Below are 72089 nucleotides of genomic sequence, written 5' to 3'. Positions count from 1 at the left end.
AGTTGGCAAGAAGGATCACCACCCTCTCCCCTATATCTTATCATAAAAAAAGAGAGTAAAAATGACAAAATGGATATTATTATTTTTAGAGGGAACTGATAATTTTTCTAGATATATGTAATAGATGGGAAGTCACATATTCATACTTCAGCTCAGGATGGAGGCTTTAGGATCCCATCAAAAATTGAATAGGAATCTAAAATTGGAACTAGAGTTTAGACTCGGGCGAGACTTTTTTTAGTCACCCTTAGTCCAGTTTAACTAGTCAGACTACCTTCGTGGAGAGTTCTTGTCAACCTGCCATGAAGTGCAAGAGAAAATCAAGACCTTCCACTATGTGTGGCTCTTGCTATTAATCATGTTGGTAGTGTGGGAGCTAATAGAGGAGAGCCAATTCCCCTTAGTCACACCAAACCTTCCTGAAGTAGTGAAGTATGCTTCACTGTGGGTGACCAAGGACGCATAGCATGTTTGGGACAAGAAGTTCTTATAGATCTTGATGGAAATGAATATAAGGATGGCCATTAATCGCAAGTAGTGATTGTCACCCATGGTATACACTAATCTGCAGAGCTATGTCAATTTTAAAGCTAATTTCCATCGAATATCAATAAGGGTGCAGAAGGACCCTATGCAGAAGTGGTACAAGTTGTTGTACCTAGCCACACATGATGCCAACGATGCGGTGTTGGATAAATGGTCGGTAGAGTGGCGCACCACCATGGACTTGGTGGTGGGTGGAAGCAAGTTCATTGCATAGAAGAAGAAGGAAGAGGTCAAGCTAAAGGTGGCGTAGCTAGTCCAAAAGAAAAAAAAGGAGCCGGTTGAGAAGGATAAGGTGGAACATGCAAGAAAGGAGGCAAGAAAATAGACATGTGGCACAGAGCGAGGCTCTGACAAAGGCATGTGGTCGCCTTCACCTATGACTAAAGAGGAGGACACAAAGTAGCATGACATGGACCATCAAGAGATGTCTGGCTGCATTAAGCACCCAAGAGAGCTGGAGAAGGGAGGGTCCATAAATAAATCCAAGGCAACACCAAGACATCATTGGAACCTATCACATTGACAGAGGGTGACTTATATGACATCCGTGACACAGTCAAAGATGTCACCATGGAGACTCTACAATAATTTGAAAAGAAACAACAAATCATCCTAGGGGCTATCCAGACCAGGCTACAAGATTTGTAGACTCGTGCGACACAAGATGGTACATTGTCCACTAGGTTGTCTATCGGCACATCGGAGGCTGCCAATATGCTGTAGACGAAGGCTTCTGGTGTGATAGTGCTTCTAGATGGAGCATTGGCCATGGAAAATGAGGCTGACAGGCCCACTATGGGCGCCTTGAAGGGAGTTGGACTAAACTTGGCAGCGCTTCCGCACGAAGCACTCCACCTCTTATAGGATGGAGTAATTGCAGAGCTGAGGGCCCACAAGCGCTACACCCTCCAGGTGATTAGTGAACAAAATATAAACAATGAGCATATGGCCCTACAGAGTAATGCTGCCATCACTGCTGAGGACGAGGCGACCATCTAGAGTAAGAAGATGATACAGGTCATGGAGGAGGCATGTAGAATGGTCCCAGAGTTGGCCATTTTGAAGGAGGAGCTAATCAAGGTCCACATCCACAAATTGGCCACAAGGGTGCGCGATACTAGGATAGAGATGGTGTGGGTTTAGTTGGAGCTGAACCTACAGATTACAGAGCTCCAGTTGAGGGCCCAACCTGACCGCCAGAGGTAAAGGAATAGCGGGCGACCAATGTCATAGAAGCAGTTGTAACGATGGAGAGTGCAGTAGCATACTGCACACAGTTTTTCAAATAATCGTTTAAGGTCCTAACTAGCTTGTAGGAGGACCTAAACATCCAGATGCTAGAAACAAAAGTGCGTGAACTCCAACAAAGCTTTGATGAAGTTAAGGGCACAATGCGAACCGTCGTGCTAACATAGAGGTTAGCTAAGCTGCAGGAAGCCAAGCAGCTGAAGGAACAGGTGGACACAACGTTGCACAAGGAAGTAGTGTTGAAGGCGCGAGTAAATCCCTGGCTGTAGGAATCTTACACAGTCATAGGAAACATTGAAGGAAAGCTTGCGAATCTACAAGAAACACAACAAAAGCTTTAGGCTGACAGTGCAAGGGCAGTGATTGAGAAAAAAGTTGAAGATGCGAAGCAGGCAGCAACTCAATGGATGACAAAAGTTCTGGTCATTAGGGTCGAGCAGGACGTGCTTCGCACGAAGATATTCTCACCTACTGAGTGACTCGAGGGCGAGTCATGATGTTTGTGTTGGGGGCTTGTTGGGAGTCGGATCCCCCAAGGGAATTTTTGGGGCTAAAAGCCCATGTTAAGTCAATTTTTTGCAATATAATTGTAAAGACTCCACATTTTGTGGCTGTGGAGTGCGAAGGTGTTATGTGTCAAAAAGGGTAGTGTACCCTTAGTTTTTTAAGGTAGAGTCAGTTGTGAGAGACCTACCCATGGTCCGCGAACCATGGGATTGTATAAAAAGAGCTAAGATCTAAGTAGTTTAGAATTAATCGATAAATAATCCAATCAATAAAATGGCATCGAGTGACAGCTCTGAAGAAGAAGTCTGAGTCTTGGGTCATAGTGTAGATAGAGGCTTTGCAGCTGAGTGCGTAGAGGCCTAGGGTAGAAGTCTACAGCTGAGTGCGCGGACCCTTGTAGTTGTGTGCGCAATGTGCACAGAGTCTGTAACACTTGGGAGATATTAATAAAAGGAGTTATTTTGTAATTTCTATGTATTTGTTTTGTTGACGTGTTTGGATATTTTTTGTATGAATTTCCTTTATTATGCTTACATGATGCACGAATGAATGTAATTACATTGAATAATTAAACACAATTACGAATATCTGCTTACGCAGTGGTAACTTCAAGTATTTGACAAGATAATCAAATCACTTAGGATAATTGTGGAATCTGCACAGCACGCTGCCATAGCAACGCGGAAGTACTTGAGCCATGGGTTAGGGCTGCATGAAGGTCGATTGTATACTTTCGTGAAGGTATTGAAGGCCGGAATAGAGGGTTTGTCTTACAAGCCCTAGAGTGAGACCACCTGCGTGAAGGAAAGACAGAATAAATCAAATGACATCACCACCATCTCAGGGTGTGGAAATGTGGTTCCAGCATCCCCCCATATTGCTTCGGGTGAGACTTCACTACGCGCTTCACGGGCTGATGCCAAAAGGGCTAGTAGTGTAGGGATTTCTTTGGCCAATTAAAATTGAACCTGGGTCAAGCCCCCTTAAGCCAACATGGGGTGCAATTACAAGAATGTTTTCGACTTCTATTTTTGGTTCAATATCTCCCAGAATATTGCAACTCAGGATAGATTCTAATAGTTGGCGGCTTGAATCAGAAAAAGTATTGGGACTGCTCAGAAAAGTGATAATGGCATCATCCTCTATTTTGTCCTTAAAACAAAGAGCCTTACTAATGGTAAGGATAGGTCTAACTTTTTCATTCTTAGGTTCAAGCTCTTTCATAGGTATGGGTTTTTATATTATGGTAAATCCTAGTTTATCTAACTAACTTGATTTTGCAAGGGGGTAGAGGATTAGATTACTTGTAATTTCCCCATTACACATTACCATATTTCGAGACTGACACCCAATGTAAGCATCTTCGATTGCAAGCCATGGCCTTCCTAAAATCAAAGTATGTCCACCAGCTGGGGATTGGGTGTCTAAAACCAACAGGTCAACATGGTATTGCCATGAGTCTACAAAAATGGTTATGTCTTCCAGCTTCCCTACCAGTCTTATAGAGTCCAACGATTGTCTTACCTTGACACCCCTTTTTGTCTATATTTCCTCTCTTTTCCTATACTTACCACCTAAATAATGCAATAGACAAAAGGTTTTGTTGAAGGTAATCAATAACATGTCTTCTTCTTCATGCTTGACTATATACCTTATTGTTTTGTTAAAGAATGAATTTGGCTAAAAAATTGGTTTCTTTCCACACCTAATCCAGATTTTTGCAGCTGCCTCCATTGTTTGCAAGGTTCAGAAGCTCCAGCTCAGTGATGAAGGATACATATGGATAATGAATGGCACGCTAGTGGATTCCTTCCTATTCCCTCTAGCTAGTTCATCAAGATGATTGCATGATATCACGGTCAAACCCCGAAGTCAACTACAAGATTGTCACCGGAATAGAATCTGAGTTTCATTGAAACCTTGTCAAAATAAATATATTTATGCTTAAAATGCTCATGATGTTATGCCAAAGACTTATTATAAAAACTATGGCCGCACTGTGATTTGGTGTGCACCGGATGATGTAATTTTTGAAACAGTTTGTTAGATTTCATTTTGTAAGTAATAGACTTGGTTTGATGTTTGTATGTGTTGCATTCATTGGAGATTATGGACTAATTCATGGAGGGCCCCTATGACTAGTGGCAGGTCTTTAACCAATTACAATTAGATTTCTCTCATTTCTTGAATACTCTGTTTTTGTGTGGAGAAATGTAGTATGATGAGTTCGCTAGTGAATCAATATATGCATGAGCACTTCCCTTTGCTTTATACCTAGTTTAATCTACTATTTGAATTGATTTTTATCTATTACATTATGGTTATTTCATTTTCTTTTTATCTAGTGTAGTCCAACTACGATTACTTTACACTGTACTTGTTGTTCAAAATATCTTGTTTGGATGAAATTGAATAAGTAAAAGAGTGAGAGTCTTCTCCTTAACAATTGAATTCAGACAATATTCCTTTACATATTGATAGAATAGATTTCTCTTTCACTTGGTAAATTAGAGTTGCAGCATAAAAATTCAATACAAAAATCCAAAATAGTCTAACACAAGTAAAATCTAGAATCAATCTCATATCGTCCATAAACTAATTCAATAGAGAATAACCCCTAAGAAATTAGCTAACAACTTTAGGGATTGAGACATTAATATAATTAACAACACCATCTCCATACTAATATTAAGTTTAGGCCCTAACAAAAACATAACGACATAATAAATAACTTCTAGCACATATAATGCATGTGTACTTCATTAGTATACCTACCTTGGTTGACAATTTATGATTGAAAATTTAAAGACATTAAATTGGCCAAACATTTTGGTGTCATCGCAGGGGAAGTACAAATAGAAGTTAAAAAAAAAAGAACAAAAACATGACATGCGTAGGGATAGAGACTCTAGAGGTAGATTTGTAAGGTGAGGAAGAAGTTTAATTCCCACAAATCCACTCACTTCACCACGACTTCGAGAATCCAAACCACCTACTCAAACCTGAGTTCCATTTAGAGGTCGACAAAGGCTTCCTAAATCTCAAGATTAGAAATTCAATCCAAAACTTCAACCACTTCCTCTACTAAAGTTGTAATTGAATAAAGTCCTACATCCCCAACTACATGAATAATTTTTCTATCCTCCACTAGTGAGAAAATTTTGAGAGAAAAATTTGAAGTTCCTAGTGAAGAAGAGGAATAGGAAACTTATTTTGAACAACCATTGATAGAGGAACCAGAGAGATTAGAAGAACACTATATTAGTTCCAAAGAATCTATTATGGCTAAATAAGGGGAAGAAGAGGTACACAATGTCCATGGAAAGGAAAATAGGATTGGAGGATGTAGGGGTAGAGGTAGAAGTGGATATAGGAATAGAGGAGGGAGTATAGGCAGAGGAAACCAAGATCCTTCTGGATTTCCTATTCTCGATGAAGATGCTACCCTCACAATGAAAGATATGTCACCCTCAATTCTTCCTAATTTCCACAGAAAAAGAAATGAATACCTAGAGACATTTCTCTTCGAATTTGAAGTATTATGTAGATCATATGACTATCTGCATGATGATCAAAAGTTAAAAGTGTGCCCTACTACATTCAAAGACTCAACATTAAAATGGTTCATGAGTCTAGGAGTGCACTCTATAACAACATGGAGACAAATGAAAGAGGCTTTCTTAGGGAAATATAGAGATTATTGTATGCCTAGTAACCTTAAAGATGAAGTCTTCAAAATGACACAAAAAGAAGATGAAAATCTTGAAGATTTAGTGGAAAGGTTTGTTTACAATGTTAAAAGAGAAAAAATGAATAATTTGGATGAGGAAACCTTAAAATCCCTCTTACTTAGAGCTATTAAAGATGAGTGGACCAATCTCCTTAACCTAACTGGGAAGGGAGATATTTCCAAACTACCATTTGTAGATATTTGTGATTTATGTGTACATATCTCAAGGGGTAAAGCACGAGTTGGAAGGAGTCCTAGAGACCCTCTCTTGTCCAGAAATAATAAATCTACAGCTGGGATGGTCAGCAGGGCAGAATTAGGAAACTTGCTTGATACCTTCAAAACAAATATTTTAGGGAGGCTAAGTGAGCAAATAGACACCCTTAAAATACAAAATAAGCAAAATTCTGAAAATGTTGCATTATCCATCTTCTGTCCTAAATGTCAAAAGAAACATTCTCTAAGAGAGTGTCCTTAGATTCAAAATCCATACAAACTTGTGTCATATGTGCAGATAATCATGGTATGAAGGAATGTCCATCCTTACCAGGTCTCAAGGTTGTATCTAATGATGAAGGAATATTAGAACCAGTAGACCCTCTCTACTTTATAGCCAAAAAACCATGACAAAATCCCCAACCAAATCAATCACAAGGATTCAGACCACAACAATATGCTTAGTCTTCACAAAATAATTGGAATTTATCCAGGCAGCCTAGCAGCAGTCACATCCTTAGAATCAAGGATGGCAAAATTCTTATGGAGCCTATGCTCAATATCAACAATACTCACCATCCTACCTTCCACCACAATTTCTACCACCATCTAATCAAATTCCCCAAGCTAACAAATTACCACAAATGCTAGTTCAAAATCAAAACCCATAGCTCTCCCTACCATTTCCAAAAAAAACAAATCAATTACTCGTTCAACCACTTCTGAATCCTAATAATAAAATACCACAACCTATGTAGACTCATCTAATGTTGAAGTCATCTCTAAGATATCAGTGCCAAGTTGTCAAAAAGATGTTAGAAGTTTTCTCGGTTTTACTGGATAATATAGAATATTCAAAGAAAACTTCAAAGAAATTGCATCCCCATTTTTTAAATTGCTCACCAAGGACTGTGAATTCAATTGGGATTTTGAATGTCAAGCTACCTTTGAAACTTTGAAAAAGTTAATTTCTAAAGGACCTATCTTAAAAGGGCCTAACTGGAAATTGCCTTTCCATATCTCAACGGATGCTTCAGGTTCATCCTTAAAAGCTGTGTTGGGAAAGAAAGATCTTACTCATGCAATCCATTATACTAGCAAAAATTTAACTCCTGCAGAGTTAAATTATATTGTAACTGAGAAGGAGTTTTTAGCTATAGTTCATGCCATTAACAAATTAAAACATTACATAACTGTCTATGAAACTTTTGTTCACACAGACAACTCTTCCATTAAATACCTAATAAATAAACCAGTCACTAATGGAAGAATAACCAGATGGCTCTTACTGCTACAAGAATTCAACATAATCATTCTAGATAGGTCACGAAAGCAAAATATAATTGCCAACATTTTATCTAGAATACAAAATGAAAATAATGATCAACCTGTGGAGGGTAAATTTCTTGATGAATATCTTTTTGCAGTATCTACTATATCACCTTGGTATGCAGATATTGCTAACTATTTAGCTACATGAAAAACATCGTTTCATTTATCTCCTAGAGAAAAAAGAAGAATAGTCCACAATAGCACATCTTATTCATGGATAAATGAAGAGCTATAAATGACGGGACCAGATCTCATCATCAGAAGATATGTTCGAGGGGACGAAATACCAGAAATACTTAAAGCTTGCCACGATGAACCATGTGGGGGACATTTTTCTGACAGAAGGACTGCTTACAAAATCTTGCTTTTAGGATATTATTGCCCTTCCACTTTTAGGGACACCAAAGAATATGTTAAAGGATGCGATAGTTGTAAAAGAATGGGTAAACCCACTCTTTCAAATGAAATTCCATTGCAACCACAGGTAGTCATTGAAACATTTGAAAAATGAGCACTAGATTTTGCTGGACCAATCAACCCAGCTTCAAAGCAAAAGAGGTATATTCTGGTATGTACTGATTATATCACTAAATGGGTAGAAGCTAAAGCACTTCTTTTTGCTACTGAAAATGTTGTAGTTTCATTTCTTTTTGAGGATATTTTTACTCATTTTGGTGTTCTAAGAGAAATTGTAACAAATCAAGGAACATGGTTCACATCCAGATTAGTGCAGAAGCTTGTGGATCAATACAAAATCAAACATCGGAAGTCCACTCGATACAATCCATAATCCAATGGACAAATTGAGTCCAAAAATAAGGTGATTGAAGAAATGCTTACCAAGGCTGTACATCTACACATAAGGGATTGGGTGGAAAAGCTTCCAGAAGCTTTATGGGCCTACAGGACTGCATGGAGAAATACTACAGGACATACTCCCTATGAACTTATTTATGGGAAGAAATTCTTACTTCCGATAGAGTTCCAGATCTTGACTCATAAGACAACAGTCCAGTTAGAGCTTCATTTATTAGAAGCACATAAGTAAAGGATGAGACAACTAAATGAATTTGATGAAACCAGACAAGAAGCCCTCTAGACATCTAGCCTAGTTCAAAAAAAGAGATCTAGATGGAATGATAAGTACATTAAGGAAAGGAAATTTCATCCAGGAGATTGGGCATTACTCTTTGATTCAAAGTTCAAGAATTTTCAAGGGAAATTCCAAACCCACTAGCTTGGACCTTATGAAGTTGAAAGTGTTTTTGACAATGGTGTGGTTAGAATCAGGACTATTGATGAAGAGAAAATTCCTCTATTAGTAAATGGACATCGACTTAGATTGTACCAGAAGCCATTGACAAAAGAGGAATTTGTTAAAATATTCCAAGATAATTTAGAACTGAAAATGATCAAGAAGAATTCTTCTTCTTTTCCACCTTAGAAATTTTTACTCAGTTTACTCTCTCTCTTTCTCTCTCTCTCTCTATATATATAATAAGTAAATTATATATATATCTATATATATATATATATATATATATATATATATATATATATATCTATATATATATATATATATATCTATATATATATATCTATATATATATATATATATATATATATATATATATATATATATATATATATATATATATATATATATATATATGATAATAATAATAATAAAAGGTATAAACATGAAAACCAACATGTTGTTGGCAGGTTTATACAGAAAATTTAGAGTGAAAACTAATTTTTTTTGGCCTAATAATTTTTTAGCCTACAAGGACACTTGGTGATTTGAATTGAAAGACAACTGACAGAGAAAAGTACCTGTAGGATATCTTAGAACAACAAACAAGGTTAGCAAAGTGGATCTCAGGTATGTGCCACTTTAATTTAGCAATAGGGATTGCTATATTTCATATATGATTAAGAAGACATAGTACTACCGAAAATTGAAATGAAATCATTACAATTTAAGGGTGATGGTCACCTAACAAAAAATGATAATCCAGCACTTAAAAGTCATGTGATGTCCTCATTCCAAATCTATCGAAGTAATTACTAAATCATCATTTTAAATGCGCCTAATGGTCCAATTCATTCCTATAACCCTTATTATAATCCACCTATTCTTACACTCCTATGAACTTTCATAGCTACTTCGTCCTTCCGCCACTTAGAAAAACCCTACCAACACCATTATCTTGTCAAGGTAACCAATCTTTGAGGTAAAGCATCCTCCATAATGGGGATCATTATTCGAACCGAGCCAGCAGGGAAGAAAATCTTGGAGGGATACCCTCAGACCAAGGAGCTGCTGCAAAAGAAAAAATGGTTGAAGTTCATTGAAAAATTCAACAGTTTTCACAGGGAAGTGACAAAGACATTTGCATGACCGTTTGATGGAACTGAAGCTGAAATAGGAGACATTAAGATCACCATAACAGAGTCCATGATCGTAGAAGCTACTGAATTACCAAGGAGGGAGGGAAAATGGTTCAATAATAGGGGAATTAATGGAGAAGATTGGAAGGTCATCCTGAAAAATCCAAATATAGACACCACTGTCTTCAAGAAAGGTATTCCCAGCATAGCCCTTAAGAGTAAATGGAGAAATTTATTGCTTATACTTCAAAAATTTGTCACCTGAGAGGGTTGGTTTGGGTATATGTATTTTTACCATGTTAGGATGATGATGCATTTTCTTGAAGATCACCATATGAATCTTCCTTATTTTCTCTTACATAGTCTCAAGAAAATGTCCACAAACGTTCAAAAGAGAATTCAATATTTAGAAAATTCCATGTATCGTCATGGCCTGATAAAGATATTGGTTGAATTCCATAATCGAAGTATAGGGAATAGCTGGGAGAGTTTCCTGGTGAGGAAACATTTTGAATAAAGATCCCCAGAACAAGCGAGAAACAGTAGGACCCTCAGAGGAAGGAAGGGAACAATATAAGTAGTAAAAGAGCAGGAACCCCTGACTCACCAAAAATTATCAGAAGAAGAGTTGTCCATGGTGGATATATTGCAGAGAATGAAAAATGGGAATCTTATAAGGAAGAATTTTAGCGAAAGAGAAAAGGAAATACCACAAACGAAGACCCCTCCTCAAGAAGAAAAACAAAAGACTAAAAGAAGGAAAGTATAGGGATTACAAACCTCAGGGCTAAGGAGGAGCACAAAGTTAAGCATAGTGCAACAGATAGTGTCAAAAGCTACAGAATACATTGATATCAAGGAAAGCAAGCCAGTGTCACCACCACCTTGCAGCTCACCTCTAAGAAGCCTAATGCATAGTCCGGTGTTGACCCTGTTCAACGGGAGATTTATGACTATATATAGTCATTGGAAAGAAAAGAGGCAGTAACTAAAGAAACAATTCAAAGTCCTAGAGAAGGTAGCAATCAGTTAAATGAACCACAGGAACACTCGGTCTCAAAAAATTTAAAGCAAGAGATTTTTTGAGTTAGAAACATTGAACAAGTATCTCAAGAATGAGAATCAAGCATTGAAGGCACAAACTAAGATCCATATTGCAAAAAGTGACAATCTCATCCTTCATTTGAGTTTGTGGTATAAAAAGAACAAAATGCTGAAGAAGGAAAACATTACAATGCAAAAAGATATTATCAACTTAAAATACAAATTTCTCATGAGAAAACCTAGGATGCCAGTAGCTGCCAGAAGAAGATGAAAGTGAAACCTGGAAGTGATGATTAGAAGACACAGGTGACTGACAATAATGAAGTGTATGAGGATATACAAAACCTCCGCCTGGGGGAATGTAGAGTCCAAAGATTGTCTTACCTTGACACCCATTTTTGTCTATATTTTCTCTCTTTTCCTATACTTACCACCTAAATAATGCCATAGACACAAGGTTTTGTTGAAGGTAATAAATACCATGTCTTCTTCTTCATGGTTGACTATATACCCTATTGTTCTATTAAAGAATTCATTTCACTACAAAATTGGTTTGTTTCGGCACCTAATCCAGATTTCTGCAACTGCCTCCATTGTTTGCAAGGTTCAGAAGCTCCAGCTCAGCGAAGAAGGATATAGATGGATAAGGAAAGGTCCCCTAGTGGATTCCTCCCTATTCCCTCAAGCCAGTTCATCAAGATGATCACAGGATATCAAGGTCAAACCCCAAAGTCAACTACAGGATTATCACTCGAATAGAATCTGAGATTCATGGAAACCTTATCGATTTTCTTTAGGAATAAGAAATTGAAGGTTTAGAAATATAGTTTAAGTGAAATAAATATATTTAGGCTTAAAATTCTCATGTTGTTATGCCAAAGACTTATTATAAAAACTATGACCACACTGTGATTTGGTGCACACTGGGTGATGTAATTTTTGAAACAATTTATTAGATTTCATTTCGCAAGTAATATACTTGGTTTGATGTTTATATGTGTTGCATTTATTGGAGATTATGGATTGATTCATGGAGGACACCTACGACTAGTGGCAGGTCTTTAACCAATTACAATTAGATTTCTTTCATTCCTTGAAATAATCTGTTTTTGTGTGGAGAAATGCAGTATGATGAGTTTGCTAGTGAATCGTTTAATGCTTGAGCACTTCCCTTTGCTTTATACCTAGTTTAATCTACTATTTGAATTGCTTTCTATCTGGTACAGTATGGTTATTTCATTTTCAATTTATCTACTGTAGTCCAACTGTGTTTACTTCATAGCATAGTTGTTGTTCAGAATATCTTGTTTGGATGAAATTAATTAAGTAAAAGAGTGAGAGTCTTCTCCTTAACAATTGAATTCGAACAATATCCCTTTATAGTTTGATAAAATATATTTCTCTTGCATTTGGTAAATTATAGCTGCAACATAAGAATTCAAGACAAAAATCCAAAACAGTCTAACACAAGTAAAATCTAGAATCAATCTCATATCATCCATAAATTGATTCAATAGAGAATAACCCCTAAGAAATTAGCTAAAGCTTTAGAGATTGAGACATTAATATAATTAACAACACCATCTCCATACTAGTCTTCAGTTTATACCCTTTCAAGAACATAACGACATAATAAATAACTTTTAGCACATATAGTGCACCTGTACTTCATCAATATACCTACCCTGGTTGACAATTTATGATTGACAACTTAAAGACATTAATTTGGCCAAACTATTCTTATAGTAGATTGATCTGCCAATTCTAGGATAATGGTAGTTAGTTTAAGGTTTTGTAGGCCCAAGGTAATCACATTTGTAGAAGTTATAATATTAATTGTTTCCCCCAAGTCTACCAACACATTTGGGATATCAACCCCATTAATTTGTTTTGTCAAAATGGAGTTCCATGGATCCTAGTATTTCACAGGTATAGGCTTCCCCAAAATTATATTTGATATTTTTACCATATCATGAATAGTGAGTGGATCCTTTGGTTTTCTTCCAGGTTTCTTAGAGCAACATTCTTTAATTGTTTTCGCATAAATTGGTACATCCTTCATAACCTGAAGTAACTATATTTTGACAAATAATTTTTTTAGTTCCCTTACAAAGTTGAATTCAAGATGAGGTCTTTGTTTGCTCAAGGATAATCTCTCAGGATAAGGTGGACCAGTATGACATCCTTTAGTAACAATTTTTTGCGAAGGGGTTTGTTGTTTCATAGGAATTTGTATTGACTCGTCCCCACTTGTTATAGTAGAGTCTCTAGGTCTTGCTTCTGAGACTTCATCATTGGTATGTTCAACAATTATTGGTCAAGTCAAAGTATTTACCACCCGACTGGATCAGAGATTTAAATAATTACATTTCACAGTGGCAATTCTGTATGCAGTGAGGTTGAGTGTATCAACCTGCTAAGCCCCTCTATTGTTTGGATTTGGATTGGATTGAACAGTCAGTTATGGATGAAGACGAGGATTACTAGTGGATGCATTAGAAGTTAGTTGTAGTTACTGTTGTGGCATAGGTTGGGAGAATTATCCTAAAGGAGGAGGAGGTCCACACCAATTTTGGGACCATGAAGGGTTTGGACCACATTGAGGGAACCATGGTTTCCAAGGCATTGGATATTAATAGGACTACGACCATGAAGGTGAAAAAGGTACAAACTTAGGCCCAAAATTCAAATTATTGAAATACTGATAAGAGTCTTGAGGCATACCTTGATTCATGTTCTGTGGTCACGATTTCCATGGTTTCCATGATCCCATGAAATACAACTAATCTACTTCTTCATTTGTTCCATGAAAAATTTTCATCAGCCTAGGAAGAGATGGACACGTGCTAGTAGAATGACTATGTTCACATATCTCACAAGTCTCGATGGAATTCAATGGAAATTCCTTCAATGGGTGCTTCTTCCTACATTGAGGGAAGAAAGTGGGCATAGCCTTCTCTACTTCCATTTGATTTTGTTTATCTTGTAAAACATCTGACTGTGATGATAATGTGCTCAGGATATCAGTTCTCAAGTTGTCCAACAAGTTCCCAATTTCTACTTTTTTAACTCCATCATTGGATGTCTTGAGAGTTTGGATCCCTTGCCTATTTCTTGCAGATCCTCATGAACATTAAATCCACAATTCACAGATGGTGTCAAATTATTCTTTTGATATATCTCCCTTTCCTACTACATTGAAAAGTTACAAAGACTCCTCTTTTAGATCTCGGAGAAATATTATCTTCAAGAGGTTCTTATCTAGATCACTATGGCCTGAGCTCTATAAACTACATTAAAAACGTTCCACAAATCCTTCCATATTGTCATCGTCTTTATGCATAATATTAAACATTTCTTTCTTTACATATTGGGATTTGTAGTAATCTTGATACTTTACGAGGAAAATCATCTTGATATCATCTCATGTAGTAATGGGCTTTCCCCCTAAACCCTTAAACCATCTCAAAGTTGTTCCCCTCAAAGGAGCAATGAATATCTTCAATTTTTGAATATTAGAAATATAGTCATATCCCTGAAAGACAACATCAAATTCGAAAATGAATGATTATAAATATTCAAAATAAAGACCATGGAAATTAGGTAATGTTTTCAAAAGGAATTAGCTTCATAGGCGCATCACCTATGATATCTCCAATTGGGAATTTGATTGAAGAAGTTGCAGGAGCCATGAATATATTCCATTATTTACTTGGAATGTCAATAGGTTATGGCTCTAGCTATTCTATATAAGGAAGTTGAGGTTGTTTAACAACACTTCCCCAATCAAATGGTGCAATGAATTCCCTCATATCTTCATCTTATGAACTTAGGATATTCAAATCCTCTTCTTACTACATCTTCTTCCTCGAATTTCACTTCTGCTATTAAGGGATGTTCTAGTTGTGAAACTAACTTCCCTCTAGGTCTCATATGAAATCTCACCCTAACAACAGCTCACGAAAATGCTCCTGCCTCAACTTTTAAAACGTTCTCTTGGATGTAGGTAATTTTTCTGAGATATCTTCCTCTTCTTTTTGTGGGTCTTCCTCTACCCCTTTTATTTGTGTCTCTATTCATGCAATTAGAAAATCAAAGAAAAACATTGAAGAAAATTGAAATCTCAAGACCTGGAGTGGGGCAAGAACCTCCCTCCTCAGGATGAGAGAGTGGCCCATAAAAAAAAGAAAAAGAAAAACACACAAACCAATCACAAAACATAAGCTCGGGACCTGAAAAAGGATGAAATAAAAGCTTCCCTTCCTAGGATGATAGACTGGTTCCTATGAAAAAGAAAATAGAACAATCTAATGCTCAGGACCTCAAGCAGGGTGAAAAACTTCGCTCCCCAGGACGAGAGAGTGGTCCTTAAAAAAACAAGAAATCAAAGCAACCAAAGCCATCTAATGCTCAGAACCTGGAGCAGGGTGAAGACTTCCCTCCCCAAGATGCAAGATCAGGCCTATGGTCAATACTGATCATGCTTTTGTGCCTTCAATAGCCTCCCCGAAAATGACACCAAAATGTTATTATTTAGATATGAATCATGCAATTCACCCAATTCCACATTAGTTGTCAACCCAGGGCTTAAATGGTTATTTCAAGGCTATAACGTAAGGTATATGTAGGTCACTATTTCCCTACCCAACATTGAACTTTCAATTATAAACTTAACAGTGTAACAACCAGCAATATTTGTAACAAAATTAATAGTATCATCAATTTAAGACTCACAACAACACACTAATAAATCATTCACAACAATAAATAACTCAACATAAATAAGCCTATGCACACATATAATCCAACAACACCTGGTCATGTGAGTGGGCCCAACTCCCTGATCAAGGTTGTGGCAATATTAAGAAGTAACAAAATGATCAGAATATCATGTTTTCATTATTCAAAAGGACATTACAAAAGTAAGTTTTTACAAACTCAAAGTTAACTTATTTCTATTGCTATCTTAAAAACTGGCTTTCACAGTCCCGTAACTCTACTTATATGATTGATCAAATACTAACAACCCCTAGAATTATGACAGTTGTCTTCCTACAATTACATAATGGTTTCCTAGGTGAAACAAAATATAAAAATAACATTACGTTGGTTGAGAGATTGATCCACCATTGTAGTTGATGTCTAAGGATAGATTTTCTAGCTCGATGGTCACCATTCATTGAACCATGGTTTTGGTCATCATTCCTCCAAATTTGCAAGAATAATCGAGTTAGCAAGCCGCATAGGCAATAATCCCCTACGACTATGCTTCATTGATTAATAATTCATAAAGACGTGACAAGAGGCATACTTGGGTTGTTTAGAATATAAATCGACCAATAATGGTATGAAATGGGTAAAGGAAAGGGATAAAAACGCGGGTAAAAAGTATGAGAATTTAGCAACCAATAATAGCCATAAAAACCAACCTTTTAATATGATATAAATGCCCTTTTTTACTAAGAGAAATGTATTGGACATGAAAATATATTGATTAATAAAACATATTTACTTTTATTATAGATTCAATTTTAAAATAAATTTTGGATGAATTAGGTCATCATATATATATATATATATATATATATATATATATATATATATATATATATATATATATATATATATATATATATATATATATATATCTATAGTAAAGATTTCAAATATTCATATAATTTAAAAAAAAAATAATCAAACTTCACCATAAATTCATATCCACTGATATAATTGTATATAAATTTTATCCCGCGATTAGGGTGTTGGAAGTTTCGACTTTGGAGGATAGGAGGGGAGGCTGCCACCCTGTCTCCTCCCATTGAATTTAAGAGGAGGGTTGGCATGTCTACCCCACGCAGCACACATGGAATTAGATTTACCACTCTTCATGCATATTCCATACAACATTATGCTGAAAGGTCCTATGAAAAGAGGCCTTTCTCTCCTGCTTTTATGTTATTTTTGGGATCCTCCTCCATCGGAGGTGGGAAAATTCCCTTGGGTGACTAATAGTTGAAGTATTGTATTAGACTACAAATTCCCTCAATGAGGCTGCAGTGAAGGGGCTTTCTCTTAGCGTCAACCATTGGTTGTTTCCCTGGACATGAATTTACATGCGCTAGCATTTTTAGGCGACCTAGATTCAAGAAGTGAAGGTTTTTGGCTCATGATTTGGTTGCTAAAAAATGGAAAATGGGAAGGGTTGGGAAAACTAGGGATTACATCTCTCAAGATATTGATAGAAAAATTTGAGCTTGACATTGCAAGAGAGTGGGGTGTTGATCTTCACTAACATCAAGCATCCCTTCCTATTCAGGTTTGGAGGGGTTGGTAACAATGACTAATTTTCTATATATTAAATCCCTCCACTTTAGTCATTTATTTCTCTCGTTACATTACTAATTGTTGGATGCTAGCTTGTTATGTCTTAATGTCAATTTGTGTGTGTGGTGGAATTAATTATAGTATCTCTAGGTGGATCATAGACCCTGCCACGAGACATTCATATGCCATTCCTTCTCATCATTCTGATGTAGTGGTCCCACCAAAGGTTCTGCCGCTTAAATCAAACACACAATAAAACTCTAAAATCCACAATATCAGAATTTATAGAACTCTCAAATATAATTTATTAAAGACATAAGATATTTATAGGAGAACTTCTCATTCCTCACTCTCACACTTCACTCCCACCATGCCTCATGGGCTCCTCAAGAAGGTTCTAGATCCCTTAAGAAACTCCAACAATATCTCTCTTGATCCCTAAAATCTCTCATCCAAATCCTAAAACTCCTCTAATTCAACTTTTAACTCAACTATTCATCTAAGCTAGGATCCCCTAATCCCTAAGATCTCTATGAGGTCTTTACAAGTCTATCATCACTCACATTCTCTCATAATTGAGAATATTTACAATTAATACCTCACACACATATTTTTCACTCAATCTATTAAAAATATACAAATAAATTAAAAACATCACACCCCCTAAGTCAACCAAATATACCATGATTTTCTGAAGCAGGATGCTCCTGCATCACATTCTTCTCACTTTCACAATTTTCTCTAGAAATCTAGAGATCCCTCCTTTTTTCCTCTTTCTGGTTTTCTCAAAATCAATCCCTTGGGTCTTTGTTTGTTGTGGGAAAGAATACTAGCTAATTTATTTTTTATCTGGTCCAGTATTCCCTTACAACAAAATAACTTTCATCAAGAGCTTGAGGGTAGGGGTCCTCAAGGAAATCCAAATACTGAAGTCGAATCCTAGGAGGCTACAACTATATTCCACTCCATTCCCCCACCCCCCTCCTACAATATGTGAGGAATTCATCAACTTCAATCTTTCAATTCCAATGATGGATAAACTTATTATGTTTCAAAATTCCAAGCAATGGTAGCAAATTGGATTTCGTACCCTAGAGACACCAAGGGAAGACATAGCAAGTACTTGAAATCCATCATTCTTCATTGGCAGATTGAATTTTTTATGTGTAGAGTCATCAAGGAGAAATATGAATATCATAATGATACAATCACTTCTGTGAAAGAAATCAATCGAGTGCAATGTTCTCAGTGCTTTTGTCTTGCTAGTTTGGATGCCTCGCTTACTCACCTTAAAATCAATCTTCAATGTGAACTTAAATCTCCTACTCCAGCTAGAAAAAGAACTCAAGACCCAACTCTAGCTAGTTCATCAGGCTCTTCATGTAATGTTTAACCACTTGGAAGTTGCTTTTACTCTATATAGTTCAATATATGGTAGTTATAAGTAGCTTCTCAATGACAATTTCTTTTATTTCTAATTATCAAAAATATGGTCAATGGTGAAGATATATGGTTTCTCTATAAATTTTTAGAGTGTATGATCTCATTTTGAGGCAATTAATTTGAATTCACAAAAGAAAAAGTTACATCATTTCTATTAAATAAAGAAGTTCAAACCAAACTTTGCTATAAATTGATATCATATAAATTTATTACCAAGTGAGCATCAAAACAAACTTTGGGGAAATTGTTTCATCAAATTATATAATAATACATGATGTTTATTAGATGGAGACTTTGAACATTCATATAAATTGGTTGAAGGAATGTGTCAAACATTTCTATAAATTAACATGCTCTTCTTATTAATGTTTTTCTTTTTAAAAATGATTTTGTATTTTCATAGAAATTATTTACATTAGATATTCAAGAATTTTGTCTCTAGCCTATGATATTGGAACCTAGACTAGAGTGTAAAGTAGATAATCAAGAACTAGAAAAATTAGAATGTTCATGATGAATAGGGTGCAAAATCAATTTCTACCCAACTTAGGGGCAAACCAAAAACAATATAAAAGTTAATTTCATTATTGAATTTCAAAGTATGAGCTAAAAAGAAATTAAACTAAGCATAGAGTTAAAAGTAAAATATAACTCTAGACCTGAGTGCTAGCTAGCCTCCAAAGTTAATATGAGACTGCGAGTGTTATGAAAACAGCTCACAAAAGATAGAAAAGAGAGATAAATGCCTTAGAATTCAGTCTCTTCGAGGGGGAAACCTCCTCTACATTACATAAATGAACAATTCTTGGATGATACAAATGACAAGACCTCATTTCTATATATAGGAGTCTAAGGAGTCATAATATAATTAGATCCGACATAACAATAATAATGTAAGGGAAAAATAATATGTGGGCTTCTATGAGGCACAATAATAACAATATGGGGACTACATTGGAAAACAATATAATAAGGGGGTTGTACTAATACCAATAAGGGGTTACACTATTGGTATAGAGGCCTAACATGCCCCTCTCCTTCAAAAAGTGTTGTCCTCAACGCTTGAGTAGTTCTTGATGCTTCTGTATAAAATTCTTGTCCTCCCTTGTGGAATCTTCAATGGGTAAGTTCTTCCACTTGATGAGATACTCTGACATTGATCAATTTAGTAGCTGTCGGGTTCTCGTTTCTGTGACTGCTCTAGGTTCCAATATGATTGGTCCTTCATCTTGAAGTTCTAGCAATATTGTTTGAATTGGGATCTTTTGCAACTTTTGAATGAGTGGCCACACTTCTTTTTCCTTCTTCCATTCATACCTTGTTTCCTTTATCAAATCTAGTTTGATAATATAAATAGAACAAAACAATTCTTCCACATCTTCATCCTTTCTTGAGAGTGCATCTGCAACAAAATTTTGCTTCCCTTTTTTGAGGATGATGTCAAAGTCATAACCCAACATATTTGTGACCCATTTGTTCTGTTCTTCTAAAGATAATATTTGTTCTAAAAAGTATTTAAGACTATCATGATCCACTTTTACCTTGAAGTGTCTTTCCATTGGGTAAGGTCGCCATTTCTTAAGTGCATGTAGTATTGCCAACATTTCCTTCTCATAAATAGCTTGCTTAAGATGTAGTTGTAAAAATAGAAAATCACCTACATCAAAACGTTTTTCACTGCGATGTTGATCTACCAATTGTTCCATTCGATTCTGCACCAAAGTGGCATTATCCTTTAAAAGTTGGAGAACTTGTTGTTGATGCTCGATGTGATCTCTCACTACTTGAACCTTTTTCTTCTTGATATGTCCTTCTATCTTGATAGTTTGAGGAGTGGTAATTCCAGCTGATGCATTAAAAGATATGGTTGGATTCATTTCTTCTTTCTTGATGTGATCTTTCACTTCTTGAACCTTTTTCTTCTTGATATGTCCTTCTATCTTGAGAGTTTGAGGAGTGGTAATTCTTGCCAATGCTTTACAAGATATGGTTGGATTCATTTATTCTTTTTCTGGGGTTGGTTCCTAGTGTATATCCTCTTATTTTGATGTTTCTTGATCCTTTTCTTCCTCCTGTTCATAATCTATGTAAAATAATTTCTTTTCAACACACTTATGACCTTTAGTGCATTTGCTATCACAATTGTAACAAAGCCCTTTTTCTCTTTTTTCTTCCAATTGTTCTGGTGTAACCCTTGTAGGTTGTGGAAGGCTAGGAGAAACAACACTTCCATATTTATAGTTGTGAGGGGTAGAATTCCTTATTGCCATAATTTTTCTTTCCACTTTGTAACAAAGCCTTTTTGCTATTTTTTCTTCCAATTGTTGTGGTGTTGCTCTAAAGAAGGTGTTGCTCTTTGTATCCTCATAATGTGCTATAATTTCCTCCGTGAAAATTGACAACGTAACAAGTCGTTTACGAGCTCAAAGCCCTTTATACCATAAAAAATGATCTTGTTCTAAATATGAAGATATAATACATGCCTTTTGTAATAGTGGTACACCATGTAGATCAAAATATTTCTCCATCTATAGTATCCAATTTACTGGATCCTTGCCATCAAACTTCCTCATCTCGATTTTTCTTGATTTTAGGACCTCGATCTTGAAATGACTATAACTATGTAATTTTAGAATTTCCAGTTCTGAAATTGCGCCCTATAGTATCCCTCTATTTCCTCTTTCCAATGCCACCTGTCTGATTGAAATTGGATTCTCCAAGAAAGAGTTATACACAATCTCCCAAGATGACCTGATTATATACCTTTCAGAAGAGCGAACTTCTATGAATTTCCACGTGTCACTGTTTTGACCTTTGGATCTAAATATATATATAACGAAAACTACAATCTGTCCTCTTCCTGTAACTTCTTACAAAATTTCAATCTGATGCTCAGGGAGAAAGTTATGACGATTTTCCTAAGGTCACCTGTTTATGATGTAATTCAGGAGTCTTCAAAAACCCTAACTTGCTCAGATCATATATCCGAAAATATAGTGAGCCAAGATCTGAAATTCGGACTCAAGCTTTAGACCGATTTCATTTCAAATGGTTTTTTTTTAGCTTCTAAAACTTCATACATGAAATTCTGGAGCTTGCAAAAACCCTAATTTCCTCATATCATATCTCCGACAAAATAGTGAGACAAGATCTAAAATTTGGACCTGTGGTCTAGCATGATTTCTTCCCAAATAGGTTTTCTTTCTCGCTTCTGAAACATCACAGAAAGAATTTATAGCGAAAATGCCACGATGACCTGTTTGGATCAGCGAAACCTTAAAATCCAAAGCTCTGATACCAAATGTTATGAAAACAACTCACAAAAGATAGAAAAGAGAGATAAACGCCTTATAATTCAGCCTCTTCGAGGGAGAAACCTCCTTTACATTACACAAATGAATAATTCTTGGATGATACAAATGACAAGACCTTCTTTCTATATATAGACATTTAAGAGGTCATAATATAATTAGAGCCGACATAACAATAATAATGTAAGGGCACAATAATAACAATAGTGGGCTTCTATGGGGCACAATAATAACAATATGGGGACTACATGGGTACAACAATATAATAGGGGGGTTGTACTAATAACATTAAGGGGTTACACTAGTAGTATAGGGGCCTAACAGTGAGGAACCAAAGAATTAGGATGATAAAGAAGAATCCATTTTAATAGGTTGCTTCTCTACTTTACATGCCGATGAATGAATTAGAGGAGTGGGTGCAGAAAGCATGTCTAATATAGCTAGTTAGCCTTCCCAATGAGCATGAGGTCTAAGAGTTCATCTAACTTGTGTAAAATATTTTATTGGGATTGTCTTGTATTCAACAAGATCTTTCCAAGTATAAAATTAACATGCCAATATAAATCAATAGTATGCAAATAATGATTTTTATGGCCTCATGAATTACATGTACTCAAAACCTATGGAGAAATATTTTCCATGACTTATCATTCAAGAGTGACCTATGCAGGTTTATTTCTCCATGAGTTAAATTCCAGCTTGGTTTCCTGGTGGAATGCTAACATGGACTAGTACATATTCATTAAAACCTAATGGTTGTACATCGAATTTTGGATGAAATTATGTAGGTACTTTGACAACCCTATAGCTCTGACTTTCGTCAATCAAAATCTCGTTAGATGAACTGATGAACCTGTTGTCATCGGATATCTAACACCCCTTCGTCATATATTATCATCAAAATCAGTCATTATTTTCGACACGTAATAGTTAGATATCCAATGAATGTTTGTTGGAAGTGCATCGAATATCAGACAAAATTAGAGAGAGAGGGAGAGAGAGAATGGATCTAATAATATCAATATTATAGTTTTCTTTAAATTTATTATTAATTTATTATTAATTTACTTGGTATTGAAATGAATTTTTTAAATCAATTTATTGAAAAATATTTATTATAAATGATTTCAAATATTATAATGTATTAGACATTAAAAATATTGATTAAAAAAACATATTTAATTTTGTTACAAATTTAAGTTTAAAATAAATTTTGGACAAACTAAGTCATCAATTATATAATAATATTTAACATTTATTACATAAAGATTTTAAATATTCATATAGATTGTTTAGAAAATCCTAGTAAATTTTACTTTAAATTCATATCAACTTATATACTCATACTTTAATTTTATCCCCTAATCAGGGTGTTGAAATTCAAGACATTGGAGGATAGGAGGGGAGGCTCCCACCCCATCGCTTCACATCACATTTAAGAGGGGGTTGAGATGGCCAGCCCACCCTATATAACACACATGCAACTGAATTTACCACTCTCCATGCATATGTCATAAAAAACTATGCTTGAAGGTGTTGATACCAGAGGCTTTTCTCTCCCATTTTTCTATTTCTGGGTTCCTCCTTTACCATAGGTATACAATGCCCTTGGGTGACTAATAGTAGTAGGCTTTTATTCAGCTACAATTTTGTTCAATGGGGGTGCAGTTAAGGGGCTTTTTCTTAGGCTTAGTCATTAGTTTTTTGCCTGGACATGAATCAACATACACTAACATTCTAGGCAACCTGGTTTTAGGGAGTGAAGCTCTTTTACATATCCATTAGTTTCTAGACAATGGAAGATGGGAAGGCATAGGGAAACCATGGGGTGCATCTCTCTAGGTGATGACAACAACCTTTGATCTTAGTGTTGTAGGAGAGGGAGCTATAAATTTTCATCAAGCTAGCATGTTCCTTCCTATTTAAGTATGGAGGGCTAGGAAAAATTAGCTAATTTTTTATAAATTAAATCTCTATGGTTTAGCCTTTTCATTCTCTCATTAAGCTTTTAATTCCTGGATGTTAGCTTATTATGACCTAAGGCCAACCAAGGTGTGAAATGGACAGAATACTGATATCTCATGGTGGATAGTAGAACCTATCAAGAAGCATTCATCTTCCATTCATTCTCACCAATCTTCCCATTTGCACAAATTTGCCTAGAAGTGTATTGCTTCCTAGGTTTTTCATGTCTCTAGTTTTCTCAATATCAATCCCTTGGGTCTTTGTGTGTTGTGGGAAATAATTATAGCCTATTTATTTCTTATTTGGTTAAGTATGCCCCAACAGCGAATTCACTGCCACCAAAAGATCAAGGGAATGGGTCCTCAAGGTAGGCCACATTCCCAAGCCCAAGTCCAAGATGCTACAACTATCTTCCACTCCACTCCCCCCGAAAATTTGCAAGAAAATTCATCAAATTGAATCTTTTACTACTAAATAATGATAAACTTATTCTAATTGAAAGGTCCAAGCAAAGGTAGTCAATTGGTTCCTAACCTTGGAGACATCATGGGAAGGCAGAGAGAGTACATAAAATCCATCATTCTTCATTGGTAGATGAATATTGTTCTAAGTAGGGACTTCAACAAGAAACATGACGATCACAATGATATAGTCTCTTCTCTAAATGGAATCAAGAAGGTGCAACCTTAGCAACATTCGTGTCTTACTAGTTTGGGTGCTTGGCTTGCTCACCTTCAAATCCATTATCAATATGAACTTAAACCTCCTACTCCAACTAGAAAAACAACTTAAGACCCTGCCCCAATGACTTAATTGGGTTCCTAATGTAATGCTTAGCTACTTGGCAGTTACTTCTATTTTATTTAATTCAATCTATGGTGGATATTAGTAGCTTCTCAATGAGACTTTCTCTTATTTTGAATTATCATAACTTTGGTCAATGCTTAACAGATCTCGTTTCCATTAGTTTCTTTTTATTTTGAATTATCAGAACTTTGGTCCATGCTTAAAAGATCTTGTTTCCATAGAGGTAGATTGAGACCAAAATCTACATAAACAATAATATTTTTTTTCTATTGTATGATGGAATTTTGAGGCAATATAATTTGAATTGAAAAAGATGGTTGGTTGATTTCTATTAAATAAAAAAATTAAACATTCCTATATAAATTGTTTAAATGTCATACGACTTTGTTATAAACTTATACCATATATAGTTATTACTATGTGAAATTTAAAACAAACATTGATTAAACTGACTCATCAATTTATATAATAATACATGATGTTTATTAGATGGGGACTTTAAAAAATCAAATAAATTGGTTAAAGGAACATGTCAAGCATCACTATAAAGTCCCATGATTTTCTTGTAAATGTCTTTTATTTTTCTTTTTAAATTTATTTTTGTATTTTCATAGAAGTATTTACAGTATATATTCAACATTTTTGTCTCCGGCATATGATCTTGGAAGCTAGACTAGAGATAATAAAGTGAAGAGTTAAGAGCTAGAAAAATTAAAGGAGTCTCCATGATGAATAAAAACCAAAATCAATTGTTTCCCGACTTAGTGGAAAACCAATAACAAGACAAAAAATAATTTATGTATTGAATTTCATTGTATGATCTAACAAAAAAATTAGATTAAGGATAAAGTTGTAGTAAAATATAACTATACCCCTAAGGGCTAGCTAGTCTCCAAAAAGAAGATATGATTGCAATGAACTAGAGCATTAAAAAGATAAATACGCATCTAGGTTGATAGGCTATTCCTCAACTTTACATTGTGGATGAACTAGAAAATTGGGTGGAGAACCCATCTCTAATATGGCTAGTTGGCATTCAACATCGAGTATGAAGTCAAAAAGTTCATCTAACCTGCGTAAAGAATTTCCCTAAGATTGTATTCTATCAACCAAGGTTTTCCAAGTAGCAGCTTAACATGCCAATATAAGTCAACATTATGCAAATAATGATTTTGATATCCTAGTGAATTAAATATACTAGCAAACCAAGGAGAAATAGCTCTCATGACCTCTGAATCAAGATTGACTCGTTGTTAATGCAAATTTATTCCCCAATGAATCAAATTTCCTCTTTTATTTTTGGTTGTGTGCCGACATGCAGGAATCTACAAGCTGAGGATTATGCTCAAAGGAACACCCTAGAAGCCTTAAAGCTCCATGACCTTCATTTCCACACCAACAATAATCTTTCTAATAGTTCATAGTTGTTGGAGGCAAAAAACATTGCATGGACTAGGATTGAGGTGAGAAAGGAACTACATGAGGCAACTGTGAAAGAGAAAATCCATTACAAGTTGTGAGTTTGGTTGCACTAGAGTGAAACGATGGACAATGCCCTCGCCTGCTAAAAAATCTGATAGCATAGGTGTTAGGAGAATATTTCTGACTAGATGATCCAAAATTCCTATTCTTGTTCAGTTAGTGATGATCTTCCTAACAACGAGGAAACAAACAAAAAAGTTGTAAGTGTTCTTCATATTTGCAAAAAATATTATTAGAAACGTGGCACAAATAATTTCCAAATATTGAAAAACATATGGCAACAACACAAATAAAAAAATCCAATGCAAAAAATTGATTTTATTATAATTGAAACAATAGTCCTGTTGGAGAAGTATAAAGACATGGGTCTATAACATCCTCCTCCATGGGATAGGTTCTTTAACTCCCTATTCTTCAAAAACTTATATCACTCTCAATAGTTGCAATGAGAAAAAATAAATGTGAGTTGCACTCAATAATGGGAGCTCAATAGTAATGAGAAAATAATAATGAGGATGAAAATGGTCATGTGTAGAGAGTGAGGAAAAACCTCTCTATTTATACTAAAATGTTAGGATAAATCTTGATGTAGTAATATAATAAAATATTATTAGACCAATTCAAGATCTAACTATTTAGAGTATTTTATTATATTTGAGAGAAGAAAATAATATTGAAATGGTCAAAAAATGTTATTTAGCAAATCAACTCAAAAAATAATGATTTATTGAGTTAATTAAGAAAAATTGTTAAATTAACTAGTAAATAAAAAATGATTATTTAATTAATTTAAGGAGATATGGTCAAATTGATTTATAAATAATTATTAATAATGATATAATATTAGATATCATTTTTTGGGATTCAACTGCATTAAGTAAGTCATTCATCTATGACCATTTCCCTGAGGTAGTCGTAACTGACTAATTTCTCATGATTTTGAATAGTCCACTAAATAGTCCACTTAGCACTCATTGCATCAGGTGATGCTCACAAGGGTGAAGAAGTGGGATTGAAACTAGTGAAATAAATCACATAGTGTCAATCATCACTTCCGGGGCATGCACCATGTAACCAAGACTTCCCAAGAGGTCACCTATCCCAGATCGCCTCTGGTGCAACCGCATTTAACTGTGGAGTTTTCCCCACAATCAAGCCAACTTAGCTTGCTACCGCATTTGCAAAACCTTAGCAAGTATTGTGCCTCATGAACCATTCAAGTAGAGTTCCCTTCATTCTTTTGAATTAAGTATTGGGGATTTTTGCAGTGCATTATATGATATCATTTTTTAGGATTCAACTACGTTAAGTAAGTCATTCATCTATGACCATTTCCATGAGAGATAGTCGTAACTAACTAATTTCTCATGATTTTGAATAGTCCACTTAGCACTTATTGCATCAGGTGATGATCACGGGGTTGAAGAAGTGGGATTGAAACTAGTGAAATAAATCACATAGCTTAAATAATAACTTCCGGGGATTGCACCCGGTAACCAGCACTACTCGGGAGGTCACCCATCCTAGATTGCCTCTAGCTCAAGCGCGCTTAACTATGGAGTTTTCCCCACAATCAAGCCCACTTAGCTTGCTACCCCATTTGCAAAACCTTAGCAAGTATTATGCCTGATGAACCATTCAAGTAGAGTTCCCTTCACTCTACTCTACTAGAATGGTCCATGAGGCACAATACTTGCTAAGGTTTTGAAAATGGGGTAACAAGCCAACTGGGCTTGGTTGTGGGGAAAACTCCACAGTTAAGCGCGCTTGAGCCAAAGGCGATTTGGGATGGGTGACCTCCCGGGAAGTCCTGGTTACTGAGTGCAATCCCTGGAAGTGATGATTGACGCTATGTGATTTATTTCATTAGTTTCAATCCCACTTCTTCACCTTGTGAGCATCACCTGACTCAAGGAGTGCTAAGTGGACTATTCAAAATCATGAGAAATTAGTCTAGGTGGACTATTAAAGTCATGAGAAATTAGTCAGTTATGACTACCTCTCATGGAAATGGTTATAGATGAATGACTTACTTAATGCAGTTGAATCCCAAAAAATGATATCTATTTTAATGCACTGCGAAAATCCCCAATGATTTAATAATTATTTCATGGGAGAAATTGTAATTATTAAGGAATAATAAATACATAATGACTTATTTAATTATTCCTGTGGATGAGCGAAAATACTTAATTAGGTGTAGTCTAACTTATAGATGAAATGACCATTTTCACGACATATTTTTTGGTTAATTTCAATCAAAATCGAACAGATATTTAAAAAAAATTGAGTTTAAATGGTTTCATATGAATAGTTTTCATAGGAGAAATTGTAATTATTAAGGAATAATAAATACATAAACACTTATTTAATTATTCCTATGGATGAGCGAAAATACTTAATTATGTGTAGTCTAACTTATAGACGAAATGACCTTTTTCACGACATTTTTTTGGTTAATTTCAATCAAAATCAAATAGATATTTAAAAGAAAATTGAGTTTAGATGGTTTCATATGAACAATTCAAGTGCGCCATGAGTTTTTCTGGTTGCTAAATCCATTTATGCATTCAAAAATGTAATTATTAAGGAATAATAAATACATAATCAATTATTTAATTATTCCCATGGATGAGCAAAAACACTTAATTAGGTGTAGTCTAACTTACAGATGAAATGACATTTTTCACGACATTTTTTTGGTTAATTTCAATCAAAATCAAACAGATATTTAAAAAAAAATGAGTTTAAATAGTTTCATATGAATAATACAAGTGCCCCATGGGTTTTTCTGGTTGTTAAATACATTTATGCATTCAAAAATGTATTTTAAGTAACAAAAAATCTTGGAACTGTATTGCCATATTTTAGTGAATTGTGGTGAGAAAGGCTATTTCGTCTATAAGTTAGTCTATGCCCTTTTAATTATTTTCACTAAATGGGTAAATATGAAAATAACAGCAATTAGTTAAATGAATTTATGGGTTATTTTCAAATGGATAAATAGAAACAATTTAGGAAAAAATATTTTCTAAATTATATCCTAAGGTGGATGTGGGTTTTTAGGTGTAAAAACCATACTACATGGTGCATTTAGATAATCCTAGATGGAAATAGCTAAATGGTCACTTTTTAGGTGATAACAAAGGGGAGAAAACTCATTGACAGGGATGGGATACAACCCACCCAAGCAACTGGGTAAGAGTTTAGGCGCATGGTGGGTGAAGACAAGAGTTGAAGGAAGTGTTGAAGAAGAGCACCATGGTTGAGCCACTGGCCTAAAACAAAGAACATGTCGGAGAGTTGATCGACATGACTAATGCATATATGATATGATTTCCAAGGGGCCTTAGCCTCCTGCCTTGGTAGGCAAGGCCCCTTAAATGTGCCTCGAGGTAGAGGCATTCTTAGGAAGTGGCGGAAGGAGGGAATTTTGAGTCCTTGCCCCATTTATGTCACCACATGAGGCCCCCATATCTGTGGTTTCCTTATAGTTATTTGAAAAAAACTTAGTAATGAATTTACTTCACATATATATATATTATTTTTTACCTTTTTAATTATAATAGTCTATCTATATAAATTAAAAATCATGTAAAATGCAATAAACATCCATTCATAATAGGCATAAAAACACTTATATTGCCATACGTCTCTAATCATCAAGATGAAAAAAAAAATCATAAAAATTAACAAAATTATAGTTTTATTTTTAGTTTTTATTACTATTATAAGACAAATTAACATATTAGTTAAATATATAGACATTTTAAAATATGGGTACATGAAAAACATAGTAAAGAAATAATAAACAATAAGAACTCAAAGATTTTGGAAAGAGTAGTAGTACCTTTCAGATAAACCTCAAGCTTCACTAAAAATAGCCCACGCATATAAACTAAGTAGCTAGTAAAGGTGGATAAGATGCATAATAGACATCAAAATTGTTCTTCTATAATAGATCTCACATTACCCAAGTCAATAAAAAAATAAAAAACATAAGAATTAAGTATATTATCACTTCTTCTTTTTTGTAAGTTGAAATTTCTATTAATGAGAAATTATATACAACGATATCAAAAAGCCATGTGGTCTTGCGCGACCAAGCTTATTGACCAATGTGATGACCATACAACATACAAAAGGAAAAATTTCCAGCTAAGAGGACTAGAGGCTTAGAGGCCTCACATTCCAAAAAACTAATAGAACAAGAAACAGACTAGTGAACATAATCAATCGTTGGATGTAATTGAAGGAGGGTTGTTCAACGCAGTACCTTGGGGATGTGGGGGGGGGGGGTGTGATACATGAAGTTGACGTGGTGCTAAAACTAAGCGAGCGAGGTTTTGAGTTTTTCAACCTTTTCCATTAGGAAATTATGGTTGTGCCAGACTACGAACACCCTCTCACAAACATGACACTGGAAGTACTAAAGATGCTCGAATTTAGCCATGATAGCCTCATATTCCTCCCTACGAGCTTGTCGATAGGCGTCCAGATGAGCAAAGAAATGGAGCAATTTAGGAATTTCCAAGAATGGACCTACACTCCTAGAAGGCGTCTGACTTGTGAACCGAGAACGTCCTTCATTAGAGTGGCCTCGCATTATCGAGCAACGAAGATGACTTTTAACGTGACCACGCACACCTGCATCACAACCGGGTTGTGAAGCTAGTTGATGGCGATAGCCCACCATGGAAAAAATTGACTAGCTACAACACCCACGGCTGGAGCATCTCACTCTGCGCCTAGACCTTCCCACCTGACCAGAAATATCATCACCCTAAGACCTAGCGTGGGGGTAGTACCTTTCGGCTTCAGCGAAGAAATTATGTTCGAGGAGGGGGGGATGGGTTTCTTAATGGAGCGTGAAAGGGACCTGCAGAACCAGAGAAGAGGGACTCCCCCATAAATACCACTTGCCCAAAACGAACCAAGACTAGCCGTATACCAAAGAAAGGAGAACCAATGCCAAGATCCCCGCCACCCTAAATTCACCACCCAAGAATAGCCAAACTAGACTAGAGAGGATATAAACATGAGGGGAGAGAGTTGTGTATAAAGAAACAAGCACCCGAGACTAAATTGAAAGGATATACAAAGGTAACACATGAGACGAAGCAGAATCACGAGGAATGAATTATGACTAGAATCCGTATAAATGAGGAGCTAGAAGGCGAAAAAGCCTAGAGGCAGTAGACACCCTATAGCTAGAAGCACCACCTCGAGAATAGCTGCACCACCCTCAGACCCAAAATTGCGAAGGCAAGAATTAGAGATTCGACACCGGTCGCTCGAGAAACATGCCCCAAGTGCCCAAGGTAGAGAACCCTGGGAGCAGAGGGAAATGACGATAGGAGTCGATGAGAACCAGCAAAGAAGCTTTAACCAGAGAAGGCCGAAGAAGGAAAGTTTCTTAGATAACTGAAGTGAGTGAGAGGGCGACGCTTGGGGCACACCTGTAGCGAACCGAATAGACCACCACCTTGGAGCAGACGCCGAAGAGGATGCTAGCAGGGAGAGAGGCGTAAAACTGAAAAAAAAAATGTTTGACAACTAGAGGGAATTGCCATCAATAGGATATAGCAAGAGGAGGAGCGGCATCATCGCCTTGATGCAAGCCAGAGGAAATGAACAGTTCACACACACGAACTTGGGCGAATTAACTATGGCGTGGTGGAGGGTTGTTTCCCTACCCTCCCTCGCCTTAAACAATGAACATCTGACATTTGTCACGTGACCGGTGGCTATCATGTTCCGACACCCCCATCGTGGATAAGTAAGTTATCACTTTATTTTAAATTATATATATATATATATATATATATATATATATATATATATATATATATATATATATATATATATATATATATATGATTTTGATTAGTTAAACAAATATTTGATTTAAAGACATGTAACAATATTCTTAAATATAGAGATTCAATCCCATTTTACCATAAAAAATTTTAACTTGTAAATAGCATTTGTTACAACTTTATGGACTAATATTATGGCTTATCAATACCAAATGCCCAATATAACATGTGTTGACATGACATTTTCATTAACTAATTAATATAAGATAAATTAACTAAAATAAAATAACTAACTTAAAGATAATTACTACAAATATTTAGACATATTTTATGAAGACTCTACCATGCAATTAATAATAATTCTGAAAAGCCTATTAAAATAAACACGTGTATAGGCTTAAATATCTATAGAAATTAAATCGAAAATTATAAAAGTATTCCATAAATTTTGTTTTTTTGGGTCAATTCTAAATAAATAAATAATTTATTAATTTATTTAAATTATTATAATAACAAATAAGTATTTTTATTTCAATTTAAGGAAAAAAAAAAACTAATATATCTCAACCGTATTAAAATCATACCTTTCAATCATAAATTAAAATCATGGTGGAAAGGTATTCATCCAGCGAAAGTAATGACATTTGGTCCACCTTATCATATCATTGAAATCGATAACACGGCGTTTCCATAAAACAAGCATACAATAATAGTAGATGAATATGATCAACTTATTATACGCACGGCCCTCGGCATCAAATTTGTTTAAACGAGACAAATCTTTGACAAATTAAAAACAATAGTAACAACAATGTTAAAATAAATTAATAAAAATAAACCTAAATAAGAAACGGTATGAGAAATGCAACAATTTTACGATAAATTAAAAATAAACATAAATAAGAAGCAGGATGAGAAATGCAAGTAGGTTTAGAAATCGGTGGTCTATTTAACTTATACTTTCAAATAAACAATATTTTCATCATTGCAAGCTCATAGCTTACATCATTGCTCTCATTGTTACGTCGTGATATCATTTTAAATTTAATTTCTAAGATTTACGTCATGATATTATTTTTAATTTCATTTTTACATTTTGTAATATAATTCTTTTAAATATTTACGGAATTTATTTCAGAGCAGTAGACTTTCCAGAATTTTCGTTCTTTAAAATATTAAAAATTATGAATAGTTTTGATTTATTATTTGTACAAGGATGAAATTAAGGATTTGCAAATTGTTTCAGTTTGAAACCTTTAATTCTGGTTTTGGCTTTACAAATGTTTATTCTCGTCAATGGTAAATAATTATTTAAAGAATTACAAATGTTTAATAATTAAAGTTATTAATTAAAAAAATGAAAATTATTATAGCTTCTTCGTTTCTCTATGGTTTATTTTCATTTTCCATGACTTTGATGCATTCATACCCTCTTATTCTTACTAGTTCTCTATCTATGTTATTCTATATTTTCTATCAACTCAGTCGTTGAAGTATCCTTAGGGATGTTTTCATTAGAGGAATAAGGTTGTAGGGTATGGATAAGCAGAAGGAAGAAGGAATAAGGTTCATAATGTGTTTCTTTAATATGCTATGAGGTATTTTTTTAATATATCATGTAAGAATTAATGGGTTTATATATATAGAATCATATTATTAATATCCAAGTTTAAGGTCACAGTAAAGCTAGATACCAAATTGGTGTACAGAGAGTTTTTGCTTGTGGGAGAAGGGACCTAATTTCGCTTAGTTAGTTGAGTGCTAAGTTTACAAAGGCATACGTACAGTGATGTGTGGTTTGACTGTAAGTCTACTTGGGCGAAGCTCAAGAGACTGTGGTTCAAATCTCATTAGTACACTACCCTGGTGTGGTGGCGGCTAAAGGAATAGATTCCCCATCCCCGCCTTGATGGCACTAGAGTCTCCTCTTCCTAAAATCATAGGATCTTAGTATATGCTACTCGTAAGTAGTTGGATGTACACTTGGTGTCATAGAGGCAGCTACAAGGATTGATTCTCGTTTTAAAAAAAAGTTTACGAAGACATACAAACTCTACCCCATCTTATTTTGAAGCTGTGATCTTTTAAGAGGAAACACATGCTCTTTGATATAAATCAATAAAATTTAAAATATATAAATAGTTAATATAAGCCAATAAAATTTTAAAATTTAATCTATATATATGAACCAAATTAATAAATTAATACAATTGTGTTAGATATAATATATTTATAATATAATTTAATTATATCAACCAAATTAAAATATCACATAATGTATTTATAATATAATTTAATTATGTAGGATTGAATTCAACCATAAAATCTAGAGATTAACTAAATATTTTTCTTTTATATATATGCTCGTTTTTAACGACTCCTTACCATTTAATAAAATAAGCATTGTCTCCCCCGCTGAAAATATTATATATAAGCAAGTTCATGAACGTTTCGTATTCCGGAGCAGCTTTGCCCTTTGGGAATATATTCAGAGCTGTGGTGTGTATATGCTTTTATGTGGCGAGAGTAGGGAGAAAAAATGGATTTCGGGATTTATAATTTTCGAATCGCTATGTTTCTACTGGTAATTGTAACGGGGTGTAGCGTTATTGATTGTTTTAGGGCCCATCCTTTGTCTGTGAGATTGCGTAGTCATGATGTGCAGAAGCAGCGGATTGTGCTTGCCCAGTCGAATGGATATGAGACACATAATTACACTCAAGTTCTCGACCATTTTTCGTTCGTTTCAGAGTCTCGCACCTTTCAACAGAGATATTTTCTCAACAAAACTTTCTGGGGTGGTCCTCTCAATAACTCTCCCATTTTTGTTTGCATGGGAGAAGAGGATAGTCTCGATGATCTAGTCCTAGGTGGTGGCTGCGGCATCGTGATCGAGAATGCACCCCACTTCAAAGCACTCCTCCTCTTTGTCGAGGTATAAAGTTTAGCTTTCCAAATTTTATTTTGCTAAATTTTTAATCTCTGGTAAAAGCATTGAGTGAATTTTCTTCCGGATATTTTATTAAAAAGATCACCAAGTTTCAGTTGAAAAGATTTGAACAAACTTAAGTTAATGACTTTCATCTTAAAACACTTGAACCGAACCGACCTACAAAATTAACCTCCACCTGTTAACAGTAACAAACTTGTTCACTTTCGAAATTACTATTTAGCTAATCCTTTTCAATTTAATCCGTTTTGACTTTCGGATTTCCGCTGTTTTCCCTTATTTTAATTTATCGTTTTTGTTTATACTCTAATTTTTCTTTTAACCCTTCCTCCGATCTTAAACTTCGTTTTGTTTCGTATTTTTATGTAGCATCGGTATTACGGGGAGTCCCAGCCGGATTTAATAGGTGACCCATTCAATCCCGTGGTGAATACAAGCACGTATGGCTATCTCACTTCCGAACAAGCCTTGGCCGATTACGCGACTCTGATTACAGATTTAAAGAAGAATTTATCAGCGGAAAATAGCCCAGTGATCGTGTTTGGCGGATCATATGCAGGAAGTAAATCATTTCATTTCATGTCATAGTTCAAACCGATTATTAATTTACCTCTTTATTGTTAGTTTTAATATATGACCGTGCGATTGCAGTGTTAGCTGCATGGCTTCGTTTGAAGTACCCACACATTATACTAGGTGCACTGGCGTCTTCCGCCCCAATTCTGTTGTTCCACAACCTCATTCCTGACTATAGCTTCCTCGCCGTTGTTACAAAGGATTTCAGAGTATGTTTCTTTCATTCATCAATATTGTCTCTCAAATCGTCAATTATCTGAGACCTTATGGCTGTGATTCTATGTTTAATAAACACAGGATGCCAACGAGAGCTGTTATACTACAATTAAGAATTCGTGGGGCGAAATGGACAGACTTGCTTCTCAGCCCGGAGGCCTCCAAAATTTGTCCAACATATTTAACACTTGCACGTAAGAATTAGAAAATTAGATTTAAATATTTTATTCGTCTGCTCTACTCCACACTGATCAGATCGTTCTCTTTCTGTGGTGCTTCTCAGCAATGTAACTGATGTAAAGGCCTTGCATGATGTGCTGATTGGTATTTACGAACATGCAGCACAATACGACTATGCTGAGGTCATAAGCGTAAGTAGTGAATAATTTTATTACCACCACAAATCGATTTTATCTTCAATATAAATATAACTCAATTTAGGATTTTGATAAATGGGCATTGTTGAGATTTTTAAAAATTTAAGATGAATGTATATTTTTCGAGACAGGTTTTCTGTATCAAAATTTATTTTCAAATCAACAAGTGTGGTTCATAGTCAGTAGAAGATGAAGAACCAGATCTAAGCATAGGTTAAGTAGAGAAAAAATGGTTTGAATGATCTCTCTATTATACTTGGATCTGGTTCTTCATCTTGTCTTGACCATGAATCACACTTGTTGGTTCAAAACACTTCTACAAATAAATTTTAATGTAATTACGACCCAAAACTTGTCTCAAAAATTTGATTGATATAAATCACAAAAGCCTCAATTAAATGAATGTATATTATTAGATTTTAAAATTAAATATATTTATATTTATAGAAGTTTTTTTTTAAATATCAATAATCTAAAAAGTTTGCACATATCTCTTTAGACAATCCCTTCTAGGTTTGCTTTTTTCTCAACCGTGGAAAATGAAGATTTGTTCGGAAATGAATATTAACATCGTTGGTACTGTAGATATGCAACGTCATCGATAGCGCTCCCAAAGGTACCGACATTCTGGTTCGGGTGTGAGCCGGAGCCGGAATAGTTTACCCATTCTGCCTGCCAGTTAATTTTACGAATCAATTTTACCCATGGTTGTGGCAGATGTTAGCCTCCTGTTGCAACAGGTTTCATATTTCATGATTGACATTTTTACATGCCAAATATGTCATCTTTCTTGCAGCAAGATTCCATATTTCCAGAGAAGAAAGCCAGAGAAGAAGTAATAGAGTATGCCAATTCAAATGTTACTGCTGTTTCCAATTTTGATGAGTTGTTCCAGTTTTGAAGAAGTTCTTAAAGGGAGGTCCAGACCGTCTAATCCTGGCTTCCCTAGGTTTCAATTTCCTGTTTTAGAATATAGAGAATGACATCTGTCCAAACAGTTTAATCTTGGCAGATTGGTAGATAGGTAGAGAATCAAAGGGACCCAACTGTTTAATCTGGGCCCTGGCAGAAATAAGTGCAGATCTAGATAGGAAAATTCAAAAAGAAAAAATTGTGAATCTGGGTCTGCAAGTCTAAGTGCACCCGAAACAAAAAGAAGAAAAAATGTTAGGACAGTAGGCTGGGTAGGTAGCTTTCGTGTGGTAGAATCATGACTAGTGATCAATTTTATATTCCACAATGTCTTATCTTTTCTGATCACAGCTATCAGGCAGTTGTTGCAGTTTCATGAAGGTACTCAGGCTGAAGATTCATTAACATCCCCCTCTTTTCACTCCCCCCCCCAAGTCACTTACTAACATCCCCCAAGAGGTCAAGATCTGCTTGAGTCCCTCAGTCACATCGCTTCCATGACATGTGCCTTGCTGAAGATCTCCTTCACTCAAGGACTGCTCACTCATCATCTGTGAGCCTTCATTTCCCAAATGGCATAAGGTCTCACACCTTAGCGCCCTCTCTTCATTTTCATATTAACTTTTAACTTTATTATATAATTCCCTAACAATTCTCCCTTTCCCCTACTAAAAATCATGTATATAAATCCCCCTATGTAAATATCCCATCCCTGGCACTATAGCCATAATTCTACTAAGTCAGGGAAATCACAGTCCATCTGGGACTGTTTTTAGCCCATCCATGTCATTAAGGAGCTAGTTTGACATCTGGTCAGCTAGTAACATCTTCCTTAGCCCAAAAACCCATGTTTTAACCTTTCCTCTTGTAATATTTCACCCTATCGCTGTAAAAAAAAAAAAAAAAACCACATCTAGCCCCCAAACCAAAGTTTTTTGCATAAGTATTAACCTGCGCATTTTTGAAACTCCATAACCCCCTTTCCCGAAAGTCTAAACCTCGCGCGCATTATTAAAAAAGGCATATTCCGCGCATATACCCCGCACTTAACCCGCCGTCCCTTCGCGACCGCCGCCAGCCGTCCGATCCACAGCCCCGCAGATCTACGGCTGGCGGGCATCCTTACCCCCGACGCGCCCGGCGTTTAACGTCCGGGAGTCCGGCGGTTTTGCCGCCGTACTCCTGCCACGCATCAAGCGCCGGGCTGTGGCGGAGCCCCTCCCTCCGAAACCGCCATCCCCCATAAGCGGTGCGCCACATACCACTTACCACCCTACTCGTTAATGTCACCAGCCCACGTCACCCCCTGCACAGTCAACAACCCACGTCACCCCCTTGTATAGTCACCCGATGAGTCACCCGGCTGCGTGGCCTCCTGCCACGTCACTGCCACGTGTCCCGCCACCGTACCTGCCACGTCATCGACCATACGTGATGACGTCATGCTGATGTCATCCCGCCACGTCGCCATGCTGACATCATGCTGACATCACCCGCCGTACAATGCTGACATCATGCTGACGTCATCAGCCTTTTTGGCAGAGGCGCGAAAGTCGCACTTCAGAGCCCCGGAATCGAATTCTGACGCAGTTTTTGATGAGCGATTTGCACAGGATTTTTTGGGCCAAAATGGAGAATCTTCAGGGAATCTTTTGGGAATCTTCGCTCCATGCAGCCCCAGGAAGCCCGAAAAGGCGCAAAAATGATCAGTTTTCTTCACAAAGCGTGTCGAAAGGATCAGAAAACAATTTCAAAGGTGCAGAGGCCGAACAGCGGCCGTTAATTTGTGATTAGACCCGCAGTACATCAAATCAGTAGCCCAGATTTTGTCAAAGAGTATCAGAGAAGGAGAAGACGCCAAAGAGTATCAGCCGAAGATATTTTAGTGGCTCGAAGCAGTTAAGAATTAATGAGCCCATCAGGAAGTCAAATCAGGCAGCTAAAGCCCATCCCTGCACTCAAATCACAGCTGAAACTTAAATGCAAGCAGGCTTCGAGGAAAAGGAACCCATGCACATTTATTTCAGAAGACACTACACCAAGCCACCAAGGACCACATCATTCAACCATTTTTGATACGGCGACCCTCATCGCCGCTCTAGAGATTTTTTGCATTTAATTCTAGATAGAGTTAGGTCAATAAATGGTGTTTTATGACCTGATTAGGTCAAGATGTAATAAAAGCAGCAGATAGAAAACTTTGCCCTATATATACCACCCTCTGTATAGTTTTAAGGGTTGGTCGATTGAGAATTTCATTAGAGACTCGCATTGTACACTTGAGTTCTTCCATAATCAAAGATTGCTCAAAAGCTCGGAGAACGAACTGTCTGTTGTTGATGAATTTTTTGAAGAGTTGAAGATGGAATTCCTGCGCTGCGGCCTGAAGCAATAAGTGTCTCTTATCTCTGTTTATGTGTTTACCATTATCTAAATAGCAGGAAGAAAGAATAGCCTAGAATAAGTTTAAACACTCTCTATGCTCAATTTCTGCTATTTCTCTGTGTTTTCGTCTCAATGAATTGGTTATGAATATGAATTCCTCCCGGCTCATATTTACCCCAATTTACCTGTGTTTGCCAATTACCTAGGGACTCTTAACTGCCCCTAGGTAGCGCTCTGTCATCTCCTCTGTTAAGTCGATTGAGAGATTCTTAACTGCCTCTCATTGCTTGGCACCTCTTCCGTCCATAAAACCTGAAAGTTGCTTCGACCTCGGCTATCTGGCTCCATCTTCCCTCACTGCGATTAAAGAAATATAACATCATTTCTCCTCCTTGACTCCACGCCCAATGGTTCGAGAAACTTAGAGTATACACTGCCTCTCCACCTGAAGGATCAATTTTCCCTCCAAAACAAAACAAAGAACCCCCTGAACCCAAGACCTAGCCTAAGATTCTTTCAAACAAAGTTAAATCTAAAAGAGAGAGCCCTCTCTGATTGCAGGTTGGCTAGAACCTGCAGTCCAAAGTTGGTTTGTGGTTACCTCGGCCGTATCCCTTTCTTAACCTTCAGGGACAACCTGAGTGATAACATAATAACGACTCCACTGGGGAGCTTCCTCAGTTAATTTTATAAATTTTCACGAAGAAGGTTAAAAATACCTTGTAGAAATTGATTTTCTAATTGCTGTATATTTCCTAAAGCTACAGATGAAGCCTGAATGTCAGCCATGAAGCCTTTGAAACTGTTTTTGTTTTACATTAACAGGTTTAGATAAAAGTTTCTTCAGTCAATCTTCATGCTAGTTTTAAGATATACACAGCCATTTCAAAATCTGATCTGGCCCTTGTAAATACAAAATATTCCAAAAAAAATACCCAAAAAACAAGTTCAGAAGCTGGCTCCCAAGAAAAACCCGCGATACACAAGGTCAAACCCAGACCCAGATCCCCCAGCTGTTTTTCAAAACCCTAACATAATCCCTAAAATCCTCAGGAAGCAACAAGGATGGGAAAATTTTGCTGATCTGAGTCCTGAAACAACTCACCCTAGCTCTGTTCCAACTCCTGTCAAGGTTTTATTCCGGTCCACCCCTGCTTCCCCTAGTTCATCATCTACATCTCAAAGCCCTCCCTTCACACCTTCATTCACCGCACATATTCCCATTACAACCACTGTTGTTACTACCGTTCCTATTACCCCTGTTGTACCAGTCGTTCCCGTTGTTCCAGTTATCCCTGTCATTCCTATAAACCCTGTAAATATGGCTAATAGATATGCACCCCTGCAATTACCTGCTAACGCTGCAGCCTTGCCTCAAGATTACCAATCCAAAATCACATATTTTGATTCCACTGGTGCCTTCACAGCTATTCAGCATGCCAAAAAGATGCAAGACTATTTTGAGAACTATGAAATAGATGATGACAGCGTGAGAATGAGAATTTTTGTCCAGAGCCTGACAGGTGATGTGAGAACTTGGTTCAGATCACTTGCTGCAAATTCCATAACCACTCCTGACGAGCTTTACCTAGCCTTTACCAACAGATGGGAGAAAAAGAAAGATCCTCTGCACATACTAGCTGAATATGATACAATCAAATGAGGTCCTCAAGAGACCGTTTTGGAGTACTGTGCAAGATTCAACAATGTATATAACGCGATACCACAAAATTTAAGACCTCCACCCGATTTAGCCTTATACAAATTTCCCGACGGTTTTGACCCTGATATGGCATATCAGCTGAAAGAAAGATCTCCCGCAACCCTTGAAGACGCGCAAAAGGTCGCCGTCATGGTAGAAGCCAACTTAATTGCCAAAAGAAATAGAGCAAGAATGGAAAAGAGAACCACCTTTAAGGAAGAACCCTCAGCCTTTGACCAGAAACTTGACGCTATCATTAATGGCCTGCAAAGACTTCGAGAAAGAGTAGAACATGTTGAGAAGAAAAGCATCATGGGAAGGGCAGCAGTCCAACACTATAAGAAACCTGAATTTTAGGAAGACACAGAACATAAATGCTGGTAGGCCTAACCAAGACCAGGATATTAGACCCCCTTTTCAGGATAACTATGTAGAAGGATCCACATCCAGTCAGCCTCTAGAAGACGATCACATAAATGTAATGGATCTAAAGGGTGAGCATCAAACTTTCCTGACACAAGAAGACCAGAATGAACATCATGATAATCAATTTCAAACTAAAACTGGCAAATCTTTTGATTTTAAACAAGGTTATGATACTGCTGTATATGAAGTACACAAACAGTATAAGCTCAGAACTAGGACCATCGACATCTTTGAGCCCAACAAGACAAAGGAAACCAAATAGCCCAACAAGATTAAAAACACAGCCGTTATAACCCAAGCAGCTAACACTGCTGCCTCAAACTCCAGTCAAGTGACTGTAGAGGACATAACAGACACGCAGCCTGCTGTTGAGCAGCATTTGACACCTCCTTTCTCAAAACAAAACTCAAACAGCGTCCCAAAAAGTATTCCTAAGATTGCCAAACCGCAAGCAAATACATCCCATAGCATTGATAAACAAGAGCAAGTCGCTGAGAATTCAAATGAAGAGGGAAAAACTGCCAATGCCAATACCAAGACTTCCTTGGAGAAGCCTTTTAGTTTAGAAACAGAGATTGGAAAACTCAAGATAGCCATTCCTCTTTCAGAATTGGCTAAACACGACGTGTATAGGCAACAAATTCAAAGATCATTGCAAATGCCAGAAATTAAAGATGATGTAAATGTTTTGGATGATTCCCCTGAACTGCTATTTGGCCCAGAGGTTAATGGAAAATCTACCTATGGACCTGTCCCGCCCTTCTATGTCAGTCTGCATATACATGACAAAGTTTTACACAACGCTATGTTTGACTCAGGGGCATCACACAATCTTATGCCCAAAGCGGTAACGGAAAAACTGAACCTCGACATTACAAGACCTTACAAAGATTTATACTCATTTGACTCAAGTCAAGTGAAATGTCTAGGTCTCATCAAAGACCTGTGTGTTTCCCTAGTCCAATATCCGAACAAGACCATTCTCATGGATGTAGTGGTCGCTGATATTCCTCCCAAGTATGGTATGCTCCTGTCAAGATCATGGGGGGCGAAGCTTCAAGGATCCCTTCAACTAGACCTTTCTTATGCTACCATTTCAGTCTTTGGGCAACCAAAGAGATTGTACAGAGAAACGCTCATGAAATATGTAGTGAGTAGTGAAAACAAGCCTGAAAATTTTCCCATTTATTCAATCCATTCCGATATTGATTCTTTCATTTTATTTAATGATGATTTGGATCTGCCCACCAATAAGGAGCCTTTTGCTCTAGAACAACAAGTGCACAACAGTGAAGAAGCGGTTACCCATAATAAAAAGATTGTCAAAACAGTAAATGCAACCAGCATGTTACAAGAACATGCCCAAACAAAAATTTTAGACCTGCCCAACCCCGATTCGGATAACACTCCTAGCTTTGTCAACAGGCATGAAATCACATGGTTCTTAGAGTTTGATGGCTCCGTTAACAAGTTAGGAGCAGGGGCAGGTGTCTGGATTCACAATACATATGATAACCATGCAGAAGGACATGCCTATAGACTGAATTTCAAATGCACAAATAACATGGCAGAGTATGAGGCTCTGCTGTTAGGCCTTAAACTGCTGAAAACCCTAGGTGCTGTAAAAATATCTATCTTAGGTGACTCTGATCTAGTCATACAACAGATAAAAGGTAATTTTGTTACCAATGACAATAGAATGAGAGCCTACAGAACAACTGCTACTGACATGCTCCAGTCATTCACTGAATTCAAGCTTGACAAGATTTCCAGAAATCACAACATTCATGCACATAGCCTAGCCACCTTCGCGAGTACATGCAAGCTCCCTTTTGACCCGAATCATCACTTCACAGCCGAAATAAAACATAGACCCACCGTCCCAAATAATGTAAGAGATTGGCAAGTATTCGAGAATGATGCCCAGATTAACAATTTCCTTACCCTTGCGCACGAATTCTCAAATATAGACATTGACACGGATGCCATGACAGATTCTGAACAACAGAGAAATGAAAGCCAGCAAGCTTTAGATGCTGCAACAGCCAAACTGATTCTGAAGCCAACCGTTTTTGACAATGGAAACATTGAACAGCTAAGACAAACACAGACAGAAGAAATAGACAAAATAGAAGTAGAAATCATTGACCTAAAGGATAATTTTTTGCCCGCTGGGCTAACTCCACTAGAAGACATGTTTGATTTTAAAGACGTTCCCAGAAAACCAAAATTGCAACCAATAAACACGGAAATTGAAGAACACAACATTGGGACACCAGAGAATCCAAAAATGATCAAACTGTCCAAAAACTTGCCACTCGATCAAAAGCCCAAGTACATTGACTTATTCAAAGAATTTCAAGATGTATTTGCTTGGAGCTATGAGGATTTGAAGTCCTATGATACATCAGTGATTCAGCACACTATCCCATTGAAGCCCAATCAGAAGCCCTTCAAACAGAAATTGAGAAGAATCAACCCCGTGCTGCTTCCCCCGATTGAAAAAGAAGTAAAAAGGATGTAGGAAGCAGGCATTATAGCACCTATCAGATTCTCAGAGTGGGTGTCCAATCTTGTTCCTACAAAAAAAAAGACAGGAGAAATCAGACTTTGTGTAGACCTCAGAAACTTAAACCAAGTCTCCTTAAAAGACCACTATCCTTTGCCCAAGATGGACCACATATTGCAGAGAGTAGGGGGATCATCTAGAATCTCTTTATTAGATGGATTTTCAGGTTTCAACCAAATACTTGTTCACCCAGATGACCAAGACAAAACAGCTTTTACCACACCCTGGGGAACATTTAAGTATGTAAAGATGCCATTTAGACTTAAAAATGCTGGTGCTACTTTTCAACGAGAAATGGATATTGCATTTGCAAAGGAAATACATGATATTCTAGTTGTGTACCTCGATGATTTAACCTCATTTTCCAAATCTGATGAAGAACATCTCAAGCATCTTAGGCAAATTTTCATAACATGCAGAAAATATGGAATTTCCTTAAATCCTAAGAAGTCCTTATTTGGCCTTGAGGAAGGAAAATTACTTGGCCACATCATATCAAAAGACGGGATCAGGATTGATCCTGAGAGAATACAAGCCATCCTCCAAATCCCATACCCCAGAAACATAAAAGAGTTACAAGCATTCCTTGGGAAAATCAAATTCTTGAGAAGATTCATTCCAAATCTGGCCGAATTAATAAGACTATTAAGCAACATGTTAAAGAAGGATGCCAATGTAAGATGGTCCCTGGAAGCTAAGCAAGCATTTGAGAGTATCAAATCTGCCTTAACTCAAACCCCTGTCCTAACTTGTCCACAATTCGATAAAGATTTCATCATATTTTCATTTGCGTCCGAGCATACGATAGCTGCTGTCCTGTTGCAAAAGGATGAACAGGGAGCTGAAAAGCCAATTGCTTTTTTCAGCCGAGCCTTAAGAGACGCCCCATTGAAATACCCGATAATGGAAAAACAGGCCTATGCACTTATCAAGGCCATCAAGGATTTTCGAGTGTACATACTGTACTCACACGTGATCGCCTACGTCCCACACGCTGCTGTAAAAGACATACTGACTCAAGACGGATTAGAAGGCAAAAGAGGTAAGTGGATTGCCAGTATCCTCGAATACGACATTGAAATAAAACCAACCAAGCTGATAAAGGGACAAGGTTTGGCCAAACTGATGGCCGAAACAAACTTTCAGGTCTTAGACATTAACCAGCTGGACAACGAACCGGAGCTGGCGACTCCACAGATCAGTGAAATATTTCTGCAATGCCCCTGGTACACTGATATTTGCTTTGTATTGTTAAACCTGTGTGCTCCCCTAGGATTGTCCAGAACAAAGAAAAGATTTTTGAAGATGAAAGCGTTGAGATTTTGTGTTGTTGATGGTGCATTATTTTGGAGAAATCATGAAGGTATATTGTTAAATTGCTTAACCATGAATGAAACCAACAATGTCATGAAAGAATTCCATGCAGGTGATTGTGGAGGACATCTCTACTGGAAGTCCACAGCAGACAAAATCCTGAGGGCTGGTTTCTACTGGCCCACTCTTTTTGCAGATGTTAAAAAATTTTCCACAACATGTCATAAGTGCCAAATTTTTGAAGGCAAGAGAAAATTATTGCCCCTGCCCCTTAAACCAATCTCCACCGAAAAACCTTTTCAACAATGGGGTCTTGACTTCATTGGAGAAATCCATCCCTCTTCCTCAGGCCAACACAAATGGATCCTAACAGCCACCGATTATTTCACCAAGTGGGTTGAAGCCATTCCCTGTAGACAAGCCAATGATACCGTCATTATCCAATTCCTTGAATGCAACATCCTTTCTAGATTTGGTTGTCCTGAGAAAATCATCACTGATAATGCCGCTGCCTTTAAGTCCAAAAAGATGATCAGTTTCTGCCATAAGTTTCATATCACCCTGGGCCACTCTACAACATATTATCCTCAAGGCAATGGATTGGCCGAATCATCTAACAAGAGCCTCATCAACATCATAAAGAAAATGCTAGAAGAAAACAAGAAAAACTGGCACAAAAAGCTAGTAAATGCCCTATGGGCGGACATACTTTCAAGCAAAAAATCAATTGGAATGAGCCCTTATGAGCTGGTATATGGCATGGAGGCTAGATTTCCTTCATCCCTCGGCATTCCCACCATCAAGCTGTTACAAGAGATTCAGGCGGAACCAAATGACATCCAAAGAAGAATTAATCAGACGATCCATCTCCAGCAAATCAGAGAACAAGTATATGACATAGCACAGATTTTACAAGAAAAACTCAAAAAGATGTTTGACAAGAGAGCTAAAGCTGAAGATTTCAGAATTGATGACAAAGTTCTAAAGTGGGACTCAAGAAGAGAAGACAAAGGCAAGCATGCAAAGTTTGATTTCCTGTGGAAAGGCCCATTTATTATTTCTGCTGTTCAAGGAAACAACACCTATTTTCTCAAATCTATGGAGGACAGCACTATTGAAGAAGGCCCTGTGAATGGCAGGATGTTGAAACATTATCATGATCCTTGTTGCTAAAACAATGAAAGTCCTGTAAATATTTTTGTACAGTTATATTGTGTATATATGAGCACTGTTTTTAATTCATTTTGATAAACAGACCGATTATTGAAGGAACAGTAGTAAATTCATGGAGGCACAGCCGGTGCTGATTGTCCAGTTTTCAAAGACCCATCTCTGTATCAATCTAAGCAAGGCAGCAAGAGTAACAACGTCACAACAGCAATTCGGGTCAAAGAGAAGCTGTTTTGCACTTGCAATTTTCAGGCAAGAAAAGGTTAACAGAAGAGGAAAGATTTCAGCAATTTATTTCACACCTAAGCTGAAGGAAGTACATCAATTTGCAATCCATGTTTTCAAAGATATATTCTCAGGCAGGATTGTACATAATAATACAGCACGCAGAAGAAAGCAGGCGTTGCTGAGCAGTTCACAAAGATTCAATTGAGGAGAAGGTCGTTTTGTCACAAAGTTTCATATTTCTAAACAGCCAGAGCAAAGAAGTTTTTCCAGATTACGGTGACAACAGAGATCAAGGCAGTCTGACCTGCTGTTCTTGACTTTTCACAAGGAAAAGCCATCCCCAAGTGGAGCCACTGTTAGCCTCCTGTTGCAACAGGTTTCATATTTCATGATTGACATTTTTACATGCCAAATATGTCATCTTTCTTGCAGCAAGGTTCCATATTTCCGGAGAAGAAAGCCAGAGAAGAAGTAATAGAGTATGCCAATTCAAATGTTACTGCTGTTTCCAATTTTGATGAGTTGTTCCAGTTTTGAAGAAGTCCTTAAAGGGAGGTCCAGACCATCTAATCCTGGCTTCCCTAGGTTTCAATTTCCTGTTTTAGAATATAGAGAATGACATCTGTCCAAACAGTTTAATCTTGGCAGATTGGTAGATAGGTAGAGAATCAAAGGGACCCAACTGTTTAATCTGGGCCCTGGCAGAAATAAGTGCAGATCTAGATAGGAAAATTCAAAAAGAAAAAATTGTGAATCTGGGTCTGCAAGTCAAAGTGCACCCGAAACAAAAAGAAGAAAAAATGTTAGGACAGTAGGCTGGGTAGGTAGCTTTGGTGTGGCAGAATCATGACTAGTGATCAATTTTGTATTCCACAATGTCTTATCTTTTCTGATCACAGCTATCAGGCAGCTGTTGCAGTTTCATGAAGGTACTCAGGATGAAGATTCATTAACATCCCCCTCTTTTCACTCCCCCCCCCCCAAGTCACTTACTAACATCCCCAAGAGGTCAAGATCTCCTTGAGCCCCTCAGTCACATTGCTTCCATGACATGTGCCTTGGTGAAGATCTCCTTCACTCAAGGACTGCTCACTCATCATCTGTGAGCCTTCATTTCCCAAATGGCATAAGGTCTCACACCTTAGCGCCCTCTCTTCATTTTCATATTAACTTTTAACTTTATTATATAATTCCCTAACAATTCTCCCTTTCCCCTACTAAAAATCATGTATAAATCCCCCTTTGTAAATATCCCATCCCTGGCACTATAGCCATAATTCTACTAAGTCAGGGAAATCACAGTCTATCTGGGACTGTTTTTAGCCCATCCGAGTCATTAAGGAGCTAGTTTGACATCTGGTCAGCTAGTAACCTCTTCCTTAGCCCAAAAACCCATGTTTTAACCTTTCCCCTTGTAATATTTCACCCTAACGCTGTAAAAAACCCACATCTCGCCCCCAAACCAAAGTTTTGTGCATAAGTATTAACCCGCGCATTTTTGAAACTCCATAACCCACTTTCCCGAAAGTCTAAACCCCGCGCGCATTATTAAAAAAGGCATATTCCGCGCATATACCCCGCACTTAACCCGCCGTCCCTTCGCATCCGCCGCCAGCCGTCCGATCCACAGCCCCGCAGATATATGGCTGGCGGGCATCCTTACCCCCAACGCGCCCGACCTTTAACGTCCGGGAGTCTGGCGGTTTTGTCGCCGTACTCTCGCCACGCGTCAAGCGTCGGGCTATGGCGGAGCCGCTCCCTCCGAAACCGCCTTCCCCCATAAGCGGTGCGCCACATACCACTTACCGCCCTGCTCGGTGACATCACCAGCCCACGTCACCCCCTGCAAAGTCAACAGCCCACGTCACCCCCTTGTACAGTCACCCGCTTGCGTGGCTTCTTGCCACGTCACTGCCACGTGTTCTGCCACCGTACCTGCCACGTCATCGACCGTACGTGATGACGTCATGCTGACGTCATCCTGCCATGCTGACTTCATGCTGATGTCACCCGCCGTACAATGCTGACGTCACGCTGACGTCATCAGTTTTTTTGGACGCAGAGGCGCGAAAGTCGCACTTCGGAGCCCCGGAATCGAATTCTGAGGCAGTTTTTGATGAGCGATTTGCGCCTTTTGGGCCAAAATGGAGAATCTTCAGGGAATCTTTAGGGAATCTTTGCTCCATGCAGCCCCAGGAAGCCCGAAAAGGCGCAAAAATGATCAATTTTCTTCACAGAGCGTGCCGAAAGGATCAGAAAACAATTTCAAAGGTGCAGAGGCCGAACAGCGGCCGTTAATTCGTGATTAGACCCGCAGTACATCAGATCAGCAGCCTAGATTTTGTCAAAGAGTATCAGAGAAGGAGAAGACGCCAAAGAGTATCAGCCGAAGATATTTTAGTGGCTCGAAGCAGCTAAGAATTAATGAGCCCATCAGGAAGTCAAATCAGGCAGCTAAAGTCCATCCCTGCACTCAAATCACAGCTGAAACTTAAATGCAGACAGGCTTCGAGGAACAGGAACCCATGCACATTTATTTCAGAAGACACTACACCAAGCCACCAAGGACCACATCATTCACCCATTTCTGATACGGCGACCCTCAGCGCTGCTCTAGAGATTTTTTGCATTTAATTCCAGATAGAATTAGGTCAATAAATGGTGTTTTATGACCTGATTAGGTTAAGATGTAATAAAAGCAGCAGATAGAAAACTTTGCCCTATATATACCACCCTCTGTATAGTTTTAAGGGTTGGTCAATTAAGAATTTCATTAGAGACTCGCATTGTACACCTGAGTTCTTCCATAATCAAAGATTGCTCAAAAGCTCGGAGAACGAATTGTCTGTTGTTGATGAATTTTTTGAAGAGTTGAAGATGGAATTCCTGCGCTGCGGCGTGAAGCAATAAATGTCTCTTATCTCTGTTTATGTGTTTACCATTATCTAAATAGCAGGAAGAAAGAATAGCCTAGAATAAGTTTAAACACTCTCTATGCTCAATTTCTGTTATTTCTCTGTGTTTTCGTCTCAATGAATTGGTTATGAATATGAATTCCTTCCGGCTCATATTTACCCCAATTTACCTATGTTTGCCAATTACCTAGGGATTCTTAACTGCCCCTAGGTAGCGCTCTGTCATCTCCTCTGTTAAGTCGATTGAGAAATTCTTAATTGCCTCTCATTGCTTGGCACCTCTTCCGTCCATAAAACCTGAAAGTTGCTTCGACCTCGGCTATCTGGTTCCATCTTCCCTCACTGCGATTAAAGAAATATAACATCATTTCTCCTCCTTGACTCCACGCCCAATGGTTCGAGAAACTTAGAGTATACACTGCCTCTCCACCTGAAGGATCAATTTTCCCACCAAAACAAAACAAAGAACCCCCTGAACCCAAGACCTAGCCTAAGATCCTTTCAAGCAAAGTTAAATCTAAAAGAGAGAGCCCTCTCTGATTGCAGGTTGGCTAGAACCTGCAGTCCAAAGTTGGTTTGTGGTTACCTCGGCCGTATCCCTTTCTTAACCTTCAGAGACAACCTGAGATTTGCGAATGTTTTTCATGATTAATAAATTTAATATGAAGCTGTGAGGAGATAATCTGATTGTAATTTACAGGCATGCTCTAAGAGGAGATAATCTGTGTGTTTTGTAGACGTGCACGGAAATGGTGTTTCCGATTGCCCAGAATCCGAATAAAACAATGTTTCCCCTTAAGATATTTGATCTAAAGTCCTACGCTGAAGATTGCAAAAGGAAATATGGAGTGCTTCCCAGGCCCAACTAGGTAACAACTGAATATGGCGGCCATGTACGTTGTACATTAACGAATCGATATGTATGTGTATGCATCTGGCTAAAGCTTTTGTAATGTGATTCGTTATAATTTGTGTGCACGCAGGACATAAGAAAGGTGCTGAAACACTTCGGTAGCAACATCATTTTCTCGAATGGTTTGAGGGATCCATGGAGGGCGGGTAATTCACAAGACATTAGTCATTAGTTTTTACATGGAGAGACTTCTTTAGACTTTTAGCGCTTTTGTTATATCGTTTGCATTTTTTTACGGGATGAATTGCAGTGTGGTGGAGAATATATCTGAAAGTATCGTCGCGCTGCCTACCAAAGAGGGTAAGCGCAAATATTATTTCCGAAAAGACTGAATATTCAGATAGCAAATCTAGACTGAAATTCTGCTAATACATTACGAATGGCAGGAACCCATTGTCTAGAACTATTTCCTTCTTTGCCAAGTGATCCAGAATGGCTTAAAGAACAGAAATCAAAGGAAATCGAGTACATCAAAGGCTGGATTGAACAATACAACTATTAGTTTCTTCATAAATGATGCCACCACTGAAACTAATAGAAAGCGTTGCAGGATTAAGTATGGTGCAGTAAAGTTAATTCATTTATGGTAAGCAAAATGGAGAAACATTAACCAGTATGTACATTCTTTGCTAAGAGAGACTGTGACTCTTTTCAAAGGCGTCTCCATAGTTGGTATTATAGTTCATATTTCTTTTGAGGTTATTGAAGCCTTTTTTCGGTGGATCTTTCCTAAATTCCGAAAAGGTTCTTGTGTAACTTGGAGTGTTCGGTCATTGGATTTAAATGTTTTAATTAAACTTTTGAGTAAAATAAGTCATCCCCAATATTTTAGGATGTTTTTAATAAGAGTTAGCAATCGAAAATCAAGATTTATTTCAAAATGTTGGTTTAATGAAATTGTTGGATTAATTTTTTTGAGATGAACATGTTTCGTATGAACGTTATTTATGGGTTTTTTTGGTTACCAATGACACGTGGTATTACTAACATTGTGGCATTAGGAATAGATGCTGATATTTATAGGTGGTATTAGTAATAGATGATGATATTTTTTCTATTATTATAACAATTTATTGAGAAATTAAGAATACTTATAATAACATTCTAACCCAATGTACTAAAACAGAATATATAAAAAAAAATTCAGTGACTTAAATATTTTGATGGGATGAAATTACCTAAAATAAAAAATTAATTAAAGAATTAAATTAATATAAGAAATTACAATTAGTTCAAATAAAATTGAGGTCATAGAGTTAATTATTTATTTATTATTTTTAGATTTTATATTTTGATAGCTATAGTTTTGGAAATAGAATTTTTATGTAATAGTTTTATTCTTATGTAATATAAATTATTTAAATGCATGGAATATATATATATTAAGCTATGTTAGATCTATATTAAATCTAGATTCAAAGGTGCAAGCCTTTCTTCAAGTTTTTCACTAAAAAAGAGATTTGCACCTTACACAAGTTTGCTCACTCTCACAGGTTTGATAGATTCAGAGTTAAGATGGATCTAGTATCGTAATAATAATAAAATTATGATTTAAGTCATTTGCATTTTTTTTTAATCTTAACAATATAAAATGTATTATGATGGAAGTGTATTAATTACCATACAACTCTATTAAAATAATTTACACAAAATATACAATGTATGATAAAATATATGTGTTACTTGAGTTCATGTTATTAATGAGGAATATGTTTTTTATTTTATTAAATTCAAAATATATATATATATATATATATATATATATATATATATATAACTTGAAGTCCAAATGTGTATGTGCATTATGCTCAATATTGCTTTATGGATCTCAAACTCGTAGACATAGGTCTTATCCACAACTTCTCTAGCATTTTCCCTCCTCTTAATATGTGGATTAACAAAAAAAAATGGATTTCATTGCTAAAAGGAAGCCTTAAATTTTTATTTTTCCATAACGAGTTTCTTTTCATTTTTGTTTGAAGAAAATATAGATATGGATTTGATCTTCCAAAGTGGTCATTACTTCATGGGAGCTTAAGGACATTACTTAAACTAATGGAGTCTATACTTTAACTTAGAAAATGAAATTTCATCTCCATTGTTGGAATGAGGACACATATGAAATATAGGAAACACCCCTAGAAATATATAGATCTAGTAGAACCCAAAGAGAGAATGTTCACATGTGTTATAATTTAAGGAGAAGTAGAATTTGAACATCGTCTCTCATAAGTCATCCAAATCTCTCTTAATAACTTGAGCTTCATTCAATAGGTAAATTACGACCAAATACCTTTCAAGTGAAAAGTGTGGAATGAATATAGAAATTTTACAATAGAATGCTTGAATGTAATTCATAAAGAAAAGAATGTAGAGAAAGGAGGGAACTGAAAACAACCAAAAAATAAAATGGATACAAATAAGTTGTCAAAATCTGAGCTTCCTCCTAACATTGTTGCCCCCACTTCAGCAAGCCATTCTCAAGCACTCTCTTGCTCCAACCTTTAAGCCCTATGTAAAACCCTCCTGCCACATCTACCCAAGTAATCAGCCAACTGGGGTAAACATGTGACGAGAAGTTACTATGATATGATTCAACTTGCTAAGTCACCTTAAGGAAGTGGAACCGATGGAAAAACAACATACAGATCTTCCACATCAATAAGAAGACCCTCATGAACCATCCCAACCTCCGAGGTAACCAGCCCCTTAGTTCCACTTTATTTTTTAACCAATTAACCCCCGAACTCACCTATGGTATGGGCATGCCAGCATCCAAAGGGCTCTCGATGCTCCCAATATTCTAGTGTCCACGGGATGCTAGCACAACACTGGCTTACTATTGTGCTAGCATCCCCGAGACATGAACCATTTTTTAGGCCAAAAGCCCACGTTGCTACCAAGAATTCAATGACATTTTCAGAATCCATGATTTACATAATACCAATTTTTACAAATCATAAAGTCACTCGAGGACTAAGCGTGACCATCCCCAACTGGGACTAACAATTTGTCAAACACTTGGCATCAACGCAATCTACAGGAAATGAATACAAGAAAAAGCATAAATGAATGATAAATCATATGAGAGTTGGCAAGAAGGATCACCACCCTCTCCCCTATATCTTATCATAAAAAAAGAGAGTAAAAATGACAAAATGGATATTATTATTTTTAGAGGGAACTGATAATTTTTCTAGATATATGTAATAGATGGGAAGTCACATATTCATACTTCAGCTCAAGATGGAGACTTTAGGATGCCATCAAAAATTGAATAGGAATCTAAAATTGGAACTAGAGTTTAGACTCGGGCGAGACTTTTTTTGGTCACCCTTAGTCCAGTTTAACTGGTCAGACTACCTTCGTGGAGAGTTCTTGTCAACTTGCCACGAAGTGCAAGAGAAAATCAAGACCTTCCACTATGTGTGGCTCTTGCTATTAATCGTGTTGGTAGTGTGGGATGTTGGAATGATAATTTTAAACTACCTGGAGCTGACAGTTGAGCAGCGACCCAGCGTATTCAGAAAACAACGATTGGACTTTCCCTGCGATGCGATCTGATCGCATATCGCACTTTCCCTCGTCACCCTTCGCTGCATGCTTGTATTATCTGCAATGCGATCACAGATCGCAGATCGCATGATTTAAAGGTTATAGAGGCGGTGGCACATCCTCTCTCTTCTTGCGATGCGATGGTGTGATAAGCCATGCATTAAATTCAAATAGGATATTTTGAGCCGTGTAATTAATGATATTTACTAGGGTTGGTAAATGTAGGTGAAATCTTAAATTTTATTATTTTTATTTTTCACGGAAGTAAGGGAAAAGCAACACGTATTGTAAAAGATATTTTGTGTTGTTCATTATATATAAAGAAAATGCAAGAGTAGAGACGCGTGGAGAGTATTAGCAAGAAGAGCTCTTTCTTCTCTGCAACGCACAGCAGTGCTGGAGTTATAATTTTCTGACATAGTGGAATCAGATTCTGGAACTGAAGTTCCTGTTGTAAATCCCTCTGAGACGAGGAAGACAATTCTGTAACAGTTTTTATTATAATTTTATTTGATTAAGATCCTGTATAGAACCAGAGTGTTGTTCTCTGTGTTATTTTTTTTTGTGTGTTTGAAATCAACAGAAATTTCCATCATGGTATCGGAGCTAGTCTAGGCACTCAGTGAGTCAAAAAAAAACAACAGAGTTTTTGTTTTTTTTTTTTTCACTGTAGGAGATGTAAGAAGCTTGTTGAGTAGACTTTACCAACAGAAAAGTTTTTTGCCTGTTTTTTTACAGACAGTATCTCTTCTTTATTTTTGTAAGATGGCAGATGCTGGAACTGGGTTGACAAATCCCCAACTACCACAGTTTAATGGAAAAAATTATAGTTATTGGTCCATAACAATGAAAGCATTGTTTGCTTCTCAAGGAATATGGGAGCTGGTTGAAACTGGCTATGCTGAACCTGCAGATGCAACAGCGTTGGCTGCTTTGACAGTAGCAGAAAGAGACCAGTTGAAGGGCGACAGAAAGAAGGATGCTAAAGCCCTCTTTTTCCTCTTCCAATCAGTACATGAAAGTGTTTTTCCGCGGATTGCAGCAGCAAAAAAATCCAAAGAGGCATGGGATATTCTCAAAACTGCCTATCAAGGCATGGAGAAGGTGAAGACTGCAAAGTTGCAGATGTTGAGGAAAGACTTTGAAAATCTCAGCATGAAGGAATCTGATACAATAGACTCATTCTTTACTCAGGTTATTGGGTTGATAACCCAGATAAGATCTCATGGTGAGATTCTTGAAGATAGAAGGATTGTAGAGAAAATCTTGAGATGTTTACCCTCAAGGTTTGAATCTATTGTGGTAGCAATAGAAGAAACAAAAGATCTCTCACAGTTCACGGTAGATGAGCTGAGTGTTTCTCTGTTGTCTCATGAACATAGACTAAGTAGAGGAACAGATTCCTCACTTGAGCAAGCACTCAAGACTCAGATGTCTTTTGGCCAAAGAAGAGGTCGAGGCAGAGCAAATAACAGAGGTCGTGGAAGAAGCCAAAACAGAGGCAGAAATTATCCTGCAAGCTCAAGCGGAAGGAGCTGCAATCAGAACCAAGATGAAGGTTCAAGCAAACAACAAGCTCATGGACAAAGGTATGACAAATCCCAAGTCCAATGTCATTATTGTATGAAATATGGGCACCATGCCAATGAATGTAGGAAAAAGCAAAATGACATGAATCATAGGCAAAATGCTAATTTTGCAAATGAAGAAGATAAGAACCCAAAGAACGTGCTGTTAACATGTAACATAGCACAAGACAAACAAGAAGATTTTTGGTTCTTAGACTCAGGTTGTAGTAATCACATGACTGGAAATATTGAAATGTTTGCCAATCTGGATGAAAATGTGAAATCTGAGGTAACAACAGGGACTGATGATACGATATCTGTCAAGGGTAAGGGCAGAGTCAGTATCCGAGCAAAAAATGGAGAACAGATGATTGTGCCAGAGGTATACTATGTACCTGGTCTGAAGTGTAATCTTTTGAGCATTGGACAGCTCATTAACAAAGGTTACAATGTGTTCTTCAAAGATGATTTGTGTACAATCAGAGACATACCTCCAAGTAAGAAGATCATTGCACAGGTGCAGATGACCAGCAATAGAATGTTTCCTCTCAAACTCAGGGCAGATTTGAAGGAAGGCAGAACCATTGCAGCTATAACACAAGAAGTCTTTCAGGAACAAGTGAAAGATGTGAATTGGTTGTGGCATTTGAGATTTGGACATCTCAATTTCGGAGGCCTGAATCTGTTGCACAGAAAGGGAATGGTAAAGGGATTACCATTGATCGAGAGACCAGACAGCCTTTGTGAATGCTGCATCTTGGGCAAGCAACACAAAGAAAGCTTTCCAGCAGGAAAGAGTATAAGGGCAAAAGCACCATTGGAAATTGTTCATTCTAATGTGTGTGGACCGATGCAAACACCATCATTTCCCAGAAATAAATATGTTTTAACTTTCATTGATGATTACACCAGAAAGACATGGGTGTATATGCTGAAACAGAAGAGTGAAGTGTTTGAGAAATTCCGTCACTTCAAAACTCTTGTTGAGAAACAGTGTGGGCATTATATCAAAGTGCTCAGAACAGATAGAGGAGGAGAGTACATCTCCCAAGACTTTCTGTGTTTTTGCAGAGAGAATGGCATACAAAAGCAGTTCACTGCGAGGTATACACCTCAGCAAAACGGTGTTGCCGAAAGAAAGAATAGGACCATTCTTGACATGGTCAGAAGTATGCTGAAGGCAAAACACTTGCCGCATGAGTATTGGGCAGAAGCTGTTACTTGCGCAGTTTACATCTTGAATAGATGCCCAACTAAAGCTGTCATGAAAAGAATACCAGAAGAGGCATGGAGTGGTCAAAAACAAACTGTCACTCGCATGAGAGTATTCGGTTGTGTTGCATATGCACATGTACCGGATCAGCTAAGGAAAAAGCTTGATGGTAAGGGGGAGAAGTGTGTCTTTATTGGCTATTGTGATGAGTCAAAAGCATACAAACTCTATAATCCATCCACCAAGAAATTGATAGTAAGCAGAGATGTGCAGTTCATTGAAGATGAAGCTTGGGATGGAAGCTTAGAGAAGACAGTGAATGTGAAGACAATTGTGTCTCACGAAGAAGAAGAGGAAGGGACAGAAGCAAATAATCCTTCCTTGGTGGCTCCTCCTCCACCACAGCAAGTACAACAAACCACACCACAATCTGGAATTCGAACAGCCTCAAGAAGTCAAGGAAGTGCTTCTCCAAGCACACCACAGGGATCAGATATACCCTCAAGTTCGGATGGAACTCCAAGTACACCAAGAAGACCAAGATTCAGAAATCTGAATGAGATTTATGAACAAGGAGAGGTAAGTAACAATACCGGTCTGAATTCATTATTCGCTTTATATTGTCATGTTGATGACCCAGTCCATTTTGAAGATGCTGTAAATGAAGATAAATGGATTGAAGCAATGAATGAAGAAATTGGTGCAATTGAGAAGAGTAAAACATGGGAGTTAGTGGACCTCCCTGTAGGCAAAGATGCCATTGGAGTTAAGTGGGTCTACAAGACCAAAAGCAATGCTGAAGGCAAGATTGACAGGCACAAAGCAAGACTTGTTGTGAAAGGCTACAAGCAGCAACAAGGCAAAGACTATGATGAAACCTTTGCACCAGTAGCAAGGATGGAAACAGTCAGAACAGTGTTGTCTATTGCGGCACAACACAAATGGAAGATTTATCAGATGGATGTTAAATCTGCATTCCTGAATGGAGTGTTAAAAGAAGAGGTTTATGTTGAACAACCTCCAGGCTATGAAGTTGAAGGCCAAGAGCATAAAGTCTGCAAACTGAAGAAGGCTCTTTATGGGCTGAAGCAAGCTCCAAGAGCATGGTACAGCAGAATAGATGCTTACCTGATTGAGAATGGGTTTGATAAGTGTGATGGTGAACCCACACTCTACATAAAGCAGAATGACGGTAAGATTCTTATCATTGTTCTATATGTAGATGATTTGATTTTTACAAGCAATGATGCTTCTCTCATTGCTGATTTTAAAGCAGTCATGAAAAGTGAATTTGAAATGACTGACTTGGGCTTCTTAAGATATTTTCTTGGAATTGAAGTAGACCAAAGTGAAAATGGCGTTTTCATTTCTCAAGATAAATATGTAGAAGCAGTGTTAAAGAGATTTAACATGCAGAACAGCAAAGCAGCTGTGACTCCAACTGTAGTGGGGTTGAAATTGACCAAAGAAGACAGCAGCAAATATTTTGATCCAAAATTGTACAAGAGCATAGTTGGCAGCCTTATGTACTTGACTGCAACTAGGCCGGACATTATGCATGCTGTGAGTTTAATTTCCAGATTTATGGAAAGACCGAAAGAGACTCATTGGCAGGCAGCCAAGAGGATTCTAAGGTATGTGAATGGAACGAAGGGGTTTGGTATTTTATACTCCTCTTCTGAAAGTTTCATATTGACAGGGTACACTGACAGTGATTGGGCTGGAAGTGTTGATGATAGGAAAAGCACATCGGGATATGTGTTTCATATGGGATCGGGAGCCATCTCATGGGCTTCCAAGAAGCAACCAGTTGTGGCTTTGTCAATAGCAGAGGTAGAGTATGTGGCAGCAATAGCAGCAGCATGCCAAGCAGTATGGATGAGAAGAGTTCTCAGAGATTTGTGTCATGAACAGGAAAAGGGCACAACCATTTACTGTGACAATAGCTCAGCAATAACATTGTCTAAAAATTCTGTTTTTCATAAAAGGACAAAGCACATAGACACCAAATTTCACTTCATACGTGAATTGGTTAACAATGGTGAGATTGTTTTGCAGCACTGCAGAACAGAGGAACAGTTAGCTGACATCTTGACAAAACCATTGGCAAAGAAAAGCTTTGATCATTTCAGGAAATGCCTGGGTATGCAGAATAAACCCAGCAGTTAAAATTAAGGGGGAGTGTTGGAATGATAATTTTAAACTGCCGGGAGCTGACAGTTGAGCAGCGACCCAGCTTATTCAGAAAACAGCGATTGGACTTTCCCTGCGATGCGATCTGATCGCATATCGCACTTTCCCTCGTCACCCTTCGCTGCATGCTTGTATTATCTGCGATGCGATCGTAGATCGCAGATCGCATGATTTAAAGGTTATAGAGGCGGTGGCACATCCTCTCTCTTCTTGCGATGCGATGGTGTGATAAGCCATGCATTAAATTCAAATAGGATATTTTGAGCCGTGTAATTAATGATATTTACTAGGGTTGGTAAATGTAGGTGATATCTTAAATTTTATTATTTTTATTTTTCACGGAAGTAAGGGAAAAGCAACACGTATTGTAAAAGATATTTTGTGTTGTTCATTATATATAAAGAAAATGCAAGAGTAGAGACGTGTGGAGAGTATTAGCAAGAAGAGCTCTTTCTTCTCTGCAACGCACAGCAGTGCTGGAGTTATAATTTTCTGACATAGTGGAATCAGATTCTGGAACTGAAGTTCCTGTTGTAAATCCCTCTGAGTCGAGGAAGACAATTCTGTAACAGTTTTTATTATAATTTTATATGATTAAGATCCTGTATAAAGCCAGAGCGTTGTTCTCTGTGTTATTTTTTTGTGTGTGTTTGAAATCAACAGAAATTTCCATCATGGGAGCTAATAGAGGAGAGCCAATTCCCCTTAGTCACACCAAACCTTCCTGAAGTAGTGAAGTATGCTTCACTGTGGGTGACCAAGGACGCAAAGCATGTTTGGGACAAGAAGTTCTTATAGATCTTGATGGAAATGAATATAAGGATGGCCATTAATCGCAAGCCGTGATTGTCACCCATGGTATACACTAACCTGCAGAGCTATGTCAAGTTTAAAGCTGATTTCCATCGAATATCAATAAGGGTGCAGAAGGACCCTATGCAGAAGTGGTACGAGTTGTTGTACCTAGCCACACATGATGCCAATGATGCGGTGTTGGATAAATGGTCGGTAGAGTGGCGCACCACCATGGACTTGGTGGTGGGTGGAAGCAAGTTCATTGCATAGAAGAAGAAGGAAGAGGTCAAGCTAAAGGTGGTGTAGCTAGTCCAAAAGAAAAGAAAGGAGCCCGTTGAGAAGGACCAGGTGGAACACGCAAGAAAGGAGGCAGGAAAATAGACATGTGGCACAGAGCGAGGCTCTGACAAAGGCACGCGGTCGCCTTCACCTACGACGAAAGAGGAGGACACAGAGTAGCATGACATGGACCATCAAGAGACGCCCGGCTGCATTAAGAACCCAAGAGAGCTGGAGAAGGGAGGGTCCAGAAATAAATCCAAGGCAACACCAAGACATCGTTGGACCCTATCACATTGATGGAGAGTGACTTATATGACATTCGTGACACAGTCAAAGATGTCACCATGGAGACTCTACAATAATTTGAAAAGAAACAACAAATCATCCGAGGGGCCATCTAGACCAGGCTACAAGATTTGTAGACTCGTGCGACACAAGCTAGTACATTGTCCACTAGCTTGTCTATCGGCACATCGGAGGCTGCCGATATGCTACACATGAAGGCTTCTGGTGTGATAGTGCTTCCAGATGGAGCATTGGCCATGGAAAATGAGGCTGACAGGCCCACTGTTGGCGCCTTGAAGGGAGTTGGAGTAAACTTGGCAGCGCTTCCGCACGAAGCACTCCACCTCTTGTAGGATGGAGTAATTGCAGAGCTGAGGGCCCACAAGCACTACACCCTCCAAGTGATTAGTGAACAAAATATAAACAATGAGCATATGGCCCTACAGAGTAATGCTGCCATCACTGCTGAGGCCGAGGCGACTAGCCAGAGTAAGAATATCATACAGGTCATGGAGGAGGTATGTAGAATGGTCCCAGAGTTGGCCATTTTGAAGGAGGAGCTAATCGAGGTCCACATCCACAAATTGGCCACAAGGGTGCGTGATACTAGGATAGAGATGGTGTGGGTTTAGTTGGAGCTGAACCTACAAATTACAGAGCTCCAGTTGAGGGCCCAACCTGACTACCAGAGGTAAAGGAATAGCGGGCGACCACTGTCATAGAAGCAGTTGTAACGATGGAGAGTGCAGTAGCAGACTGCACACAGTTGTTCAAATAATCGTTTAAGGTCCTAACCAGCTTGCAGGAGGACCTAAACATCCAGATGCTAGAAACAAAAGCGCGTGAACTCCAACAAAGCTTTGATGAAGTTAAGGGCACAATGCGAACCATCGCGCTAACACAGAGGTTAGCTAAGCTGCAGGAAGCCAAGTAGCTGAAGGAACAGGGGGACACAACGTTGCACAAGGAAGTAGTGTTGAAGGCGCGAGTAAATCCCTGGTTGTAGGAATCTTACACAGTCATAGGAAACATTGAAGGAAAGCTTGCGAATCTACAAGAAACACAACAAAAGCTTTAGGCTGACAGTGCAAGGGCAGTGATTGAGAAAAAAGTTGAAGATGCGAAGTAGGCAGCAACTCAATGGACGACAAAAGTTGCGGTCATTAGGGTCAAGCTGGACTAGCTTCGCACGAAGATCTTCGCACCTACTGAGTGACTCGAGGGCGAGTCACGATGTTTGTGTTGGGGGCCTATTGGGTGTCGGATCCCCCAAGGGCATTTTTGGGGCTAAAAGCCCATGTTAAGTCAATTTTTTGCAATATAATTGTAAAGACTCCACATTTTGTGGTTGTGGAGTGCGAAGGTGTTATGTGTCAAAAAGGGTAGTGTACCCTTAGTTTTTTAAGGTAGAGTCAGTTGTAAGAGACCTACCCATGGTCCGCGAACCATGGGATTGTAGAAAAAGAGCTAAGATCTAAGTAGTTTAGAATTAATCAATAAATAAACCAATCAATAAAATGGCATAGAGTGACAGCTCTGAAGAAGAAGTCTGAGTCTTGGGTCATAGTGTAGATAGAGGCTTTGCAGCTGAGTGCGTAGAGGCCTAGGGTAGAAGTCTACAACTGAGTGCGCGGACCCTTGTAGTTGTGTGTGCAATGTGCACAGAGTCTGTAACACTTGGGAGATATTAATAAAAGGAGTTATTTTGTAATTTCTATGTATTTGTTTTGTTGACGTGTTTGGATATTTTTTGTATGAATTTCCTTTATTATGCTTACATGATGCACGAATGAATGTAATTACATTGAATAATTAAACACAATTACGAATATCTGCTTACGCAGTGGTAACTTCAAGTATTTGACAAGATAATCAAATCACTTAGGATAATTGTGGAATTTGCACAGCACGCTGCCATAGCAACGCGAAAGTACTTGAGCCATGGGTTAGGGCTGCATGAAGGTCGATTGTATACCTTCGTGAAGGTATTGAAGGCTGGAATAGAGGGTTTGTCTTACAAGCCCTAGAGTGAGACCACCTGCGTGAAGGCAAGACATAATAAATCAAATGACATCACCACCATCTCAGGGTGCGGAAATGTGGTTCCAGCATCCCCCCATATTGTTTCGGGTGAGACTTCAGTACGCGCTTCACGGGCTGATGCCAAAAGGGCTAGTAGTGTAGGGATTTCTTTGGCTAATTAAAATTGAACCTGGGTCAGGCCCCCTTAAGCCAACATGAGGTGCAATTACAAGAATGTTTTCAACTTCTATTTCTGGTTCAATATCTCCCAGAATATTGCAACTCATGACAGATTCTAATAGTTGGCAGCTTGAATCAGAAAAAGAATTGGGACTGCTCAGAAAAGTGATAATGGCATCATCCTCTATTTTGTCCTTAAAACAAAGAGCCTTACTAATGGTAAGGATAGGTCTAACTTCTTCATTCTTAGGTTCAAGCTCTTTCATAGGTATGGGTTATTATATTATGGTAAATCCTAGTTTATCTCACTAACTTGATTTTGCAAGGGGGTAGAGGATAAGATTACTTGTAATTTCCCCATTGCATATTACCATATTTCCAGACTGACACCCAATGTAAGCATCTTCGGTTGCAAGCCATGGCCTTCCTAAAATCAAAATATGTCCACCAGCTGGGGATTGGGTGTCTAAAACCAACAGGTCAACATGGTATTGCCATGAGTCTACAAAAATGGTTATGTCTTCCAGCTTCCCTACCAATCTTATAGAGTCCAACGATTGTCTTACCTTGACACCCCTTTTTGTCTATATTTCCTCTCTTTTCCTATACTTACCACCTAAATAATGCAATAGACACAAGGATTTGTTGAAGGTAATCAATAACATGTCTTCTTCTTCATGCTTGACTATATACCTTATTGTTTTGTTAAAGAATGAATTTGGCTAAAAAATTGGTTCCTTTCCACACCTAATCTAGATTTTTGCAGCTGCCTCCATTGTTTGCAAGGTTCAGAAGCTCTAGCTCAGTGATGAAGGATACAGATGGATAAGGAATGGTACGCTAGTGGATTCCTTCCTATTCCCTCTAGCCAGTTCATCAAGATGATTGCATGATATCACGGTCAAACCCCGAAGTCAACTACAAGATTGTCGCCGGAATAGAATTCGAGTTTCATTGAAACCTTATCAAAATAAAAATATTTATGCTTAAAATGCTCATGATGTTATGCCAAAGACTTATTATAAAAACTATGGCCGCACTGTGATTTGGTGTGCACTGGATGATGTAATTTTTGAAACAGTTTGTTAGATTTCGTTTTGTAAGTAATAGACTTGGTTTGATGTTTGTATGTGCTGCATTCATTTGAGATTATGGACTGATTCGTGGAGGGCCCCTATGACTAGTGGCAGGTATTTAACCAATTACAATTAGATTTCTTTCATTTCTTGAATACTCTGTTTTTGTGTGGAGAAATGTAGTATGATGAGTTTGCTAGTGAATCATTATATGCATGAGCACCTCCCTTTGCTTTATACCTAGTTTAATCTACTATTTGAATTGGTTTTTATCTAGTACATTATGGTTATTTCATTTTCTTTTTATCTAGTTTAGTCCAACTACGATTACTTTACAGTGTACTTGTTGTTCAAAATATCTTGTTTGGATGAAATTGAATAAGTAAAAGAGTGAGAGTCTTCTCCTTAACAATTGAATTCAGACAATATTCCTTTACATATTGATAGAATAGATTTCTCTTTCACTTGGTAAATTAGAGTTGCAACATAAAAATTCAATACAAAAATCCAAAATAGTCTAACACAAGTAAAATCTAGAATCATTCTCATATCATCCATAAACTAATTCGATAGAGAATAACCCCGAAGAAATTAGCTAACAACTTTAGGGATTGAGACATTAATATAATTAACAACACCGTCTCCATACTAATATTAAGTTTAGGCCCTAACAAAAACATAACGACATAATAAATAACTTCTAGCACATATAATGCATGTGTACTTCATCAGTATGCCTACCTTGGTTGACAATTTATGATTGAAAATTTAAAGACATTAAATTGGCCAAACATTTTGGTGCCATCGCGGGGGAAGTACAAATAGAAGTTAAAAAAAAAAAACAAAAACATGACATGCGTAGGGATAGAGACTCTAGAGGTAGATTTGTAGGGTGAGGAAGAAGTTTAATTCCCACAAATCCACTCACTTCACCACGACTTCGAGAATCCACACCACCTACTCAAACCTGAATTCCATTTAGAGGTCGACAAAGGCTTCCTAAAATCTCAAGATTAGAAATTCAATCCAAAACTTCAACCACTTCCTCTACTAAAGTTGTAATTGAATAAAGTCCTACATCCCCAACTACATGAATAATTTTTCTATCCTCCACTAGTGAGAAAATTTTGAGAGAAAAATTTGAAGTTCCTAGTGAAGAAGAGGAATAGGAAACTTATTTTGAACAACCATTGATAGAGGAACCAGAGAGATTAGAAGAACACTATATTAGTTCCAAAGAATCTATTATGGCTAAATAAGGGGAAGAAGAGGTACACAATGTCCATGGAAAGGAAAATAGGATTGGAGGTAGAGATGGATATAGGAATAGAGGAGGGAGTACAGGCAGAGGAAACCAAGATCCTTCTGGATTTCCTATTCTCGATGAAGATGCTACCCTCACAATGAAAGATATATCACCCTCAATTCTTCCTAATTTCCACAAAAATAGAAATGAATACCTAGAGACATTTCTCTTCAAATTTGAAGTATTATGTAGATCATATGACTATCTGCATGATGATCAAAAGTTAAAAGTGTGCCCTACTACATTCAAAGACTCAGCATTAAAATGGTTCATGAGTCTAGGAGTGCACTCTATAACAACATGGGGACAAATGAAAGAGGCTTTCTTAGGGAAATATAGAGATTATTATATGCCTAGTAACATTAAAGATGAAGTCTTCAAAATGACACAAAAAGAAGATGAAAATCTTGAAGATTTAGTGGAAAGGTTTGTTTACAATGTTAAAAGAGAAAAAATGAATACTTTGGATGAGGAAACCTTAAAATCCCTCTTACTTAGAGCTATTAAAGATGAGAGGAACGATCTCCTTAACCTAACTGGGAAGGGAGATATTTCGAAACTACCATTTGCAGATATTTGTGATTTATGTGTACATATCTCAAGGGGTAAAGCATGAGTTGGAAGGAGTCCTAGAGACCCTCTCTTGTCTAGAAATAATAAATCTACAGCTGGGATGGTCAGCAGGGTAGAATTAGGAAACTTGCTTGATACCTTCAAAACAAATATTTTAGGGAGGCTAAGTGAGCAGATAGACACCCTTAAAATACAAAAGAAGCAAAATTCTGAAAATGTTGCATTATCCATCTTCTGTCCTAAATGTCAAAAGAAACATTCTCTAAGAGAATGTCCCTTAGATTCAAAATCCATAGAAACTTGTGTCATATGTGCAGATAATCATGGTATGAAGGAATGTCCATCCTTACCAGGTCTCAAGGTTGTATCTAATGATGAAGGAATATTATAACCAGTAGACCCTCTCTACTTTATAGCCAAAAAACCATGGCAAAATCCCCAACCAAATCAATCACAAGGATTTAGACCACAACAATATGCTTAGTCTTCACAAAATAATTGGAATTTATCCAAGCAGCCTAGCAGCAGTCACATCCTTAGAATCAAGGATGGCAAAATCCTTATGGAGCCTATGCTCAATATCAACAATACTCACAATCCTACCTTCCACCAAAATTTCTACCACCATGTAATCAAACTCCCCAAGCTAACGAATTACCACAAATGCCAGTTCAGAATCAAAACCCATAGCTCTCCCTACCATTTCCAAAAAAACCAAATCAATTACTCGTTCAACCACTTTTGAATCCTAATAATAAAATACCACAACCTATGTAGACTCATCTAAAGTCGATGTCATTTCTAAGTTATCAGTGCCAAGTTGTCAAAAAGATGTTAGAAGTTTTCTCGGTTTTACTGGATATTATAGAAGATTCAAAGAAAACTTCACAAAAATTGCATCCCCACTTTTTAAATTGCTCACCAAGGACTATGAATTCAATTGGGATTTTGAATGTCAAGCTACTTTTGAAACTTTGAAAAAGTTAATTTCTAAAGGACCTATCTTAAAAGGGCCTAACTGGAAATTGCCTTTCCATATCTCAACGGATGCTTCAGATTCATCCTTAAGAGCTATGTTGGGAAAGAAAGATCTTACTCATGCAATCCATTATATTAGCAAAAATTTAACTCCTGCAGAGTTAAATTATATTGTAACTGAAAAGGAGTTTTTAGCTATAGTTCATGCCATTAACAAATTCAAACATTACATAACTGTCTATGAAACTTTTGTTCACACAGACAATTCTTTCATTAAATACCTAATAAATAAACCAGTCACTAATGGAAGAATAACCAGATGGCTCTTACTGCTACAAGAATTCAACATAATCATTCTAGATAGCTCAGGAAAGCAAAATATAATTGCCAACATTTTATCTAGAATACAAAATGAAAATAATTATCAACCTGTGGAGGGTAAATTTCTTGATGAATACCTTTTTGCAGTATCTACTATATCACCTTGCTATGCAGATATTGCTAACTATTTAGCTACATGAAAAATGTCATTTCATTTATCTCCTAGAGAAAAAAGAAGAATAGTCCACAATAGCACATCTTATTCATGGATAAATGAAGAGTTATAAATGATGGGACCAGATCTCATCATTAGAAGATATGTTCGAGGGGACGAAATACCAGAAATACTTAAAGCTTGCCACGATGAACCATGTGGGGGACATTTTTCTGACAGAAGGACTGCTTACAAAATCTTTCTTTTAGGATATTATTGCCCTTCGATTTTTAGGGACACCAAATAATATGTTAAAGGATGCGACAGTTGTCAAAGAATGGGAAAACCCACTCTTTCCAATGAAATTCCATTGCAACCATAGGTAGTCATCGAAACATTTGAAAAATGAGCACTAGATTTTGCTGGACCAATCAGCCCAGCTTCAAAGGAAAAGAAGTATATTCCGGTATGTACTGATTATGTCACTAAATGGGTAGAAGCTAAAGCACTTCTTTTTGCTACTGAAAATGTTGTAGTTTCATTTCTTTTTGAGGATATTTTTACTCGTTTTGGTGTTCTAAGAGAAATTGTAACAAATCAAGGAACATAGTTCACATCGAGATTAGTGCAGAAGCTTGTGGATCAATACAAAATCAAACATCGGAATTCCACTACATACAATCCACAAGCCAATGGACAAATTGAGTCCAAAAATAAGGTGATTGAAGAAATCCTTACCATGATTGTACATCTACACATAAGGGATTGGGTGGAAAAGCTTCCAGAAGCTTTATGGGCCTACAGGACTACATGGAGAAATACTACAGGACATACTCCCTATGAACTTATTTATGGGAAGAAATTCTTACTTCCGATAGAGTTCCAGATCTAGACCTATAAGACAACAATCCAGTTAAATCTTCACTTATCAGAAGCACAGAAGTAAAGGATGAGACAACTAAATGAACTTGATGAAACCAGACAAGAAGCCCTCTAGACATCTAGCCTAGTTCAAAAAAAGAGATCTAGATGGCATGATAAGTACATTAAGGAAAGGAAATTTCATCCAGGAGATTGGGCATTACTCTTTGATTCAAAGTTCAAGAATTTTCAAGGGAAATTCCAAACCCACTGGCTTGGACCTCATGAAGTTGAAAGTGTTTTTGACAATGGTGTGGTTAGAATCAGGACTATTGATGAAGAGAGAATTCCTCTATTAGTAAATGGACATCGACTTAGATTGTACGAGAAGCCATTGAAAAAAGAGGAATTTGTTAAAATATTCCAAGATAATTTAGAACTGAAAATGATCAAGAAGAATTCTTCTTCTTTTCCACCTTAGAAATTTTTACTCAGTTTACTCTCTCTCTCTCTCTCTCTCTCTCTCTCTCTCTCTCTCTCTCTCTCTCTCTATATATATATATATATATATATATATATATATATATATATATATATATATGTATATATATATATATATATATATATATGTATATATATATATATATATATATATATATATATATATATATATATATATACATATATATATATATATATATATTTATATATATACATATATATATATATGTATATATATATATATATATATATATTATATATATATATATATGTATATATATATATATATATATATATATTATAATAATAATAATAAAAGGTATAAACATGAAAACAAACATATTGTCGGCAGGTTTATACAGAAAATTTAGAGTGAAAACTAATTTGTTTTTGGCCTAATAATTTTTTAGCCTACAAGGACACTTGGTGATTTGAATTGAAAGACAACTGACAGAGAAAAGTACCTGTAGGATATCTTAGAACAACAAACAAGGTTAGCAAAGTGGATCACAGGTATGTGCCACTTTAATTTAGCAATAGGGATTGCTATATTTCATATATGATTAAGAAGACATAGTACTACCGAAAATTGAAATGAAATCATTACAATTTAAGGGTGATGGTCGCCTAACAAAAAATCATAATCCACCACTTAAAAGTCATGTGATGTCCTCATTCCAAATCTGTCGAAGTAATTACTAAATCATCATTTTAAATGTGCCTAATGGTCCAATTCATTCCTATAACCCTTATTATAATCCACCTGTTCTTACACTCCTATGAACTTTCATAGCTACTCCGTCCTTCCGCCACTTAGAAAAACCCTACCAACACCATTATCTTGTCAGGGTAACCAATCTTTGAGGTAAAGCATCCTCCATAATGGGGATCATTATTCGAACCGAGCCAGCAGGGAAGAAAATCTTGGAGGGATACCCTCAGACCAAGGAGCTACTGCAAAAGAAACAATGGTTGAAGTTCATTGAAAAATTCAACGGTTTTCACAGGGAAGTGACAAAGACATTTGCATGACCATTTGATGGAACTGAAGCTGAAATAGGAGACATTAAGATCACCATAACAGAGTCCATGATCATAGAAGCTACTGAATTACCAAGGAGGGAGGGAAAATGGTTCAATAATAGGGGAATTAATGGAGAAGATTGGAAGGTCATCTTGAAAAATCCAAATATGGACACCACTGTCTTCAAGAAAGGTATTCCCAGCATAGCCCTTAAGAGTAAATGGAGAAATTTGTTGCTTATACTTCAAAAATTTGTCACCTGAGAGGGTTGGTTTGCGTATATGTATTTTTACCATGTTAGGATGATGATGCATTTTCTTGAAGATCACCAAATGAATCTTCCTTATTTTCTCTTACATAGTCTCAAGAAAATGTCCACAAACGTTCAAAAGAGAATTCAATTTATAGAAAATTCCATGTATCGTCATGGCTTGATAAAGATATTGGTTGAATTCCATAATCGAAGTATAGGGAACAACTGGGAGAGTTTCCTGGTGAGGAAACATTTTGAATAAAGATCCCCAGAACAAGCGAGCAACAGTAGGACCCTCAGAGGAAGGAAGGGAACAATAGAAGTAGGAAAAGAGCAGGAACCCCTGACTCACCAGAAATTATCAGAAGAAGAGTTTCCCATGGTGGATATATTGTAGAGAATGAAAAAGGGGAATCTTAGAAGGAAGAATGTTAGCGAAAGAGCAAAGGAAATACCACAAACCAAGACCCCTCCTCAAGAAGAAAAACCAAAGACTAAAAGAAGGAAAGTATAGGGATTACAAACCTCAGGGCTAAGGAGGAGCACAAAGTTAAGCACAGTGCAACAGATAGTGTCAAAAGCTATAGAATACATTGATATCAACGAAAAAAAGCCAACTGAACATGATCCAACTGAGAACGAGCCAACTGAAAACCCTGAAAGTTCTCTAAAAAGGGTCACCAAAATCATCACCGACAGTGTCACCACCACCTTGTAGCTCAACTCTAAGAAGCCTAATGCATAGTCCGGTGTTGACCCTGTTCAACGGGAGATTTATGACTATATATAGTCATTGGAAAGAAAAGAAGCAGTAACTAAAGAAACAATTCAAAGTCCTAGAGAAGGTAGCAATCAGTTAAATGAACCACAGGAACACTCGGTCTCAAACAATTTAAAGCAAGAGATTTTTTGAGTTAGAAACATTGAACAAGTATCTCAAGAATGAGAATCAAGCATTGAAGGCACAAACTAAGATCCATATTGCAAAAAGTGACAATCTCATCCTTCATTTGAGTTTGTGGTATAAAAAGAACAAAATGTTGAAGAAGGAAAACATTACAATGCAAAAAGATATTATCAACTTAAAATACAAATTTCTCATGAGAAAACCTAGGATGCCAGTAGCTGCCAGAAAGAAGAAGAAAGTGAAACATGGAAGTGATGATTAGAAGACACAGGTGACTGACAATAATGAAGTGTATGAGGATATACAAAACCTCCGGCCTGGGGAATGTAGAGTCCAAAGATTGTCTTACCTTGACACCCATTTTTGTCTATATTTTCTCTCTTTTCCTATACTTACCACCTAAATAATGCCATAGACACAAGGTTTTGTTGAAGGTAATAAATACCATGTCTTCTTCTTCATGGTTGACTATATACCCTATTGTTCTATTAAAGAATTCATTTCACTACAAAATTGGTTTTTTTCCGCACCTAATCCAGATTTCTGCAACTGCCTCCATTGTTTGCAAGGTTCAGAAGCTCCAGCTCAGCGAAGAAGGATATAGATGGATAAGGAATGGTCCCCTAGTGGATTCCTCCCTATTCCCTCATGCCAGTTCATCAAGATGATCACAGGATATCAAGGTCAAACCCCAAAGTCAACTACAGGATTATCACTCGAATAGAATCTGAGATTCATGGAAACCTTATCGATTTTCTTTAGGAATAAGAAATTGAAGGTTTAGCAATATAGTTTAATTGAAATAAAGATATTTAGGCTTAAAATTCTCATGTTGTTATGCCAAAGACTTATTATAAAAACTATGACCACACTGTGATTTGGTGCACACCGGGTGATGTAATTTTTGAAACAATTTATTAGATTTCATTTTGCAAGTAATATACTTGGTTTGATGTTTATATGTGTTGCATTTATTGGAGATTATGGATTGATTCATGGAGGACACCTACGACTAGTGACAGGTCTTTAACCAATTGCAATTAGATTTCTTTCATTCCTTGAAATAATCTGTTTTTGTGTGGAGAAATGCAGTATGATGAGTTTGCTAGTGAATCGTTTAATGCATGAGCACTTCCCTTTGCTTTATACCTAGTTTAATCTACTATTTGAATTGCTTTCTATCTGGTACAGTATGGTTATTTCATTTTCTTTTTATCTACT

General features: G+C 37.1%; 1 pseudogene across 1 annotated transcript; it reads left to right on the top strand.

The window, feature by feature from the left end:
- Positions 1-34657: 34657 nt before the first annotated feature.
- Positions 34658-51323, top strand: LOC149258881 (uncharacterized; annotated as a pseudogene). Its single transcript, XR_016262602.1, has 11 exons — positions 34658-35103; positions 35488-35680; positions 35770-35903; positions 35992-36104; positions 36194-36281; positions 36873-36923; positions 37084-37155; positions 50646-50801; positions 50892-50992; positions 51072-51121; positions 51208-51323. The product of XR_016262602.1 is annotated as an uncharacterized LOC149258881 (transcript).
- Positions 51324-72089: the final 20766 nt, after the last annotated feature.

Source organism: Pinus tabuliformis, chromosome 6 (genome assembly GCF_031772625.1).
Source record: "Pinus tabuliformis cultivar Carrire ecotype Pingquan chromosome 6, CPIR1, whole genome shotgun sequence".
NCBI classification, from domain to species: Eukaryota; Viridiplantae; Streptophyta; class Pinopsida; order Pinales; family Pinaceae; genus Pinus; species Pinus tabuliformis.
The sequence above is the reverse complement of the archived record's forward strand: the minus strand, read 5'-3'. Positions and strand labels throughout refer to the sequence as shown.